This window comes from Oncorhynchus gorbuscha, linkage group LG09, assembly GCF_021184085.1.
Source record: "Oncorhynchus gorbuscha isolate QuinsamMale2020 ecotype Even-year linkage group LG09, OgorEven_v1.0, whole genome shotgun sequence".
Classification (NCBI taxonomy): Eukaryota; Metazoa; Chordata; class Actinopteri; order Salmoniformes; family Salmonidae; genus Oncorhynchus; species Oncorhynchus gorbuscha.
The window spans coordinates 91445575-91517663 of record NC_060181.1 but is presented as its reverse complement, the minus strand read 5'-3'; the positions used below and the strand labels follow the sequence as shown (position 1 = coordinate 91517663).

The 72089-nt window shown below is 43.1% G+C and overlaps 1 protein-coding gene across 2 annotated transcripts; it reads right to left on the bottom strand.

Annotated features, from left to right (window-relative positions):
- Nucleotides 1-42061: 42061 nt before the first annotated feature.
- Nucleotides 42062-70166, bottom strand: LOC124043024 (butyrophilin subfamily 1 member A1-like). 2 transcript variants are annotated; one of them, XM_046361209.1, is made up of 7 exons: nt 69613-70166; nt 69005-69063; nt 66370-66738; nt 65796-66065; nt 65215-65304; nt 65012-65092; nt 42062-43048 (listed from the first exon to the last, which is right to left on the bottom strand). In XM_046361209.1, the coding sequence occupies exons 2-7, from the start codon at nt 69060-69062 to the stop codon at nt 43020-43022; spliced, it is 897 nt and encodes a 298-aa protein (XP_046217165.1). In that variant the 5' UTR covers nt 69063; nt 69613-70166; the 3' UTR covers nt 42062-43019. The 2 variants fall into 2 exon arrangements, with proteins under 2 accessions (XP_046217165.1, XP_046217167.1); XM_046361211.1 differs by having other exon boundaries at nt 65796-66032.
- Between the last annotated feature and the right edge of the window lie 1923 nt (nt 70167-72089).

The following is a 72089-nucleotide window of genomic DNA, read 5'->3' as shown; positions in this document are numbered from 1 at the left end:
CCTCCACTACACCCTGAACTCTCTGCTTCCTGACTTCTTCCTCCACTACACCCTGAACTCTCTGCTTCCTGACTTCTTCCTCCACTACACCCTGAACTCTCTGCTTCCTGACTTCTTCCTCCACTACACCCTGAACTCTCTGCTTCCTGACTTCTTCCTCCACTACACCCTGAACTCTCTGCTTCCTGACTTCTTCCTCCACTACACCCTGAACTCTCTGCTTCCTGACTTCTTCCTCCACTACACCCTGAACTCTCTGCTTCCTGACTTCTTCCTCCACTACACCCTGAACTCTCTGCTTCCTGACTTCTTCCTCCACTACACCCTGAACTCTCTGCTTCCTGACTTCTTCCTCCACTACACCCTGAACTCTCTGCTTCCTGACTTCTTCCTCCACTACACCCTGAACTCTCTGCTTCCTGACTTCTTCCTCCACTACACCCTGAACTCTCTGCTTCCTGACTTCTTCCTCCACTACACCCTGAACTCTCTGCTTCCTGACTTCTTCCTCCACTACACCCTGAACTCTCTGCTTCCTGACTTCTTCCTCCACTACACCCTGAACTCTCTGCTTCCTGACTTCTTCCTCCACTACACCCTGAACTCTCTGCTTCCTGACTTCTTCCTCCACTACACCCTGAACTCTCTGCTTCCTGACTTCTTCCTCCACTACACCCTGAACTCTCTGCTTCCTGACTTCTTCCTCCACTACACCCTGAACTCTCTGCTTCCTGAACTCTTCCTGACTTCTTCCTCCACTACACCCTGAACTCTCTGCTTCCTGCTTCCTGACTTCTTCCTCCACTACACCCTGAACTCTCTGCTTCCTGACTTCTTCCTCCACTACACCCTGAACTCTCTGCTTCCTGACTTCTTCCTCCACTACACCCTGAACTCTCTGCTTCCTGACTTCTTCCTCCACTACACCCTGAACTCTCTGCTTCCTGACTTCTTCCTCCACTACACCCTGAACTCTCTGCTTCCTGACTTCTTCCTCCACTACACCCTGAACTCTCTGCTTCCTGACTTCTTCCTCCACTACACCCTGAACTCTCTGCTTCCTGACTTCTTCCTCCACTACACCCTGAACTCTCTGCTTCCTGACTTCTTCCTCCACTACACCCTGAACTCTCTGCTTCCTGACTTCTTCCTCCACTACACCCTGAACTCTGAACTCTGCTGCTTCCTGACTTCTTCCTCCACTACACCCTGAACTCTCTGCTTCCTGACTTCTTCCTCCACTACACCCTGAACTCTCTGCTTCCTGACTTCTTCCTCCACTACACCCTGAACTCTCTGCTTCCTGACTTCTTCCTCCACTACACCCTGAACTCTCTGCTTCCTGACTTCTTCCTCCACTACACCCTGAACTCTCTGCTTCCTGACTTCTTCCTCCACTACACCCTGAACTCTCTGCTTCCTGACTTCTTCCTCCACTACACCCTGAACTCTCTGCTTCCTGACTTCTTCCTCCACTACACCACCCTGAACTCTCTGCTTCCTGCTTCCTGACTTCTTCCTCCACTACACCCTGAACTCTCTGCTTCCTGAACTTCTGCTTCCTGACTTCTTCCTCCACTACACCCTGAACTCTCTGCTTCCTGACTTCTTCCTCCACTACACCCTGAACTCTCTGCTTCCTGACTTCTTCCTCCACTACACCCTGAACTCTCTGCTTCCTGACTTCTTCCTCCACTACACCCTGAACTCTCTGCTTCCTGACTTCTTCCTCCACTACACCCTGAACTCTCTGCTTCCTGACTTCTTCCTCCACTACACCCTGAACTCTCTGCTTCCTGACTTCTTCCTCCACTACACCCTGAACTCTCTGCTTCCTGACTTCTTCCTCCACTACACCCTGAACTCTCTGCTTCCTGACTTCTTCCTCCACTACACCCTGAACTCTCTGCTTCCTGACTTCTTCCTCCACTACACCCTGAACTCTCTGCTTCCTGACTTCTTCCTCCACTACACCCTGAACTCTCTGCTTCCTGACTTCTTCCTCCACTACACCCTGAACTCTCTGCTTCCTGACTTCTTCCTCCACTACACCCTGAACTCTCTGCTTCCTGACTTCTTCCTCCACTACACCCTGAACTCTCTGCTTCCTGACTTCTTCCTCCACTACACCCTGAACTCTCTGCTTCCTGACTTCTTCCTCCACTACACCCTGAACTCTCTGCTTCCTGACTTCTTCCTCCACTACACCCTGAACTCTCTGCTTCCTGACTTCTTCCTCCACTACACCCTGAACTCTCTGCTTCCTGACTTCTTCCTCCACTACACCCTGAACTCTCTGCTTCCTGACTTCTTCCTCCTGAACTCTCTGCTTCCTGACACACCCTGAACTCTCTGCTTCCTGACTTCTTCCTCCACTACACCCTGAACTCTCTGCTTCCTGACTTCTTCCTCCACTACACCCTGAACTCTCTGCTTCCTGACTTCTTCCTCCACTACACCCTGAACTCTCTGCTTCCTGCTTCCTGACTTCTTCCTCCACTACACCCTGAACTCTCTGCTTCCTGCTTCCTGACTTCTTCCTCCACTACACCCTGAACTCTCTGCTTCCTGACTTCTTCCTCCACTACACCCTGAACTCTCTGCTTCCTGACTTCTTCCTCCACTACACCCTGAACTCTCTGCTTCCTGACTTCTTCCTCCACTACACCCTGAACTCTCTGCTTCCTGACTTCTTCCTCCACTACACCCTGAACTCTCTGCTTCCTGACTTCTTCCTCCACTACACCCTGAACTCTCTGCTTCCTGACTTCTTCCTCCACTACACCCTGAACTCTCTGCTTCCTGACTTCTCCTCCCTCCTGAACTACACCCTGAACTCTCTGCTTCCTGACTTCTTCCTCCACTCCACACCCTGAACTCTCTGCTTCCTGACTTCTTCCTCCACTACACCCTGAACTCTCTGCTTCCTGACTTCTTCCTCCACTACACCCTGAACTCTCTGCTTCCTGACTTCTTCCTCCACTACACCCTGAACTCTCTGCTTCCTGACTTCTTCCTCCACTACACCCTGAACTCTCTGCTTCCTGACTTCTTCCTCCACTACACCCTGAACTCTCTGCTTCCTGACTTCTTCCTCCACTACACCCTGAACTCTCTGCTTCCTGCTTCCTGACTTCTTCCTCCACTACACCCTGAACTCTCTGCTTCCTGACTTCTTCCTCCGCTACACCCTGAACTCTCTGCTTCCTGCGCCTGACTTCTTCCTCCACTACACCCTGAACTCTCTGCTTCCTGACTTCTTCCTCCACTACACCCTGAACTCTCTGCTTCCTGACTTCTTCCTCCGCTACACCCTGAACTCTCTGCTTCCTGCGCCTGACTTCTTCCTCCGCTACACCCTGAACTCTCTGCTTCCCTGAACTCTCTGCTTCCTGACTTCTTCCTCCACTACACCCTGAACTCCTGCTTCCTGCTTCCTGACTTCTTCCTCCACTACACCCTGAACTCTCTGCTTCCTGCGCCTGACTTCTTCCTCCACTACACCCTGAACTCTCTGCTTCCTCCTGAACTCTCTGCTTCCTGACTTCTTCCTCCACTACACCCTGAACTCTCTGCTTTCCACTACACCCTGACTTCTTCCTCCACTACACCCTGAACTCTCTGCTTCCTGCGCCTGACTTCTTGAACTCCTCCACTCCACACACCCTGAACTCTCTGCTTCCTGACTTCTTCCTCCACTACACCCTGAACTCTCTGCTTCCTGCGCCTGACTTCTTCCTCCACTACACCCTGAACTCTCTGCTTCCTGCTTCCTGACTTCTTCCTCCACTACACCCTGAACTCTCCGCTTCAGCAGGAGCAGCCACCTACCCCCTCCCATCGATGGAGGAACGTGTCCTCCACCACACCACCGTCATCCATCGGATCAGATCCGCGATAAACCAGACGATGGAGAGAATGGACCAATGGGAGAGGAGTGGTCTCCTCTCTCCACCTTCGGTTCCTCCAGCTCTGGATCCCCCTTCTCCTCCCTCCCCCTCCGGCTCCAGCGCACTCTCCGTCTTGCGCTCCCGAGGGACTATGATGGATCGGCAGCGGGGTGTCAGGGATTCCTGCTCCAACTGGAACTGTACCTGGCGACCGTGAGGCCCATTCCCTGGGGAGCGGAGAGGGTGAGTCTCCTCGTCTCCTGCCTGACGGGTTGTGCTCTGGAGTGGGCGAACGCGGTCTGGAATGGCCCAGACTCGGCAAAGGAGCACTAATAATTCACCCGCCTCTTTCGTGCCGTATTTGATCACCCTCCAGAGGGCCGAGCGGCAGGTGAGCGACCGTTCCACCTTAGGCAGGAGAAGAGGAGCGCACAGGATTACACTTTGGAATCCCGGACCTTGGCCGCTGGGTCTGGGTGGAATGACAGGGCCCTAATAGACCACTACCAGTCTAGTCTCCGGGAGGACGTCCGCAGGGAGCTAGCGTGACATGTCTATCCGACTACACAATCTGCTGGCTGCCCGCGGGCATTCGGAGAGGGTCCTGTTCGTTCCACCACCCAGCGCCCCCGCTCCCTTTCCTATAGAGTTAGGGGGGGACGTGCCGAGGGGTACCGGAGGAGGAGGCTCCCCCTGCACCAGCTGTGGTAGGAGAGGACACACGGCCAATCGGTGCTGGGGGGGCCCGTCTGGGAGTCGAGAGGGCAGGCGGAACGCTTCTCGGTCACCCCAGAACCCCCTGTTGGTCACATGTTTGTCTTGATTTTTTTCCTTGATTTTTTTCGGTAATTAGACTATTTATTAGACTATTAAATGTATGTACTGACCCTTCCAGATCCTGTCAACCTCCTTGTGGAGCATCTCTTTGAGTTCTCCTGCCTGAACAAGTCTCTCCTCTGGGTCCAGACTGACAAGGTATGGAGATGCATCAACTGGGCCTTTCTGCAGGGCATTGTAATCCTGAAAACAGGAGGATATTTGGCCACTCTTGGAGGACAATGGAAGTTGATCCTAGAACTGCTGTGTTGTCATTAAAAACCAACATGTTTCAGGTTGTAGCCTTCATCAGGGTTTTACAGACAACCCTGAAAATAATAATAATAATAATAATAATAATTTATATATATATATATAACACCAGTAAGGCAGACGTCAGCTCAAAGTCCACTTTGACCTTTTGGGCTCGAGTTGGTAAATATTTGGTGAAACAAAGTGTAACTTCACCTGAAGCAACCTCCCAGGTTCTTCACCCTGCAATGTGAGCTCCATCCCAGTGACCTCATCCTCCAAGCTCTTGAATCTCTTCTCCATCTTCTGAATCTCACTCTCTGTTTTCAGCAGCATCTCTTTCTCTTTCTCCTCCATTGAGGCCATCAGTTGTTTCTGCTCCTCTGTGATGGCTGAGATCAGCATGATGAAATTGGTCTGCTGTTCTTGTTTCTGTAGCCTGGCAGAGATCTGACAGGAAGAGGTGTCGGAAAACAAAAAGACATGACACAGTGGATGTTTTCTAGTGTTTGTTTTCTTGCTCTTGTTTTAGTTCATCTTCCTCCCAATAACCAGTTTTATATGTTACAAAGGCTTCCTATTACATATGAAATGGCCTCGTAATCATATTCTAGAATAGAATCAGATGCTTTGTAGATGGAAAGAACTATGTAACCATGACATTTAACTGTGGCTGTATTCAACTCATCCACAGTGTTTTTCATATAAATACATTAAACAGTAACTAGGTTTCCATCCAATTGGCGACACATTCTCATCTTTGCCGACGAGTCGTAGTGGGAAAACCACACAACACGTCATCGCTTGACTCCAAGTTTACTTCGATATTAAGGTTATTATATCAATATTTGCGCATATAAAAAAAAAAGTTTCCACCGATATTTTCTAGCATAATTAATTTTACCGACACAAAAAGATCCCACCTTGTCTGAAGCATTTAGTTTTGTCAACATTTGGAAAGTTTACAACAAAAAATGGTTTCCATCAGGCCTGTCATTAAAACATTTTATCCAACGTGTACTTTACTCACCAAAAGGTTGGATGGAAACCTGGTTAGTACCGTACCTTGAATGACTCCATGGTGTTCTTTGCTTTGTGAATATCAGTCTTCACCGTGCACACACTGTTCTGTTTGGCAAGCAGCTCTTTCAGCAGTCTCTGCTGTAAATGCAGGGCATTTTATTTACACGCACAAAGCTGCACAGAGATACTGCCGTTTAAAGTTACAGTAGACATTATACTCTAGAGTAATTATTGGTCATTATTCATACTGATTTCTCTCCTTGCCTTGATTTGGGGAATCTGTTCCTCTGCAGGTGTGGTTTTGTGGGTCTTATGACCCAGAGAGTCACATTGAGCGCAGATCAGAGCCTTATCATCCAGGCAGAACAGAGACAGAGGTTGACCATGTTCACCACTTAATGTGTTCACGTCCCTTGGCTGGGCCAGGTCTTCAACTATAGCTGTACACTTCCCTGTTATGAACGCCATAAAGACAATCTTACTGTAACGGATCTCGTCCTCCTCTTCTGAGGAGGAGTATCGAGGAGGATCGGAGGACCAATGCGCAGCGTGGTAAGTGTCCATAATGTTTAATGAAACACAACAGAACACTGGAACAAAACAATAAACGTGAATAAACGAAACAGTCCCGTGTGGTAACAAACGCTGACACGGAAAACAAACACCCACAACTCAAAAGTGAAACCAGGCTACCTAAGTATGATTCTCAATCAGGGACAACAATTGACAGCTGCCTCTGATTGAGAGCCATACTAGACCAAACACAGAAATCCCAAATTATTGAACAATGAACATAGACAACCCACTCAACTCACACCCTGACCATATTAAAAGAAAGACATAACAAAGGAACTAAGGTCAGAACGTGACACTTACTGAAGCAAGTATCATTTCGGACATTTCTCGGGAATGAGTTTCAAATTCCATTTCCCAAAAATATTCAAATATAGAATGATCAAATTTCAATTCACCTACTGCATAGGAAAACATTGAAATAAATATAATGTATTAACTTTTTTTTAATATTCTCACCAATATTTATTAAAGAAAAAATCTAAATGTAATCCAAATCTACTCCTAAATGTAACAGGTAGGCCTGGCCACAGTTCTGTAACAGCTGTCCCTAATGTTGAACACAGTGAGTTCTGTTTAGCAGAGTGAAAATGTCTCCTCCTAAGTCAGTCTGTGAGTTCACAACTGTACCAGTGTGTTGAGGTTTACATGGTTTTAGGCCTGGATTCAATCTGGACCTCTGAAGATATGCACTAGTGAAAATTAAAGGCTGCATATGGGGCTCAATCCAAAATGATTTTAAAATGTACACTTCGGTCAGGACTGCTTTATATACATGTATGGGCTCAACTGAGGTCCGGATTGAATCTAGTAGAGAACAAGCTTCAGAACCTCTACAGTAACTTGTTACACAAAGGCATGCAGAGAGAATGAGGTGGATAGTTACAGGTTCAGGTCTCTCTCTTATCGGACGATTTAAGGTAAAACATTTAACTTCAGTGTTCTTCATAAATTGAAGTCAAATATAAAACAGAAATGTATTTATTTATTTTTATTTATTTTATTTCACCTTTATTTAACCAGGTAGGCAAGTTGAGAACAAGTTCTCATTTACAATTGCGACCTGGCCAAGATAAAGCAAAGCAGTTCGACACATACAACAACACAGAGTTACACATGGAGTAAAACAAACATACAGTCAATAATACAGTATAAACAAGTCTATATACGATGTGAGAAAATGAGGTGAGAAGGGAAGTAAAGGCAAAAAAGGCCATAGTAGCAAAGTAAATACAATATAGCAAGTAAAACACTGGAATGGTAGTTTTGCAACGGAAGAATGTGCAAAGTAGAAATAAAAATAATGGGGTGCAAAGGAGCAAAATAAATAAATAAATACAGTAGGGAAAGAGGTAGCTGTTTGGGCTAAATTATAGGTGGGCTATGTACAGGTGCAGTAATCTGTGAGCTGCTCTGACAGTTGGTGCTTAAAGCTAGTGAGGGAGATAAGTGTTTCCAGTTTCAGAGATTTTTGTAGTTCGTTCCAGTCATTGGCAGCAGAGAACTGGAAAGAGAGGCAGCCAAAGAAAGAATTGGTTTTGGGGGTGACCAGAGAGATATACCTGCTGGAGCGCGTGCTACAGGTAAGGGGGGACTTTACCTAGCAGGGTCTTGTAGATGACATGGAGCCAGTGGGTTTGGCGACAAGTATGAAGCGAGGGCCAGCCAACGAGAGCGTACAGGTCGTAATGGTGGGTAGTATATGGGGCTTTGGTGACAAAACAGTATTCTAAGTCAGAGCCGTGCAGAGTAGTGATGTTGGACAGGCGGGCAGGTGCAGGTAGCGATCGGTTGAAGAGCATGCATTTAGTTTTACTTGTATTTAAGAGCAATTGGAGGTCACGGAAGGAGAGTTGTATGGCATTGAAGCTTGCCTGGAGGGTTGTTAACACAGTGTCCAAAGAAGGGCCAGAAGTATACAGAATGGTATCGTCTGCGTAGAGGTGGATCAGAGACTCACCATCAGCAAGAGCGACATCATTGATGTATACAGAGAAGAGAGTCGGTCCGAGAATTGAACCCTGTGGCACCCCCATAGAGACTGCCAGAGGTCCGGACAGCAGACCCTCCGATTTGACACACTGAACTCTATCAGAGAAGTAGTTGGTGAACCAGGCGACGCAATCATTTGAGAAACCAAGGCTGTGGAGTCTGCCGATGAGGTTGTGGTGATTGACAGAGTAGAAAGCCTTGGCCAGGTCAATGAATACGGCTGCACAGTAATGTTTCTTATCAATGGCCCTTAAGATATCGTTTAGGACCTCGAGCGTGGCTGAGGTGCACCCATGACCAGCTCTGAAATCAGATTGCATAGCAGAGAAAGTATGTTGAGATTTAAAATGGTCGGTAATCTGTTTGTTGACTTGGCTTTCGAAGACCTTAGAAAGGCATGGTAGGATAGATATAGGTCTGTAGCAGTTTGGGTCAAAAGTGTCCCCCCCCTTTGAAGAGGGGGATGACTGCAGCTGCTTTCCAATCTTTGGGGATCTCAGACGACACGAAAGAGAGGTTGAACAGGCTAGTAATAGGGGTGGCAACAATTTCGGCAGAGAAGTTTTAGAGAGAAAGGGTCCAGATTGTCGGATTTGGGAGAAGGAGAAATGGGGAGGCTTGAAATGGGGAGGCTTGAAATGGGGAAGGCTTGAAATGGGGAAGGCTTGAAATGGGGAGGCTTGAAATGGGGAGGCTTGAAATGGGGAAGGCTTGAAATGGGGAAGGCTTGAAATGGGGAGGCTTGAAATGGGGAAGGCTTGAAATGGGGAAGGCTTGAAATGGGGAAGGCTTGAAATGGGGAGGCTTGAAATGGGGAAGGCTTGAAATGGGAAGGCTTGAAATGGGGAGGCTTGAAATGGGGAAGGCTTGAAATGGGGAGGCTTGAAATGGGGAAGGCTTGAAATGGGGAGGCTTGAAATGGGGAGGCTTGAAATGGGGAAGGCTTGAAATGGGGAAGGCTTGAAATGGGGAGGGTTGAAATGGGGAGGCTTGAAATGGGGAGGCTTGAAATGGGGAGGCTTGAAATGGGGAAGGCTTGAAATGGGGAAGGCTTGAAATGGGGAGGCTTGAAATGGGGAGTCTTGAAATGGGGAGGCTTGAAATTGGGAGGCTTGAAATGGGGAAGGCTTGAAATGGGGAGGCTTGAAATGGGGAAGGCTTGAAATGGGGAGGCTTGAAATGGGAAGGCTTGAAATGGGAAGGCTTGAAATGGGAGAAGGAGAAATGGGGAAGGCTTGAAATGGGGAGGCTTGAAATGGGGAAGGCTTGAAATGGGGAGGCTTGAAATGGGGAAGGCTTGAAATTGGGAGGCTTGAAATGGGGAAGGCTTGAAATGGGGAGGCTTGAAATGGGGAGGCTTGAAATGGGGAGGCTTGAAATTGGGAGGCTTGAAATGGGGAAGGCTTGAAATGGGGAGGCTTGAAATGGGGAAGGCTTGAAATGGGGAGGCTTGAAATGGGAAGGCTTGAAATGGGAAGGCTTGAAATGGGAGAAGGAGAAATGGGGAAGGCTTGAAATGGGGAGGCTTGAAATGGGGAAGGCTTGAAATGGGGAGGCTTGAAATGGGGAAGGCTTGAAATGGGGAGGCTTGAAATGGGGAAGGCTTGAAATGGGGAATGCTTGAAATGGGGAGGCTTGAAATGGGGAGGCTTGAAATGGGGAGGATTGGGCGAGTTGCTGTGGGGGGTGCAGTGCTGTTGACCGGGGTAGGAGTAGCCAGGTGGAAAGCATGGCCAGCCGTAGAAAAATGCTTATTGAAATTCTCAATTATGGTGGATTTATCAGTGGTGACAGTGTTTCCTATCTTCAGTGCAGTGGGCAGCTGGGAGGAGGTGTTCTTATTCTCCATGGACTTTACAGTGTCCCAGAACTTTTTTGAGTTAGTGTTGCAGGAAGCAAATTTCTGCTTGAAAAAGCTAGCCTTGGCTCTTCTAACTGCCTGTGTTTAATGGTTTCTAGCTTCCCTGAACAGCTGCATATCACGGGGGCTGTTCGATGCTAATGCAGAACGCCATAGGATGTTTTTGTGTTGGTTAAGGGCAGTCAGGTCTGGGGAGAACCAAGGGCTATATCTGTTCCTGGTTCTAAATTTCTCGAAATGGGCATGCTTATTTTAGATGGTTAGGAAGGCTTTTTTTTTTAAATGTCCAGGCATCCTCTACTGACGGGATGAGATCAATATCCTTCCAGGATACCCCGGCCAGGTCGATTAGAAAGGCCTGCTCGCTGAAGTGTTTGAGGGAGCATTTGACAGTGATGAGTGGAGGTCGTTTGACCGCTGACCCATTACGGATGCAGGCAATGAGGCAGTGATCGCTGAGATCTTGGTTGAAAACAGCAGAGGTGTATTTAGAGGCCAAGTTGGTTAGGATGATATCTATGAGGGTGCCTGTGTTTAAGGCTTTGGGGAGGTACCTGGTAGGTTCATTGATAATTTGTGTGAGATTGAGGTCATCAAGCTTAGATTGTAGGATGGCTGGGGTGTTAAGCATGTTCCAGTTTAGGTCGCCTAGCAGCACGAGCTCTGAAGATAGATGGGGGGCAATCAGCTCACATATGGTGTCCAGAGCACAGCTGGGGGCAGAGGGTGGTCTATAGCAGGCGGCAACGGTGAGAGACTTGTTTTTAGAGAGGTTGATTTTTAAAAGTAGAAGTTCAAATTGTTTGGGTACAGACCTGGATAGTAGGACAGAACTCTGCAGGCTATCTTTGCAGTAGATTGCAACACCGCCCCCTTTGGCAGTTCTATCTTGTCTGAAAATGTTGTAGTTTGGGATTAAAATTTCAGAATTTATGGTGGTCTTCCTAAACCAGGATACAGACACAGCTAGAACATCCGGGTTGGCAGAGTGTGCTGAAGCAGTGAATAGAACAAACTTAGGGAGGAGGCTTCGAATGTTAACATGCATGAAACCAAGGCTATTACGGTTACAGAAGTCATCAAAAGAGAGCGCCTGGGGAATAGGAGTGGAGCTAGGCACTGCAGGGCCTAGAGGACCTGGCCGGGGTATCTACATCGCCAGAGGAACACATTATTTACCATTGTTCTACTGTAGACATTAGCATTGGTAACTGTGGTGCCACCTCTGGCTCCTGTAGCACCACCTCTGTCTCCTGTAGCACCACCTCTGGCTCCTGTAGCACCACCTCTGGCTCCTGTAGCACCACCTCTGGCTCCTGTAGCACCACCTCTGGCTCCTGTAGCACCACCTCTGGCTCCTGTAGCACCACCTCTGGCTCCTGTAGCACCACCTCTGGCTCCTGTAGCACCACCTCTGGCTCCTGTAGCACCACCTCTGGCTCCTGTAGCACCATCTCTGGCTCCTGTGGCCCCACCTCTGTCTCCTGTAGCCCCGCCTCTGTCTCCTGTAGCACCATCTCTGGCTCCTGTAGCACCATCTCTGGCTCCTGTAGCACCACCTCTGTCTCCTGTGGCCCCATCTCTGGCTCCTGTAGCACCACCTCTGGCTCCTGTGGCCCCATCTCTGGCTCCTGTAGCCCCACCTCTGTCTCCTGTAGCCCCATCTCTGGCTCCTGTAGCACCACCTCTGTCTCCTGTAGCCCCATCTCTGGCTCCTGTAGCACCACCTCTGTCTCCTGTAGCCCCATCTCTGGCTCCTGTAGCACCACCTCTGTCTCCTGTAGCCCCATCTCTGGCTCCTGTAGCACCACCTCTGGCTCCTGTAGCACCACCTCTGGCTCCTGTAGCCCCACCTCTGGCTCCTGTAGCACCAACTCTGGCTCCTGTGGCCCCATCTCTGGCTCCTGTAGCACCACCTCTGGCTCCTGTAGCACCATCTCTGGCTCCTGTAGCACCACCTCTGGCTCCTGTGGCCCCACCTCTGTCTCCTGTAGCACCACCTCTGTCTCCTGTAGCACCACCTCTGGCTCCTGTAGCACCATCTCTGGCTCCTGTAGCACCACCTCTGGCTCCTGTAGCACCACCTCTGTCTCCTGTAGCCCCACCTCTGGCTCCTGTAGCACCACCTCTGGCTCCTGTAGCACCACCTCTGGCTCCTGTGGCCCCATCTCTGGCTCCTGTAGCACCACCTCTGGCTCCTGTAGCACCACCTCTGGCTCCTGTAGCACCACCTCTGGCTCCTGTGGCCCCACCTCTGGCTCCTGTAGCACCATCTCTGGCTCCTGTAGCACCATCTCGGCTCCTGTTGGCCCACCTTTGGCTCCTGTAGCACCATCTCTGGCTCCTGTGGCAAATCCGTTGGCCCTGTAGCACCATCTCTGGCTCCTGTGGCCCCATCTCTGGCTCCACAACCTCGATCAACATGGATCAGTGTTTTTAGTCATAATTAACCAGATCAACATGGATCATTGTTTTTAGTCATAATTAACAATACATCTAACTACTGAATAAAATGTATATAGGGCCAGCTGATATCAACCATACCTGATATAGGGCCAGCACATACTGGTCACACCTGAAATGTGAAATAATATAGTATTTGAATGTAAATGGAGAACAAATCCTTAGATGTGGCACTGACAGAGTAATTACAGACTGAGACAACTTTATACAGTACTGAATCTCATTTCATTACAAGAAGTAAAACATCTGAAATTGTAACTTACGTTTTTTGTACACAAAATAACCCCCGATGGAAAACAGAATCAATACTAGAATGATCAGTACTATTGTGATAATGATGGGAGTAAAGTCTTCCTGAACCACACCTGTGAGGAAAAGACAAGATGAGTGATTCAGTTTTCAGTTGATGAATATTAGTCAGTGAGTGGTGGTGTTACGTCCTGTCACATGCACCTGCAGGGTCTGTGTTAATGCTGGGGCTGACGATGGTTGTGTTGCTCACAGTCTCTCTCAGAACGGGGTTGAAGATATGGCAGGTCACCGTCTGATGTTCTGTTATATTCACTTGGCTCCAGACGCTGTACAGTCCACTTTCAGAATCCAGAGTAATATTGGTCTGTACTTCCCACGGGTCCAGAGTGAGGTTCCCCCGGTCCTGGATGGTCCATGTGACCACTGGTTGTGGGTATCCCCTCTGGGTTGAACACGTGGCATTCATATTTGTCTTGTTCACAGTCACACTGGGTGTCGGGAACCGTGCTGAAAGTGAACAAAATAAATAGAACAAGATGTTAGAAAGGTGCCATAGTAATGTTTGATGATTTCCTACAATGACCGCATTAATGCTGTGAATGATTCACACAGGTGGACATGGTATCAAACACATCCAATACATGGTTCCCATGTGGTTGATGCTATTCCATTCCAGACATTATTATGAGCTAGCCTCCCCTCAGAAGCCTCCTGTGTTATTAACTCAACCATACCTGCCACAAGTAGGGTAGTGTGACACGTGTGGATATGCTTATCATTCTCGCCAAACAGTGTAGCGAAAGCACTGTAGACGTTCTGCTTGTCTTCAAGTGTTACTTGGCTGAGTTTGATAGAGATATTCCCAGAACTCATCTCAGACCGAAAGGCTTTAGTTCTGTTTGTGTAAAAGCTATCCTGATGTTGATTCTCTTCTCCTTTGTTGAACGAGTACAACACTCTTTCGGACTCGTCTTGCCAATGGAACCGGAGTCTTGCTGTGTCGATGGCCGTGGATGATTTCAGGTCACAGGACAGGAGAACAGACTCTCCTATAATCCCAGTGACTTCATTCTCAGATGCAGCTGGTGCTGAAACGTACCAATATGTCAAAGTTACAAACTAAGCTCAGAATTCAACACAGATAATAAACCAATGTCACTGTGTTAGTGAATGTGTGTGGTTTGCGTATAAGAAAGTCTATGCATGGATCAATTAGATTGTGGTGTAACATAGTGAGGGATTGTCGCTTTGCCTTCAGGTCCACATGGAGCCTGATAGTTTCCTGCCCCTCCATGCCCATATCCTTCATGTTATCAATGGTTTTCGAATCAAATCTTAATCAAATCAAATAAAAAATGGTTAGCAGATGTTAATGCGAGTGTAGCGAGTTCTGACAAGGCAGTAATAACCAACAAGTAATCTAACCTAACAATTTCACAACAACTACCACAAGTGTAAAGGGATGAAGAATATGTACATAAAGATATATGAATGAGTGATAGTACAGTAATGGCATAGGCAAGATTCAGTAGATGGTATAGAGTACAGTATAAACATATGAGATGAGTAATGTAGGGTATGTAAACATATAAAAGTGGCATTGTTTAAAGTGGCTAGTGATACATCTATTACATAAAGATGGCAAGATGCAGTAGATGGTATAGGGTACAGTATATACATATGAGATGAGTAATGTAGGGTATGTAAACATTATATTAACCTCTAGGGGGCACTATTTTTATGTTTGGAAAAATAACGATCCCAAAGTAAACGGCCTATTTCTCAGGACCAGATGCTAGAATATGCATATAATTGACAGATTAGGACAGAAAACACTCTAACGTTTCCAAAACTGTCCAAAATTTTGTCTGTGAGTTAAACAGAACTGATATTGCAGGATAAAACCTGAGGAAAATCCAATCAGGTTGGTTGTCCTCACGGTCTGCAAAATAAGGCTAAAAAAACTACAGCCACATTTATTATCTGACTTCTATGATTCATTCATTCATTTAACCAGAGCCTTGAGTTTCTGTTTGAAAGTGTGTGTGAAAGCCGAGAGAATGAATCATTGATTCGATGGCCACGAGGAGACCAAGAGGAGACAACTTAATCTTTAGACAAGCTAAAACCCTTTCCTTCCTTCCTAAAACAATGAATGAAATACAAATATTGAGGTAGAGGAGACGTACTAAACAACAAAAATACCAACACCGGTGTAGACATTCTACGATGCAAGAGAATAAATGAAATACCTTGAATAGAGATTGAGACTAAATGAAATACCTTGAATAGAGATTGAGACTAATTGAAATACCTTGAATAGAGATTGAGAATAATTGAAATACCTTGAATAGAGATTGAGAATAAATGAAATACCTTGAATAGAGATTGAGAATAAATGAAATACCTTGAATAGAGATTGAGAATAAATGAAATACCTTGAATAGAGATTGAGACTAATTGAAATACCTTGAATAGAGATTGAGACTAAATGAAATACCTTGAATAGAGATTGAGAATAATTGAAATACCTTGAATAGAGATTGAGAATAATTGAAATACCTTGAATAGAGATTGAGAATAAATGAAATACCTTGAATAGAGATTGAGATAATTGAAATACCTTGAATAGAGATTGAGAATAAATGAAATACCTTGAATAGCTTTAAAGAGATTGAGAATAATTGAAATACCTTGAATAGAGATTGAGAATAATTGAAATACCTTGAATAGAGATTGAGAATAATTGAAATACCTTGAATAGAGATTGAGAATAATTGAAATACCTTGAATAGAGATTGAGAATAATTGAAATACCTTGAATAGAGATTGAGAATAATTGAAATACCTTGAATAGAGATTGAGAATAAATGAAATACCTTGAATAGAGATTGAGAATAATTGAAATACCTTGAATAGAGATTGAGAATAATTGAAATACCTTGAATAGAGATTGAGAATAATTGAAATACCTTGAATAGAGATTGAGAATAATTGAAATACCTTGAATAGAGATTGAGAATAATTGAAATACCTTGAATAGAGATTGAGAATAAATGAAATACCTTGAATAGAGATTGAGAATAATTTAAATACCTTTAATAGAGATTGAGACTAAATGAAATACCTTGAATAGAGATTGAGAATAATTGAAATACCTTGAATAGAGATTGAGACTAAATTAAATACCTTTAATAGAGATTGAGACTAAATTAAATACCTTGAATAGAGATTGAGACTAAATTAAATACCTTGAATATTGTCGCATCACAAGTTGAAAAAGGAAGCGTTACAAGCCAGACAGGGAAGTGAGTGGACACTCCTTCTTTTTATTTTTTTTCATGAGACGTTCCGTGTCTAGGAGATATAATGCTGCTGATGCAACCGTGATTATAAAATGATAACAAACTATTTTACCTTTATTTTACTAGGCAAGTCAGTTAAGAACAAATTCTTATTTTCAATGACGGCCTAGGAACAGTGGGTTAACTGCCTTGTTCAGGGGCAGAACGACAGATTTGTACCTTGTCAGCTCGGGGATTCGAACTTGCAAACTTTCGGTTACTAGTCCAACACTCTAACCACTAGACTACCCTGCCGCCCCTATGGCAAACTGGAGGAAGAATAAACACACACCTGGTTAGGTGGTTAGTTATACCCTAATGAAGACAGCTAGGCTCTGCTGGCTAGGTATACCCTAATGAAGACAGCTAGGCTCTGCTGGCTAGGTATACCCTAATGAAGATTGCTTGGCTGTGCTGAATAGGTATAACCTAATGAAGACAGCTATGATCTCTGGCTAGGGAGACCCTAATGAAGACAGCTAGGATCTCTGGCTAGGGATACCCTAATGAAGACAGCTAGGCTCTCTGGCTAGGTATACCCTAATGAAGACAGCTAGGCTCTGCTGGCTAGGTATACCCTAATGAAGACAGCTAGGCTCTGCTGGCTAGGTATACTCTAATGAAGACAGCTAGGCTCTGCTGGCTAGGTATACACTAATGAAGACAGCTTGGCTGTGCTGAATAGGTATAACCTAATGAAGACAGCTAGGATCTCTGGCTAGGGATACCCTAATGAAGACAGCTAGGATCTCTGGCTAGGGATACCCTAATGAAGACAGCTAGGATCTCTGGCTAGGGATACCCTAATGAAGACAGCTAGGCTCTCTGGCTAGGTATACCCTAATGAAGACAGCTAGGCTCTCTGGCTAGGTATACCCTAAAGAAGACAGCTAGGATCTATGGCTAGGTATACCCTAAAGAAGACAGCTAGGCTCTCTGGCTAGGTATACCCTAATGAAGACAGCTAGGCTCTCTGGCTAGGTATACCCTAAAGAAGACAGCTAGGCTCTCTGGCTAGGTATACCCTAAATGAAGACAGCTAGGCTCTCTGGCTAGGTATACCCTAAATGAAGACAGCTAGGCTCTCTGGCTAGGTATACCCTAATGAAGACAGCTAGGCTCTCTGGCTAGGTATACCCTAAATGAAGACAGCTAGGCTCTCTGGCTAGGTATACCCTAAATGAAGACAGCTAGGCTCTCTGGCTAGGGATACCCTAATGAAGACAGCTAGGCTCTCTGGCTAGGGATACCCTAATGAAGACAGCTAGGCTCTCTGGCTAGGGATACCCTAAAGTTGTAATCATCTATGCATAGTCACTTTAATATCTCTACCTACATGTACAACCGCGCCCCTCAACTAACCGTTGCCCCCGCACATTGACTCTGTACCGGTACCCCCCTGTATATAGTCTCGCAATTGTTATTTTACTGCTGCTCTTTAATTGCTTGTTTTTTTTTATTTTTTTTTTTTAATCGTATTTTAACCGCATTGTTGGTTGGGGCTCGTAAGTAAGTAAGCATTTCACTGTAAGGCCTGTTGTATTCGGCGCATGTGACTAATAACATTTGGTTTGATTTGATTTGAAATTGTTAACCCAAAGATTATTACCTTCGCCTCGATTTGTCAATCTCATCCAGATCCTCATGGTATTTGTAGTTTTTTGTGATTAGCCATTTGTAGTTTTTTTGATAGCCACATTAGCTGCTAATTAGCATTTCATTTTGGAGGGATAAATAAAGGTGAATATATAGAAAATAAACAATGCCTTGTCCTGGAGAAATTTGCGTAGTTCTCAAAATGTCACGCCAAGGTAAACATATCAAAATAGCATAGAATTTTCATATCATAACCAGTCTGGATCTAAACTGTATTGCTGTAGCATAGCCTACTGATATAAATACTTGGCATGCTAATGCGGCAGCAGCTTGCATTCAAACAACCGCGCCCTATCCACACAGCCATTCTTTTTCGCACATCGTGATCTAAATAATTAAATCATAAAATGTGCCTTTGGTTGTATGTTGTATTTGTAAGTAAAGGCCCAGGTACAGATGAGGAAGCCACGAGGGACACAGCGACAGTGACACGATAGAGAATATAAAACTTACCAGACAACAGTAAAATACTAATTAATATCAGGATGGCCATTGGACTCTGCAGGATACTGATGGAAAACAGGGTGGAAAACGGAATGGAAAATGAAACAACAAAGTAGTTTGGAGATGACCGAATACTGGGCAATATGCTCCTGAGCGAAGGGAAAAAAATGAATGAGGCTTCAGACACGATGGAATACTTCTCCTTATTGCACCATTATATTCGGTTCTGGGGTTCCGTCACATCCGTATTTACAAAATCCTAACAAACACGTTCAACACAACGCTAGTATCAGTATTTCACCATAACGTGTTGGTCATCTTCTTCGTTAGTCACTGTCTGAGATGCATGACTCACTGTGTCGTGTGTTTGCAGTGTCAAAGCTTTCTGTTTCTAATACAGTCTATTACCACCACGAAGGAGCTAGTCGGGTCACACTACATAAAACAAGCTACGAGGATGCAGTACAAAGCAGGTTTTGCTTTGTCAACAGGTCATTACCATCTGCTTGTATTTATGGACCTCATTTAAAATGATCGAAACATTGGATATTCTTAATGTGCCATGCTGCTACATGTTTCAAAATACATCCACTAGGGGGCGGTGTCTCAGCTCCATTGGGTTTGAGCTGTACTTGCTTTCACAACTGTCTGAACTGTCATATTTACACATGTCATGTGACCTGAAACACATCCTGCAATGCAGCTACTCTAGTTGAGGTGAAATGGTCTGGTCTACTGGTCTAAATCTGATTTAAATCTTTGTAATTACAGCAGTGTAACTGAAGTGAGTAGGCCTCACTGTCTCTGTACATTCACTGGATGGTAGAACTCACAGGCTGGTATGACGATAAAGTTACTCTGGGTCTCATTGAGGATGGGGTTGTAGATACTGCAGGTTATATTCTGTCCCTCTGTCACGTTCACTCGGCTGCTGATGTTGTAGGTTCCTGTTCCAGGATCCTGGGTAGTCTTGGTGACAGCCTCGTGACACTCCAGAGTACGATTATGGGTCCTCCATGTCACCTGGTGTTCAGGGAAGCCTCCGTGGGTGGTGCACACAAGCGTCATGTCTGTGAAGTTTAATGTCATTGGAGAACTTTCACTGTGATGTATCAAACTAGGCCTCACAGAGATGAGTGAACAAATTACACAACAATGACTTACTTATTTACTTTATTTCATAATGTTATGCAAATTCCAATTCTCTAATCTATTTTGTAACAACAATATCATGGAATCAAATGTAATTAATTAGAAAGTTATAGTTTTCACTCTTCCAGACTTAAACTATCCTGTTTCTTAACAGATATGTTAGATATCATATAGATATGTGTCACGGCCGTCAACAGAAGAGGACCAAGGTGCAGCTTGGTGAACGTACATATTATTTTATTATAAAAATGACGACAAAAAACAAGAAGACACCCGTGGAGCTAAAGGATACAGTACCAACAAACTAGAAGACACCCGTGGAGCTAAAGGATACAGTACCAACAAACTAGAAGACACCCGTGGAGCTAAAGGATACAGTGACCAACAAACTAGAAGACACCCATGGAGCTAAAGGATACAGTGACCAACAAACTAGAAGACACCCGTGGAGCTAAAGGATACAGTGACCAACAAACTAGAAGACACCCATGGAGCTAAAGGATACAGTGACCAACAAACTAGAAGACACCCGTGGAGCTAAAGGATACAGTGACCAACAAACTAGAAGACACCCGTGGAGCTAAAGGATACAGTGACCAACAAACTAGAAGACACCCGTGGAGCTAAAGGATACAGGGCCAACAAACTAGAAGACACCCGTGGAGCTAAAGGATACAGTGACCAACAAACTAGAAGACACCCGTGGAGCTAAAGGATACAGTGACCAACAAACTAGAAGACACCCATGGAGCTAAAGGATACAGTACCAACAAACAAAGACAACTTCCCATAAAGACAGGTGGGGGAAAGGGTTACCTAAGTATGGTTCTCAATCAGAGACAACAATATCAAATCAAATTTGTATTTGTCACATACACATGGTAAGCAGATGTTAGTGCGAGTGTAGCGAAATGCTTGTGCTTCTAGTTCCGACAATGCAGTAATAACCAACAAGTAATCTAACAATTCCAAAACTACTGTCTTATACACACAAGTGTAAGGGGAAAAAGAATATGTACATAAAGATATATGAATGAGTGATGGTACAGAGCGGCATAGGCAAGATGCAGTAGATGGTATCGAGTACAGTATATACATATGAGATGAGTATGTAAACAAAGTGGCATAGTTAAAGTGGCTAGTGATACATGTATTACATAAAGATGCAGTAGATGATATAGAGTACAGTATATACGTATACATATGAGATGAATAATGTAGGGTATGTAAACATTATATTAGGTAGCATTGTTTAAAGTGGCTAGTGATATATTTTACATCATTTCCCATCAATTCCCATTCCCAATAGACAGTTGTCCCTGATTGAGAACCACACCCGGTCAAAACATAGAAATACAAATAATAGAACATAGAATACCCACCCCAACTCACACCCTGACCAAACCCAAAATAGAGACATAAAAAGAACCTCTAAGGTCAGGGCGTGACAATATGACTGAATATAGAAATCAACACATCCCTTGTGCTACAGCATGCGTTCCTTCGCTGTTCTGTTGTGGTATTTAAAAAAATATTCTACTTGTCTACAGTCATGCCCATTTATGTAGAATTGTATTACATGCATATATCAAAAGCCCATTTTTTTCTCGAACCGTAAATAAACGTATTATTCATGCAGTTTTTATTGTAATGGATGAATCTTTTCAGCCCTACTCTTGTCCATGGTGCTCTGTGAATCCACAACCTTCTGGCTACTTTGCCATGTAATGCTTACAAAATGAAGAACAGTTTCTATGAGTGAGTGTAAACTGCATATCTAAGGCTCTGTTCTGTCCAGGGAGTGAGGGTAAACTGCATATCTAAGGCTCTGTTCTGTCCAAGGAGTGAGGGTAAACTGCATATCTAAGGCTCTGTTCTGTCCAGGGAGTGAGGGTAAACTGCATATCTAAGGCTCTGTTCTGTCCAGGGAGTGAGGGTAAACTGCATATCTAAGGCTCTGTTCTGTCCAGGGAGTGAGGGTAAACTGCATATCTAAGGCTCTGTTCTGTCCAGGAAGTGAGGGTAAACTGCAAATCTAAGGCTCTGTCCTGTCCAGGGAGTGAGGGTAAACTGCATATCTAAGGCTCTGTTCTGTCCAGGGAGTGAGGGTAAACTGCATATCTAAGACTCTGTTCTGTCCAGGGAGTGAGGGTAAACTGCATATCTAAGACTCTGTTCTGTCCAGGGAGTGAGGGTAAACTGCATATCTAAGACTCTGTTCTGTCCAGGGAGTGAGGGTAAACTGCATATCTAAGGCTCTGTTCTGTCCAGGGAGTGAGGGTCAACTGCAGATCTAAGGCTCTGTTCTGTCCAGGGAGTGAGGGTAAACTGCATAACTAAGGCTCTGTTCTGTCCATCTTGAAAACAAGATGGAAAACAGGATGGAAAACAAGATGGAAAACAGGATGGAAAACAAGATGGAAAACAGGATGGAAAACAAGATGGAAAACAGGATGGAGAAACAAGATGGAAAACAGGATGGAAAACAGGATGGAGAAACAAGATGGAAAACAAGATGGAAAACAGGATGGAAAACAAGATGGAAAACAGGATGGAAAACAAGATGGAAAACAGGATGGAGAAACAAGATGGAAAACAGGATGGAAAACAAGATGGAAAACAGGATGGAGAAACAGTTCTCCTTATTGCAGTATCATATCCTGTTCAGGGGTCAAGCATTCTGGCCACATCCATAGTTACAAATTCCCAACAAACAATTTCAACACAAAGCTAGTACTAGTATTTCACCATAACTTGTTGGTCATCGTCTTCGTCAGCCACTGTCTGAGATGCATGACTCACTGTGTCATGTGTCTGCAGTGTCAAAGCTTTCTGTTTCTAATACAGTCTATTACCACCACGAAGGAGCTAGTCAGGTCACACTACATAAAACATGCTACGAGGATGCAGTACATGGCAGGTTTTGCTTTGTCAACAGGTCATTACCATCTGCTTGCATGGAGGATACTTGCTTCATAAAAACCCATTCCTGTCAGGAGGATCAGTATCATGCTCATCAACACACTGATCAAAGGGAGCATAAAGGTTGACCTTACCAGACATGTCTCTCCCTCCTCTTGATAATAGGCATGTTTGACCCCATGTCCTGTCTGTGATGTCCTATGAGAAATGCTTGTCAGCCATATGTTCAATGCTCACAAGCTAATCATGATCCTTCCTTCCCTCCTCACCTCAAACATCTCCCTCCCCTCCTCATCTCAAACATCTCCCTCACCTCCTCATCTCAAACATCTCCCTCCCCTCCTCATCTCAAACATCTCCCTCCCTTCCTCATCTCAAACATCTACTTCCCCTCCTCACCTCAAACATCTCCCTCCCTTCCTCCCCTACTCATCTCAAACATCTCCCTCCCCTCCTCCCCTCCTCACCTCAAACATCTCCCTTCCCTCCTCATCTCAAACATCTCCCTCCCCTCCTCCCCTCCTCAAACAGCTCCCTCCCTCCCTTCCTCCCCTCCTCATCTCAAACATCCCCCCTCCTCCCGTCCTCATCTCAAACATCTCCCTCCCTTCCTCCCCTCCTCATCTCAAACATCTCCCTCCCCTCCTCATCTCAAACAGCTCCCTCTCCTCCTCCCCTCCTCCCCTCCTCATCTCAAACAGCTCCCTCCCCTCCTCCCCTCCTCATCTCAAACATCTCTCTCCCCTCCCCCTCCTCAAACAGCTCCCTCCCTCCCTTCCCTCTCCTCCTCATCTCAAGCATCCCCCCTCCTCCCGTCCTCATCTCAAACATCTCCCTCCCTTCCTCCCCTCCTCATCTCAAACATCTCCCTCCCTCCTCATCTCAAACAGCTCCCTCTCCTCTTCCCCTCCTCCCCTCCTCATCTCAAACAGCTCCCTCCCCCCCTCCTCATCTCAAACAGCTCCCTCCCCTCCTCATCTCAAACAGCTCCCTCCCCTCCTCATCTCAAACAGCTCCCTCCCCTCCTCCCTCCTCATCTCAAACAGCTCCCTCCCCTCCTCATCTCAAACAGCTCCCACCCCTCCTCATCTCAAACATCTCCGTTCCCCTCCTCCCCTCCTCATCTCAAACAGCTCCCTCCCTCCTCCCCTCCTCATCTCAAACATCTCCCTCCCCTCCTCATCTCAAACAGCTCCCTCTCCTCTTCCCCTCCTCCCTCCTCATCTCAAACAGCTCCCTCTCCTCCTCCCCCTCCTCCCCTCCTCATCTCAAACAGCTCCCTCCCCTCCTCCCCTCCTCATCTCAAACATCTCCCTCCCCTCCTCCCCTCCTCAAACAGCTCCCTCCCTCCCTCTCCTCCTCATCTCAAACATCCCCCCTCCTCCCGTCCTCATCTCAGACATCTCCCTCCCCTCCTCATCTCAAACAGCTCCCTCTCCTCTTCCCCTCCTCCCCTCCTCATCTCAAACAGCTCCCTCCCCTCCTCATCTCAAACAGCTCCCTCCCCTCCTCATCTCAAACAGCTCCCTCATCTCCTCCCTCCTCATCTCAAACAGCTCCCTCCCCTCCTCATCTCAAACATCTCCCTCCCCTCCTCATCTCAAACAGCTCCCTCTCCTCTTCCCCTCCTCCCCTCCTCATCTCAAACAGCTCCCTCCCTCCTCATCATCTCAAACAGCTCCCTCCCCTCCTCATCTCAAACAGCTCCCACCCCTCCTCATCTCAAACATCTCCGTTCCCCTCCTCCCCTCCTCATCTCAAACAGCTCCCTCCCCTCCTCATCTCAAACATCTCCCTCCCCTCCTCATCTCAAACAGCTCCCTCTCCTCTTCCCCTCCTCCCCTCCTCATCTCAAACAGCTCCCCCCCTCCTCATCTCAAACAGCTCCCTCCCTCCTCCCATCCTCATCTCAAACAGCTCCCTCCCCTCCTCATCTCAAACAGCTCCCTCCCTCTCCCTCCTCATCTCAAACAGCTCCATCCCCTCCTCATCTCAAACAGCTCCCACCCCTCCTCATCTCAAACATCTCCGTTCCCCTCCTCCCCTCCTCATCTCAAACAGCTCCCTCCCCTCCTCCCCTCCTCATCTCAAACAGCTCCCTCCCCTCCTCCCCTCCTCATCTCAAACATCTCCCTCCCCTCCTCCCCTCCTCAAACAGCTCCCTCCCTCCCTTCCTCTCCTCCTCATCTCAAGCATCCCCCCTCCTCCCGTCCTCATCTCAAACATCTCCCTCCCTTCCTCCCCTCCTCATCTCAAACATCTCCCTCCCCCTCCTCATCTCAAACAGCTCCCTCTCCTCTTCCCCTCCTCCCCTCCTCATCTCAAACAGCTCCCTCCCCTCCTCATCTCAAACAGCTCCCTCCCCTCCTCATCTCAAAAAACAGCTCCCTCCCCTCCTCATCTCAAACAGCTCCCTCCCCTCCTCCCTCCTCATCTCAAACAGCTCCCTCCCCTCCTCATCTCAAACAGCTCCCATCCCCTCCTCCCTCCTCATCTCAAACAGCTCCCTCCCTCCTCATCTCAAGCATCCCCCCCTCCTCCCGTCCTCATCTCAAACATCTCCCTCCCTTCCTCCCCTCCTCATCTCAAACATCTCCCTCCCCTCCTCATCTCAAACAGCTCCCTCTCCTCTTCCCCTCCTCCCCTCCTCATCTCAAACAGCTCCCTCCCCTCCTCATCTCAAACAGCTCCCTCCCCTCCTCATCTCAAACAGCTCCCTCCCCTCCTCATCTCAAACAGCTCCCTCCCCTCCTCCCTCCTCATCTCAAACAGCTCCCTCCCCTCCTCATCTCAAACAGCTCCCACCCCTCCTCATCTCAAACATCTCCGTTCCCCTCCTCCCCTCCTCATCTCAAACAGCTCCCTCCCCTCCTCCCCTCCTCATCTCAAACATCTCCCTCCCCTCCTCATCTCAAACAGCTCCCTCTCCTCTTCCCCTCCTCCTCTCCTCATCTCAAACAGCTCCCTCTCCTCCTCCCCTCCTCCCCTCCTCATCTCAAACAGCTCCCTCCCCTCCTCCCCTCCTCATCTCAAACATCTCCCTCCCCTCCTCCCCTCCTCAAACAGCTCCCTCCCTCCCTCTCCTCCTCATCTCAAACATCCCCCCTCCTCCCGTCCTCATCTCAGACATCTCCCTCCCCTCCTCATCTCAAACAGCTCCCTCTCCTCTTCCCCTCCTCCCCTCCTCATCTCAAACAGCTCCCTCCCCTCCTCATCTCAAACAGCTCCCTCCCCTCCTCATCTCAAACAGCTCCCTCATCTCCTCCCTCCTCATCTCAAACAGCTCCCTCCCCTCCTCATCTCAAACATCTCCCTCCCCTCCTCATCTCAAACAGCTCCCTCTCCTCTCCCTCCTCCCCTCCTCATCTCAAACAGCTCCCTCCCCTCCTCATCTCAAACAGCTCCCTCCCCTCCTCATCTCAAACAGCTCCCACCCCTCCTCATCTCAAACATCTCCGTTCCCCCTCCCCTCCTCCCCTCCTCATCTCAAACAGCTCCCTCCCCTCCTCATCTCAAACATCTCCCTCCCCTCCTCATCTCAAACAGCTCCCTCTCCTCTTCCCCTCCTCCCCTCCTCATCTCAAACAGCTCCCTCCCCTCCTCATCTCAAACAGCTCCCTCCCCTCCTCCCATCCTCATCTCAAACAGCTCCCTCCCCTCCTCATCTCAAACAGCTCCCTCCCCTCTCCCTCCTCATCTCAAACAGCTCCATCCCCTCCTCATCTCAAACAGCTCCCACCCCTCCTCATCTCAAACATCTCCGTTCCCCTCCTCCCCTCCTCATCTCAAACAGCTCCCTCCCCCCTCCCCTCCTCATCTCAAACAGCTCCCTCCCCCTCCTCATCTCAAACATCTCCCTCCCCTCCTCATCTCAAACAGCTCCCTCCCCTCCTTCCTCCCTCCTCATCTCAAACATCCCTCCCTCCCCTCAAATCAAACATCTTTATTCAAATCATCTCAAATCAAATGTATTCATACAGCCCTTCTTACATCTCCTGATATCTCAAACAGTCCCTCCTCATCTCAAAACCCCCCTCCTCATCCCCAAACAGCAAACAATCCTCATCTCAAACAGCTCCCTCCCCTCCTCCCTCCTCATCTCAAAAGCTCCCTCCCTCCTCATCTCAAAAGCTAGGACCCCTCCTCCCTCCTCATCTCAAACAGCTCCCTCCCTCCTCATCCTCAAACTGGCTGTTCCCCTCCTCCCCTCCTATCTCAAACATCCCCCCAAGATGTTCAAAATGTTCATAAATGACCCTCATGGTCAAATCCTCTAATATCTCAAACAGTTGAAACTGGAGCAGCAGCACAGTCAGATGGACTGGGGACAGCTCCTCCAAGGAGCCATCATCTCAAACAGTCCTGGGGCACGGTCCTCAAACAGCTCCCCAGGTCCTCCTCCTCAGAGAAAGTCCTCATCTCAGACAGAATTCATCTCAAATATGTCCTCTTCCCCCCCTCCTCTCATCTCAAACAGCTCCCTGCCAGGTCCTCATCTCAAACAGCTCCCTCCCAAGATCATCTCAAACAGCTCCCTCATAAATGATCTCAAACAGCTCCCATCCCTCCTCATCTCAAACAGTAAGGCTCCTCATCTCAAACAGCAGGAGCATGGCCAGGTGGACTGGGGACATCTCAAACAGTCCTCATCTCAAACAGCTCCTGGGACATGGTCTCAAACAGCTCCCACCCCTCCTCATCTCAAAAACTGGAGCAGCCTCATCTCAAACAGCTCCCAGGTCCTCATCTCAAACAGCTCAAGGAGTCATCATGTCAAACAGTCCTGGGGCATGGTTCTAGGGCTCTCCCTCCCCTCATCTCAAACAGAAAGATCTCAAGGAGAGAATTCTCATCCTCATCTCAAACAGCTCCCCTTAGATTCACACAGGACACCTCCTCATCTCAAACAGCTCCATCTCCAGATCAAACAAACAGCTCCCACCCCCCCTCATCTCAAAACTACTGCATCTAAACACTGGATCTCAGACAGCTCCCTCCCCTCCTCCCCTCCTCATCTCAAACATCTCCCTCACCTCATCTCAAACAGCTCCCTCCCCCCATCCTCCTCACCCCCTCCTCCCGTCCTCATCTCAAACAGGAAGGATCCTTCCTAACCCCTCATCTCCACTTTCCCATCTCAAGCACTTCCCCCTCACCACTCATCTCAAAATCTTCAAACCACCTCCCCTACCATCCTGAGACAGCTCCCTCCCCTCCTCATCTCAAACAGCTCCCTCCCTTCCCCTCCTCCCATCTCAAACAGCTCTCCCCCTCATCTCATCTCACCTCCTCATCTCAAACAGCTCCCTCCCCTCTCCCTCCTCATCTCAAACAGCTCCATCCCCTCCTCATCTCAAACAGCTCCCTCCCCTCCTCATCTCAAACATCTCCCTCCCTTCCTCCCTCCTTATCTCAAACAGCTCCCTCTCTTCCTCCCCTCCTCATCTCAAACAGCTCCCTCCCCTCCTCCCTCCTCATCTCAAACAGCTCCCTCCCCTCCTCATCTCAAACAGCTCCCACCCCTCCTCATCTCAAACATCTCCCTCCCCTCCTCATCTCCTCATCTCAAACAGCTCCCTCCCCTCCTCCCCTCCTCATCTCAAACATCTCCCTCCCCTCCTCCCCTCCTCAAACAGCTCCCTCCCCCTCAAACCTCCCTCCTCTCCTCCTCATCTCAAACACCCCCCCTCCCTCCGTCCTCATCTCAAACCTCTCTCCCTCCCTCCTCATCTCAAACAGCTCCCTCTCCTCTTCAAACCCTCCTCCCCTCCTCATCTCAAACAGCTCCCTCCCCTCCTCATCTCAAACATCTCCCTCCCCTCCCCCCTCATCTCAAACAGCTCCCTCCTCATCTCCCTTCCTCTCCTCCTCATCTCAAACATCCCCCCCCCCTCCTCCCTCCTCCTCATCTCAAACATCTCCATCCCTTCCTCCCCTCCTCATCTCAAACATCTCCCCCCTCCTCATCTCAAACAGCTCCCTCTCCTCTTCCAAACCTCCCTCCCCTCCCCTCCTCATCTCAAACAGCTCCCTCCCCCTCATCTCAAACAGCTCCCTCCCCTCCTCATCTCAAACAGCTCCCTCCTCATCTCAAACAGCTCCCTCCCCTCCTCATCTCAAACATCTCCCTTCCCCTCTCTCTCAATCCTCATCTCAAACAGCTCCCTCCCTCCTCCCCTCCTCATCTCAAACAGCTCCCTCCCCCCTCCTCCCTCCTCATCTCAAACAGCTCCCTCCTCCCTCCTCATCTCAAACAGCTCCCTCCCCTCCTCATCTCAAACAGCTCCCTCCCCTCCTCATCTCAAACAGCTCCCTCCCTCCCTCCTCATCTCAAACAGCTCCCTCCCCTCCTCATCTCAAACATCTCCGTTCCCCTCCTCCCTCCTCATCTCAAACAGCTCCCTCCCCTCCTCATCTCTCTCCCTCCCTCATCTCAAACAGCTCCCTCCCCTCCTCCCCTCCTCATCTCAAACAGCTCCCTCCTCCTCATCTCAAACAGCTCCCTCCCCTCCTCATCTCAAACAGCTCCCTCTCCCATCTCAAACAGCTCCCTCCCCTCCTCATCTCAAACAGCTCCCTCCCCTCCTCATCTCAAACATCTCGTTCCCCCTCATCTCCTCCCTCCTCATCTCAAACAGCTCCCCCCCTCCTCCCCTCCTCATCTCAAACAGCTCCCTCCCTCCTCCTCAAACCTCCCCTCCTCATCTCAAACAGCTCCCTCCCTCCCCTCTCATCTCAAACCTCCTCCCCCTCCTCATCTCAAACAGCTCCCTCTCCTCTCCCCTCCTCCCCTCCTCATCTCAAACAGCTCCCTCCCCCCTCCTCATCTCAAACATCTCCCTCCCCTCCTACCCTCATCTCAAACAGCTCCCTCCCTCCATCTCCCTCCTCATCTCAAACATCCCCCCCTCCTCCCTCCTCATCTCAAACAGCTCCCTCCCCCTCCTCATCTCAAACCTCCCCTCCCCTCCTCATCTCAAACATCTCCCTCCCCCTCCTCATCTCAAACAGCTCCCCCTCTCCTCTTCTCCCTCCTCCCCTCCCCTCATCTCAAACAGCTCCCTCCCCTCCTCATCTCAAACAGCTCCCTCCCCTCCTCATCTCAAACAGCTCCCTCCCCTCCTCATCTCAAACAGCTCCCATCTCCCCCTCCTCATCTCAAACATCTCCTCTTCCCCTCCTCCCCTCCTCATCTCAAACAGCTCCCTCCCCCCTCCTCATCTCAAACATCTCCCTCCTCCCTCCTCATCTCAAACATCCCCCTCCTCCCGTCCTCATCTCAAACATCTCCATCCCTTCCTCCCCTCCTCATCTCAAACATCTCCCCCCTCCTCATCTCAAACAGCTCCTCATCTCCCTCCTCCCCTCCTCATCTCAAACAGCTCCCCATCTCCCTCCCTCCTCATCTCAAACAGCTCCCTCCCATCTCAAACAGCTCCCTCCTCATCTCAAACAGCTCCATCCCCTCCTCATCTCAAACATCTCTCCCTCCTCCTCCTCATCTCAAACATCTCCCTCCCCTCCTCATCTCAAACAGCTCCATCTCCCCTCCTCATCTCAAACAGCTCCCTCCCTCCTCATCTCAAACAGCTCCCACCCCTCCTCATCTCAAACATCTCCGTTCCCCTCCTCCCCTCCTCATCTCAAACAGCTCCCTCCCCTCCTCCCCTCCTCATCTCAAACAGCTCCCCCCCTCATCCCTCCCCTCCTCATCTCAAACAGCTCCCTCTCCTCTCCTCCTCCCCTCCTCATCTCAAACATCTCCCTCCCCTCCTCATCTCAAACATCTCCCTTCCCCTCCTCCCCTCCTCATCTCAAACAGCTCCCTCTCCTCCTCATCTCAAACTCCCCCCCTCCTCATCTCAAACATCTCCCTCCCCTCCTCATCTCAAACATCTCCCTCCCCTCCTCATCTCAAACAGCTCCCTCTCCTCTTCCCCTCCTCCCCTCCTCATCTCAAACAGCTCCCACCCCTCCTCATCTCAAACAGCTCCCTCCCCTCCTCCTCAAACAGCTCCCACCCCTCCTCATCTCAAACAGCTCCCTCCCATCTCCTCCCCCTCCTCATCTCAAACAGCTCCCTCCCCTCCTCATCTCAAACAGCTCCCACCCCTCCTCATCTCAAACATCTCCGTTCCCCTCCTCCCCTCCTCATCTCAAACAGCTCCCTCCCCTCCTCATCTCAAACATCTCCGTTCCCCTCCTCATCTCAAACATCTCCCACCCCTCCTCATCTCAAACATCCCCCCTCCTCATCTCAAACAGCTCCATCCCCTCCTCATCTCAAACAGCTCCCACCCCTCCTCATCTCAAACATCTCCGTTCCCCTCCTCCCCTCCTCATCTCAAACATCTCCCTCCCTTCCTCCCCTCCTTATCTCAAACAAATCAAATCAAATCAAATTTATTTATATAGCCCTTCGTACATCAGCTGATATCTCAAAGTGCTGTACAGAAACCCAGCCTAAAACCCCAAACAGCAAACAATGCAGGTGTAAAAGCACGGTGGCTAGGAAAAACTCCCTAGAAAGGCCAAAACCTAGGAAGAAACCTAGAGAGGAACCGGGCTATGTGGGGTGGCCAGTCCTCTTCTGGCTGTGCCGGGTAGAGATTATAACAGAACATGACCAAGATGTTCAAACAGCTCCCTCTCTTCCTCCCCTCCTCATCTCAAACAGCTCCCTCCCCTCCTCCCTCCTCATCTCAAACAGCTCCCTCCCCTCCTCATCTCAAACAGCTCCCACCCCTCCTCATCTCAAACATCTCCCTCCCCTCCTCATCTCCTCAGCTCAAACAGCTCCCTCCCCTCCTCCCGTCCTCATCTCAAACATCTCCCTCCCTTCCTCCCCTCCTCAAACAGCTCCCTCCCTCCCTTCCTCTCCTCCTCATCTCAAACACCCCCCTCCTCCCGTCCTCATCTCAAACATCTCCCTCCCCTCCTCATCTCAAACAGCTCCCTCTCCTCTTCCCCTCCTCCCCTACTCATCTCAAACAGCTCCCTCCCCTCCTCATCTCAAACATCTCCCTCCCCTCCTCCCCTCCTCAAACAGCTCCCTCCCTCCCTTCCTCTCCTCCTCATCTCAAACATCTCCCCCTCCTCCCGTCCTCATCTCAAACATCTCCCTCCCTTCCTCCCCTCCTCATCTCAAACATCTCCCTCCCCTCCTCATCTCAAACAGCTCCCTCTCCTCTTCCCCTCCTCCCCTCCTCATCTCAAACAGCTCCCTCCCCTCATCTCAAACAGCTCCCTCCCCTCCTCATCTCAAACAGCTCCCTCCCCATCTCAAACAGCTCCCTCCCCTCCTCATCTCAAACAGCTCCCACCCCTCCTCATCTCAAACATCTCCGTTCCCCTCCTCCAATCCTCATCTCAAACAGCTCCCTCCCCTCCTCCCCTCCTCATCTCAAACAGCTCCCTCCCCTCCTCCCCTCCTCATCTCAAACATCTCCCTCCCTTCCTCCCCTCCTCATCTCAAACAGCTCCCTCCACTCCTCCCCTCCTCACCTCAAACAGCTCCCTCTCTGGGTCACCTGATGCTGGAACCCCCTTTAATGAACCTCCTCATCCCCTCAAATAACAGGTGACCTAAGGTCAATTTCAACTGACTAATGACAAATATAAGATCTCTCTCTCTCCCCTCCACAAGTGAAACAGTGAGGCTAAGTAGCAAAAACCCTGAACCTAAATCAGATATGTGGTTGAGATTACTTACTTCCTGTGTTTGTGTACGCTGACGTTGTAGAACCGGTTTTGTTACCGCAGTACCATCATAGAGGACTACTTGAAGATGCGTCACATAAAGATATTTTACGTAGGAGGAAAATCCATAACCAACTGTATTTCCTGCCTCCTGGTTGAGCATAGAGAGAAATATGGTGTCTCCTATTGGAAGAGGTGTTGAGCATAGAGAGAAATATGGTGTCTCCTATTGCCCTGGAAGAGGTGTTGAGTAGAGAGAGAAATATGGTGTCTCCTATTGGAAGAGGTGTTGAGTAGAGAGAGAAATATGGTGTCTCCTATTGCCCTGGAAGAGGTGTTGAGCATAGAGAGAAATATGGTGTCTCCTATTGGAAGAGGTGTTGAGCATAGAGAGAAATATGGTTGTCTCCTATTGGAAGAGGTGTTGAGTACAGAGAGCAATATGGTGTCTCTTGTTGCCCAAGAAGAGGAGGTCTTCACTGATTTTAGGTTAGAAGAGAAGTTTAATAGTCAAGAGCTCCTGTTTGTACCATACAACTGTGATAATATGTAGAACCAGACAACATAGTTTAAATTAAGCCTTTAAAATCGATAGGTCAATATATCCCCAAGCCACCCGGGAGAGAGTGCGAGGTCGGTTATACAAAACAGCAAACCAATCTGTGAGTAAAGCCACACTGACACTCGAACCCAACAAGCCATGACTTGGAGGAAAAGACAAAGATCAACTTGGAGATGAGAGCCACAAGCATCTGAAGGATACCCAGGAAAACATAAGAGGAGAGCCACAAGCATCTGAAGGATACCCAGGAAAACATAAGAGGAGAGCCACAAGCATCTGAAGGATACCCAGGAAAACATAAGAGGAGAGCCACAAGCATCTGAAGGATACCCAGGAAAACATAAGAGGAGAGCCACAAGCATCTGAAGGATACCCAGGAAAACATAAGAGGAGAGCCACAAGCATCTGAAGGATACCCAGGAAAACATAAGAGGAGAGCCACAAGCATCTGAAGGATACCCAGGAAAACATAAGAGGAGAGCCACAAGCATCTGAAGGATACCCAGGAAAACATAAGAGGAGAGCATCTGAAGGATACCCAGGAAAACATAAGAGGAGAGCCATAAAATCGGTGCCGACCTTGGCTAGGGGCCCCTGAGAGATTTGGGAAAGGACAGGGAGTGATTCTCACGGTCCCTAATCTTTGTCGGCTGGCTAGCAGGACATTGTGTGCGTATGTTAGAATGAATGTGTGTGCATGAGAAGCCATTATAACATGAATTGTCTTGTACAACAGAGGAGCTGTCAATGCTCACCACAACAAAGTAGCTGTTACCATCTGTTGTTTAAAAAAGTAGATTTCTTAGAAGCGAAAGTAGAGTCAAATATGCATATACTGGGTGGGCGTGGGGACAAACAAGACAACAAGGTTTAGAAGATGAACCTGAATCAGGTAGAAAACAGATTGAGACAACAACAAAAAAAATGAAAATATTGTCTCTACCGGAAGATGAGTGAAAAGGGGACCTTTCCAGCTTGGTGATCAAGCTGATATTGGAGGAACTTGGCATGGATGTATCACTGGAGGATCTGGAGCGATGCCATCGGATTGGTGCCAAGCAACATAATGCTAAATACCCTAGCAGTGTAATCTATAAACTGTAGAACTATCAGAACAAAGTCAACATTCTGAGGGTACATTGGGGAAAGGAGATAAAAGTCCAGGGCAAGTCCATTTTATTTGTCCAGTACCTGTGTGCTAGGCTGAGGAAAAAAACGCCAGCAATTCATTCCGATCAGACATTCAGTGGAGCATAAAGAAATCAGGTCTCAACTCCAGTTCCCGGCAGTACTGTGTGTATGGAATAGAACACAGAGAATGGAGGTCAATAGCGCCGATGAAGCCCTGAACAAGCTGCAGGAAACATTCCCAGTTGAAAGACAGCCCAGTGCCCAGAGAAGAGGCAGAAGCGAAGGAAACAGAGAAACACAATAGGCAACCTACTGTACAGTGATGCCCCCAGTAGCGGTGTGTGAGTAAAATCACTGAGGAAGCCAGGCCAAGAAAAAAACTTACATATGACAACCAATGTGTTGTGATAATTCATTGTTTGCTCAATAACCTGTTAGTTCATATGCCTTGACACCATGAAATATAGGCAAGACTGAGACAATAAAAGACAATAAACTCACCCACATCTTTGTTTCATCACAAAACCGGAGAGAAACATCTGTCCGGTGGAGACCACAAAGCATATTGCAGGTAACAAACAGTTAACATGACATAAGATAATAGTCTAAATGTTTGGAAGTTCGGGAATTTAGCTTTAAAGCAGCAAAAATATATCTCTACCCCATGGCAAAATGTGTAGGGTTGCAGGAAACGTGCTTCAGGACTGCAACGTTCTCTCTACACCCTGTGGCAAAATGTGTAGGGTTGCAGGAAATTAACTTTAAACCAAAAAAATCTATCCCAGCTGTTAAGAGTGATTGGGGCAGCATGTAGCCTAGTGGTTAGAGTGATGGTCCAGCTAACGAAAAGTTGCTGGATCAAATCGCCGACACAGTGAAAATCTGTTATCCTACCTCTGAACAAGGCAGTTAATCCACTGTTCCTCGTTAGGCTGTCATTGTAAATAATAATCTGTTCTTAGTTAACTGACGTACCTGAAATGAAAGAGTGGGGCCACAGAAATAGTTTGTTTGTGATGTGGTCAAAAGGCTAGGGCCCTGTGGGAGACCCACCAGTGTATTTCTGTCGGTTCATGATGGGGCCCATATAGATGGGGCCCTATGTGCTCTTGTTTTCACCAAAAAATGTTTTCTTTCATGTTGACAAAGTTTATGATGTTTGGGGCTGTGTGCTTTGAGAGTCATTTATTGTTTTGTCATAAGCAATCAGGAAGTGACAGGGTGTGGCAGGTAGCCTAGTGGTTAGAGCGTTGGACTTGTAACCCAAAGGTTGCAAGATTGAATCCCTGAGCTGACAAGGTAAAACATTTGTCATTCTGCCCCTCAACGAGGCAGTTAACCTTCTGTTCCTAGACCATCATTGAAAATAAGAATATGTTCTTAACTGACATGCCTAGTGAAATAAAATAAACTTGACTATTTAAATAATTTTTTGGTGCAATGAAAGGTTTTCAGTTCTTGGAAATCAACCTGTGTAAAATATATTGTTTGTCGATATGAAGAGAATGTGCACTTCACTGTTTTTGTGTCAAATATTCTTTAATAAATATTTCTATGATTGAAATAAAATAAAAATTAAATTGACAACGGTCAATCAAGTTAATGTTTCCTGTCACACCCTGATCTGTTTCACCTGTCTTGTGCTTGTCTCCACCCCCCATGAGGTCTCTCCCATTTTTCCACATTATACATTGTGTCAGACCAGGGGGGTGGGTCAAAACATTTACTCAGATCAGACACAGACAGAGTCTTCTGGGCTCCGGGTCTTTCTGTATCCAAGAGACCTTCTCCGGGATACCGTCTTCTGGGCTCCGGGTCTTTCTGTATCCCCCAAGAGACCCTCTCTGGGATACTGTCTACTGGGCTCTGGGTCTTACTGTATCCCCCAAGAGACCCTCTCCAGGATACCGTCTTCTGGGCTCCGGGTCTTACTGTATCTCCCAAGAGACCCTCTCCGGGATACCGTCTTCTGGGCTCCGGGTCTTACTGTATCTCCCAAGAGACCCTCTCCGGGATACCGTCTTCTGGGCTCCGGGTCTTACTGTATCTCCCAAGAGACCCTCTCCGGGATACTGTCTTCTGGGCTCTGGGTCTTACTGTATCCCCCAAGAGACCCTCTCCGGGATACTGTCTTCTGGGCTCCGGGTCTTACTGTATCCCCCATGAGACCCTCTCTGGGATACTGTCTACTGGGCTCTGGGTCTTACTGTATCTCCCAAGAGACCCTCTCCAGGATACTGTCTTCTGGGCTCCGGGTCTTACTGTATCCCCCAAGAGACCCTCTCCCTCTCCGGGTCTTACTGATCTCCCAAGAGACCCTCTCCAGAATACTGTCTTCTGGGCTCTGTATGGACCCTTCTTACTGTATCTGTATCCCCCAAGAGACCCTCTCCGGGATACCGTCTTCTGGGCTCTGGGTCTTACTGTATCTCCCAAGAGACCCTCTCTGGGATACTGTCTTCTGGGCTCCGGGTCTTACTGTATCCCCCATGAGACCCTCTCCGGGATACCGTCTTCTGGGCTCCTGGTCTTTCTGTATCCTGAGGGGATCAAAAACTGAACTCCCTCCTGTTACTTCTAGTACCGTCCCCAACTATACGGGAGTCTTTTCCTCCCCCAGTCTCTTCCCTGTGTGCTGCCCTTCTGGCAGCTTTATGGGACTTGTACAGCAGCTGGTGAGCAATCTGCCCTTGATTACTCGGCAATCTGCCCTTGATTACTCACCAATCCCCAATCAGCCCCAATAGGTCCTGGCCGGAGAGCACGTCGAGACCTGGCACGTCCAGCAGAGGGAGCCATCGCCTCGTGATGTATCCTCCACCTGTCACCAGGTCTCGACGAGTCTCCCCCTGGTGGCTGACCTGCTGTACACCCCCCCCCCCTAGCTCTGTCGGGGAGGGGACTCTCATCAGTGTGACGTATGTCTCCCTTCTCGATAGGGCATCTGCGTTTCTATGCTTCGCTCCTGACCTGTGCAGAACAGAAAAAGAGAAGTGTTGAAGGGACAAGAACCACCTGGTGACCCGATCGTTTGAGTCCTTTCCCCTGGCCATCCAGACCGGGGGAGCTTGGTCCGTGACCAGGGTGGAGTTGGTACCTAACAGGTAATACCTGAGAGTGTCCCACTTCACAGCTAGACACTATTTCTCAACAATAGAGTACTTTTTTTCTCTAGGTATCAGCTTTCAGCTGATGTACATGATGGGGTACTCCTCCCCATCTGGTATCTGGGACAGAATGGCCCATAGTCCCGAATCACTTGCATCCATCTGGACCACCATCGGCATCTGGAAATCGGGTGTTATGAGAATCGGATGGGAGCACAGCGCTTCCTTCAGACGGCTGAACGCCGCTTCTGTCTCGTCCGTCCATTTCACTGTTTTCGGGAGGCAGGCCCTGGTTAGATCGGTGAGGAGGGAAGATATAGCTGCAAAGCTGGGCATAAACTGGCTATAGTATTGATAAGGGACGCACGCTGGCACCAGGAATGGGAGTGTGACCATGCAGGCACCAGGAATGGGAGTGTGACCACGCAGGCATTAGGAATGGGGGTGTGACCACGCAGGCACCAGGAATGGGGGCGTGACCACGCAGGCACCAGGAATGGGGGTGTGACCACGCAGGGACCAGGAATGGGGGGTGACCCCAGGTACCAGGAATGGGGGCATGACCACTTTACCAGGCACCAGGAAGCCTGGGGTGTGACCACGCAGGCTACCAGGAATGGAGGTGTGACCACGCAGGCACCAGGAATGGAGGCGTGACCACGCAGGCACCAGGAATGGGAGTGTGACCAATCGCAGGCACCAGGAATGGGGGTGTGACCATACAGGCATTAGGAATGGGGGTGTGACCACTGCAGGCACCAGGAATGGGAGTGTGATGTCTGCAGGCACCAGGAATGGGAGTGTGACCACGCAGGCACCAGGAATGGGGGTGTGACCACGCAGGCACCAGGAATGGGGGTGTCTGGAATGTGGGCGGGTCTCCATACCACGCAGGCATTAGGAATGGGGGTGTGACCACGCAGGCACTAGGAATGGGGGTGTGACCACGCAGGCACTTGGAATGGGGGTGTGACCACACAGGCACTAGGAATGGGGGTGTGACCACGCAGGCATTAGGAATGGGGGTGTGACCACGCAGGCACTAGGAATGGGGGTGTGACCATGCAGGCACCAGAAATGGGAGTGTGACCACGCAGGCACCAGGAATGGGGGTGTGACCACGCAGGCACTAGGAATGGGGGTGTGACCACGCAGGCACCAGGAATGGGGGTGTGACCACGCAGGCACCAGGAATGGGGGTGTGACCACACAGGCACTAGGAATGGGGGTGTGACCACGCAGGCACTAGGAATGGGGTTGTGACCACGCAGGCACCAGGAATGGGGGTGTGACCACACAGGCACTAGGAATGGGGGTGTGACCACGCAGGCACCAGGAATGGGGGTGTGACCACACAGGCACTAGGAATGGGGTTGTGACCACGCAGGCACTAGGAATGGGGGTGTGACCACACAGGCACTAGGAATGGGGGTGTGACCACGCAGGCACTAGGAATGGGGGTGTGACCACGCAGGCACTAGGAATGGGGGTGTGACCACGCAGGCACTAGGAATGGGGGTGTGACCACGCAGGCACTTGGAATGGGGGTGTGAGAATGCATGTCTGGGCAGATGAGTTGTAGTCATTGTTTGTCTGTGTCTAAGTTGTTGTTCATTGTATAAGTTAGTATCTGGAGTGTAAAAATATATAACAACATTAAAATACAACAAGATAAAAATATCTATGTTTATTAGTCAGATGTTCAGATTTGCAGATGTAATTACAGGGTACAGTTTAAATATTAAACTCAGACCTCGAACAATTTATTTTACTAGGCAAGTCAGTTAAGAACAAATTCATATTTTCAATGACGGCCTAGGAACAGTGAATTTGTTCAGGGGTAGAACGACAGTTTTTCACCTTGTCAGCTCGGGGATTCGAGCCACTGCTCTGATCACTAGGCTACCTGCAAGGGGTTCTCTGGGGGGCTGACTAGTGGTGGCTATTCAGCATGATACTATCTTTGCTTTCAGGCCCATGTGGAAGGGGTGGTGTGGAAGGGGTGGTGTGGAAGGGGTGGTGTGGAAGGGTGGTGTGGAAGGGGTGGTGTGGAAGGACATGTGTGTGGAATGTGTGTGGAAGGGGTGGTGTGGAAGGGGTGGTGTGGAATTTTATAATGTGGAAGGGGTGGTGTGGAAGGGGGTGTGAGTGGAAGATTTCATTGTGTGTGGAAGGGTGTGTGTGGAATTAAGAATGGTGTGGAAGGGTGGTGTGGAAGGGGGTGTGTGGAAGGGTGGTGTGGAAGGGTAACTGAGTGGAACAACTGTGTGTGGAAGGGGTGTGTGTGGAAGGGGTGTGTGTGGAAGGGGTGGTGTGGAAGGTGTGTGTGGAAGGGGTGTGAGTGGAAGGGGTGTGTGTGGAAGGGTGTGTGTGGAAGGGTGTGAGTGGAAGGGGTGTGAGTGGAAGGGGTGTGAGTGGAAGGGGTGTTGTGGAAGGGGTGTGAGTGGAAGGGGTGTGTGTGGAAGGGGTGGTGTGGAAGGGTGGTGTGGAAGGGGTGGTGTGGAAGCAGGCACCAGTGAATGGAGGGGTGTGTGTGGAATGGGGTGTAGTGGAAGGGGTGTGACCACCAGTGGAAGGGGTGTGTGTGGAAGGGGTGTGAGTGGAATGGGGTGGTGTGGAAGGGGTGTGTGTGGACCAGGGGTGGTGTGGACCAGGGGTGTGAGTGGAAGGGTGGAATGGGGGTGTGTGGCACCAGGAAGGGGTGGTGTGGAAGGGGTGTGTGTGGAAGGGGTGTGTGTGGAAGAATGGGTGTGTGTGGAAGGGGTGTGTGTGGAAGGGGTGTGTGTGGAAGGGGGTGTGTGGAAGGGGTGGTGTGGAATGGGGTGTGTGTGGAAGGGGTGTGTGTGGAAGGGGTGGTGTGGAAGGGTGTGAGTGGAAGGGGTGGTGTGGCAAGGGGTTCTCTGGGTGGGGTGTAAAAACATCCTCAGTTGACAAGCAACCTTGGATGTTCAGGGGGCTAGTAGAGGGGGGAGGGGCTTAGGAGATACGTGGTGGGTGGAATGGGCAGTGGAATGGGCAGAGGAATGGGCAGTGGAATGGGCAGAGGAATGGGCAGTGGAATGGGCAGTGGAATGGGCAGAGGAATGGGCAGTGGAATGGGCAGTGGAATGGGCAGAGGAATGGGCAGTGGAATGGGCAGAGGAATGGGCAGAGGAATGGGCAGAGGAATGGGCAGTGGAATGGGCAGAGGAATGGGCAGAGATAGGTATGCAGGGTTGCAGGTTTTGTTTATTTACAATATGAATTATACTTCTACTATCTTTGCTTTCAGGCCCATGTGGAAGGGGTGTGTGTGGAAGGGGTGGTGTGGCAAGGGGGTTCTCTGGGGGGAGGGGGTGTAAAAACATCCTCAGTTGACAAGCAACCTTGGATGTTCAGGGGGCTAGTAGAGGGGGGAGGGGCTTAGGAGATACGTGGTGGGTGGAATGGGCAGTGGAATGGGCAGTGGAATGGGCAGTGGAATGGGCAGTGGAATGGGCAGTGGAATGGGCAGTGGAATGGGCAGAGGAATGGGCAGAGATAGGTATGCAGGGTTGCAGGTGTTGTTTATTTACAATATGAATTATACTTCTACAAAATATTTTCTTGATCAATATGATCATTTCTCTGTATGCATTTCTTACTTCAGTTTTTCTTTTGGTTGACAGCCCACAGGTACATGTTATACACACAGAATATATTCATTGAAATATATATTTTTCCTGTAAACCCCTCCAAAAGAAAAAAAAAAGACAAAAAAAACCAAATAAAAACTCTATAAAACACGTTGAGTAGCCTGATCTAACTGGGGCTACCGTAGGGTAACCCCCAAGCGACCCACGCTCTGTAGTTCACAGTTATATTCTATAATCGTTTATCTGTCATTGTGAGGTAACGTTTTTAGCTAGCAGGCTTTGTAAATCGACAGTGCAGTTAGATTAAACAATAATTTAACCTTTCTGCCCATATCAGATATGTCCTGGGAAATGTTCTTGTTACTTACAACCTCATGCTAATCACACTAGCCTACGTTAGCTCAACCGTCTCCGAGGGGGACCCACCAATCCTGTAGAGGCGAGCAGGCTTTGTAAAGCAACGGAATGTGAAAAAAATTCATAGGGGCGTGTCAACTTTCTATAGGCACTGTAACATCTTCCATCAATGAGACATGACATTCACTCAGCCATAAAAATACAGTGAGACATGACATTCACTCAGCCATAAAAATACAGTGAGACATGACATTCACTCAGCCATAAAATACAGTGAGACATGACATTCACTCAGCCATAAAATACAGTGAGACATGACATTCACTCAGCCATAAAAATACAGAGAGACATGACATTCACTCAGCCATAAAATACAGTGAGACATGACATTCACTCAGCCATAAAATACAGTGAGACATGACATTCACTCAGCCATAAAAATACAGTGAGACATGACATTCACTCAGCCATAAAATACAGGAGAATGACATTACACTCAGCCATAAAAATACAGTGAGACATGACATTCACTCAGCCATAAAAATACAGTGAGACATGACATTCACTCAGCCATGAAAAAAAAATACAGTGAGACATGACATTCACTCAGCCATAAAAATACAGTGAGACATGACATTCACTCAGCCATAAAAATACAGTGAGACATGACATTCACTCAGCCATAAAATACAGTGAGACATGACATTCACTCAGCCATAAAAATACAGTGAGACATGACATTCACTCAGCCATAAAAATACAGTGAGACATGACATTCACTCAGCCATAAAATACAGTGAGACATGACATTCACTCAGCCATAAAAATACAGTGAGACATGACATTCACTCAGCCATAAAAATACAGTGAGACATGACATTCACTCAGCCATAAAATACAGTGAGACATGACATTCACTCAGCCATAAAAATACAGTGAGACATCATTCACTCAGCCATAAAAATACAGTGAGACATGACATTCACTCAGCCATAAAATACAGTGAGACATGACATTCACTCAGCCATAAAAATACAGTGAGACATGACATTCACTCAGCCATAAAAATACAGTGAGACATGACATTCACTCAGCCATAAAAATACAGTGAGACATGACATTCACTCAGCCATAAAAATACAGTGAGACATGACATTCACTCAGCCATAAAATACAGTGAGACATGACATTCACTCAGCCATAAAAATACAGTGAGACATGACATTCACTACCGCGATGAACGGCAGACCTGCAAGTTAGATACAGAAAGAACCTGAATCTCTATCAGTGGAGGCTGTTGAGGGGAGGACGGCTCATAATGATGTCATAATAATGTCTGGAACGGAGCGAATGGAATGACATCAAACCATGTTTGATACCATTCCAATGATTTCACTCCGGCCATTACCACGAGGCCGTCCTCCCCAATTACGGTGCCACCAACCACCTGTGATCTCTATCCATACCTGTCTAAGTTTGAATGAGGTTTGATTGTTTCTTTCTTCATGGTCTGTGTGTCTGTGATATGTTGGGACACAAACAATACTACTTTCATTATAACGCAAACACATGCAGGTTCAGTGACAGGTTCACTGTTCAACAACACCGTTTGTGTCTACAGTTGTATCTGTGTCCGGGTTCTTTTCTTCAAGTGTTTCATATATCTTAGAGTCTCAATTTGATCTCCCCTTACGTTAAGTCAATGATTGTGTATGAACACCTGGACCTAAACACTGGATATTGGACATAGATCACTAGCATCACATATCAGCTTCCATGCAAAGATTACTGGTAGCAGTATGGCTCTCAGTATTTTGGCAGTACCAATGTCCTCATGTTGTCCAGCCGTATGGACCAACAATGCAGTAACTCGTCTTCCTCACCACTGGAGAAGCTTGGGACTTGATTTCTACTGTTGTGGATTCAATTCTGCAATTTCTGCAAAAGACAAATCAGAGACTAGATATGAAAGTTAGACTATAGTAAGTTATACACAGTAAGTTATACACAGACTAGACTATAGTAAGTTATATACAGTAAGTTATACACACAGACTATAGCAAGTTATACACACGGACTATAGCAAGTTATACACACAGACTATAGCTAAGTTATACACACGGACTATAGCAAGTTATACACACAGACTATAGCAAGTTATACACACAGACTATAGCTAAGTTATACACACAGACTATAGCTAAGTTATACACACAGACTATAGCTAAGTTATACACACAGACTATAGTTAAGTTATACACACAGACTATAGCAAGTTATACACACAGACTATAGTTAAGTTATACACACAGACTATAGTTAAGTTATACACACAGACTATAGTTAAGTTATACACACAGACTATAGTTAAGTTATACACACAGACTATAGCTAAGTTATACACACAGACTATAGTTAAGTTATACACAGACTATAGCAAGTTATACACACAGACTATAGTTAAGTTATACACACAGACTATAGTTAAGTTATACACACAGACTATAGTAAGTTATACACACAGACTATAGTAAGTTATACATACAGAATAGTAAGTTATACATACAGAATAGTAAGTTATACATACAGAATAGTAAGTTATACACACAGACTATAGTAAGTTATACACACAGACTATAGTAAGTTATACACACAGACTATAGTAAGTTATACACACAGACTATAGTAAGTTATACACAGACTATAGTAAGTTATACACACAGACTATAGTAAGTTATACACACAGACTATAGTAAGTTATACACACAGACTATAGTAAGTTATACACACAGACTATAGTAAGTTATACACACGGACAATAGTTAAGTTATACACACAGACTATAGTTAGTTATACACACGGACTATAGTTAAGTTATACACACAGACTATAGTAAGTTATACACACAGACTATAGTAAGTTATACACACAGACTATAGTTAAGTTATACACACAGACTATAGTAAGTTATACACACAGACTATAGTAAGTTATACACACAGACTATAGTAAGTTATACACACAGACTATAGTAAGTTATACACACAGACTATAGCAAGTTATACACACAGACTATAGCAAGTTATACACACGGACTATAGCAAGTTATACACACGGACTATAGCAAGTTATACACACAGACTATAGTAAGTTATACACACAGACTATAGTAAGTTATACACACAGACTATAGTAAGTTATACATACAGAATAGTAAGTTATACACACAGACTATAGTAAGTTATGCATAGACTATAGTAAGTTATACACACAGACTATAGTAAGTTATACATACAGACTATAGCAAGTTATACACACAGACTATAGTAAGTTATACACACAGACTATAGCAAGTTATACACACAGACTATAGCAAGTTATACACACGGACTATAGCAAGTTATACACACGGACTATAGCAAGTTATACACACGGACTATAGTAAGTTATACACACAGACTATAGTAAGTTATACATACAGAATAGTAAGTTATACACACAGACTATAGTAAGTTATACACACAGACTATAGTAAGTTATACACACAGACTATAGTAAGTTATACATACAGAATAGTAAGTTATACACACAGACTATAGTAAGTTATACACAGACTATAGTAAGTTATACACACAGACTATAGTAAGTTATACACACAGACTATAGTAAGTTATACATACAGAATAGTAAGTTATACACACAGACTATAGTAAGTTATACACACAGACTATAGTAAGTTATACACACAGACTATAGTAAGTTATACACACAGACTATAGTAAGTTATACACACAGACTATAGTAAGTTATACACACAGACTATAGTAAGTTATACACACGGACTATAGTTAAGTTATACACACAGACTATAGTAAGTTATACACACAGACTATAGTAAGTTATACACACAGACTATAGTAAGTTATACACACAGACTATAGTAAGTTATACACACAGACTATAGTAAGTTATACACACAGACTATAGTAAGTTATACACACAGACTATAGTAAGTTATACACACAGACTATAGTAAGTTATACACACAGACTATAGTAAGTTATACACACAGACTATAGTAAGTTATACACACAGACTATAGTAAGTTATACACACAGACTATAGTTAAGTTATACACACAGACTATAGTAAGTTATACACACAGACTATAGTAAGTTATACACACAGACTATAGTAAGTTATACACACAGACTATAGTAAGTTATACACACAGACTATAGTAAGTTATACACACAGACTATAGTAAGTTATACACACAGACTATAGTAAGTTATACACACAGACTATAGTAAGTTATACACACAGACTATAGTAAGTTATACACACAGACTATAGTAAGTTATACACACAGACTATAGTAAGTTATACACACAGACTATAGTAAGTTATACACACAGACTATAGTAAGTTATACACACAGACTATAGTAAGTTATACACACAGACTATAGTAAGTTATACACACAGAATAGTAAGTTATACACACAGACTATAGTAAGTTATACACACAGACTATAGCAAGTTATACACAGACTATAGCAAGTTATACACACAGACTATAGCAAGTTATACACACAGACTATAGTAAGTTATACACACAGACTATAGTAAGTTATACACACAGACTATAGTAAGTTATACACACAGACTATAGTAAGTTATACACACAGACTATAGTAAGTTATACACACAGACTATAGTAAGTTATACACACAGACTATAGTAAGTTATACACACAGACTATAGCAAGTTATACACACAGACTATAGTAAGTTATACACACAGACTATAGTAAGTTATACACACAGACTATAGCAAGTTATACACACAGACTATAGCAAGTTATACACACAGACTATAGTAAGTTATACACAGACTATAGTAAGTTATACACACAGACTATAGTAAGTTATACATACAGAATAGTAAGTTATACACACAGACTATAGTAAGTTATGCATAGACTATAGTAAGTTATACACACAGACTATAGTAAGTTATACATACAGAATAGTAAGTTATACACACAGACTATAGTAAGTTATACACATAGACTATAGTAAGTTATACACACAGACTATAGTAAGTTATACACACAGACTATAGTAAGTTATACATACAGAATAGTAAGTTATACACACAGACTATAGTAAGTTATACACACAGACTATAGTAAGTTATACACACAGACTATAGTAAGTTATACACACAGACTATAGTAAGTTATACACACAGACTATAGTAAGTTATACACACAGACTATAGTAAGTTATACACACAGACTATAGTAAGTTATACACACAGACTATAGTAAGTTATACACACAGACTATAGTAAGTTATACACACAGACTATAGTAAGTTATACACACAGACTATAGTAAGTTATACACACAGACTATAGTAAGTTATACACACAGACTATAGTAAGTTATACACACAGACTATAGTAAGTTATACACACAGACTATAGTAAGTTATACACACAGACTATAGTAAGTTATACACACAGACTATAGTAAGTTATACACACAGACTATAGTAAGTTATACACACAGACTATAGTAAGTTATACACACAGACTATAGTAAGTTATACACACAGACTATAGTAAGTTATACACACAGACTATAGTAAGTTATACACACAGACTATAGTAAGTTATACACACAGACTATAGTAAGTTATACACACAGACTATAGTAAGTTATACACACAGACTATAGTAAGTTATACACACAGACTATAGTAAGTTATACACACAGACTATAGTAAGTTATACACACAGACTATAGTAAGTTATACACACAGACTATAGTAAGTTATACACACAGACTATAGTAAGTTATACACACAGACTATAGTAAGTTATACACACAGACTATAGTAAGTTATACATACAGAATAGTAAGTTATACACACAGACTATAGTAAGTTATACATACAGAATAGTAAGTTATACACACAGACTATAGTAAGTTATACATACAGACTATAGTAAGTTATACACACAGACTATAGTAAGTTATACACACAGACTATAGTAAGTTATACACACAGACTATAGTAAGTTATACACACGGACTATAGCAAGTTATACACACAGACTATAGTAAGTTATACACACAGACTATAGTAAGTTATACACACAGACTATAGTAAGTTATACACACAGACTATAGTAAGTTATACATACAGAATAGTAAGTTATACACACAGACTATAGTAAGTTATGCATAGACTATAGTAAGTTATACACACAGACTATAGTAAGTTATACATACAGAATAGTAAGTTATACACACAGACTATAGTAAGTTATGCATAGACTATAGTAAGTTATACACACAGACTATAGTAAGTTATACATACAGACTATAGTAAGTTATACACACAGACTATAGTAAGTTATGCATAGACTATAGTAAGTTATACACACAGACTATAGTAAGTTATACATACAGACTATAGTAAGTTATACACACAGACTATAGTAAGTTATACACAGACTATAGTAAGTTATACACACAGACTATAGTAAGTTATACACACAGACTATAGTAAGTTATACACACAGACTATAGTAAGTTATACACAGACTATAGTAAGTTATACACACAGACTATAGTAAGTTATACACACAGACTATAGTAAGTTATACACACAGACTATAGTAAGTTATACACACAGACTATAGTAAGTTATACACACAGACTATAGTAAGTTATACACACAGACTATAGTAAGTTATACACACAGACTATAGTAAGTTATACACACAGACTATAGTAAGTTATACACACAGACTATAGTAAGTTATACACAGACTATAGTAAGTTATACACACAGACTATAGTAAGTTATGCATAGACTATAGTAAGTTATACACACAGACTATAGTAAGTTATGCATAGACTATAGTAAGTTATACACACAGACTATAGTAAGTTATACACACAGACTATAGTAAGTTATACACACAGACTATAGTAAGTTATACACACAGACTATAGTAAGTTATGCATAGACTATAGTAAGTTATACACACAGACTATAGTAAGTCATACACACAGACTATAGTAAGTTATACACACAGACTATAGTAAGTTATACACACAGACTATAGTAAGTTATACACAGACTATAGTAAGTTATACACACAGACTATAGTAAGTTATGCATAGACTATAGTAAGTTATACACACAGACTATAGTAAGTTATGCATAGACTATAGTAAGTTATACATACAGAATAGTAAGTTATACACACAGACTATAGTAAGTTATACACACAGACTATAGCAAGTTATACACACAGACTATAGCAAGTTATACACACAGACTATAGTAAGTTATACACACAGACTATAGCAAGTTATACACACAGACTATAGTAAGTTACACACAGACTATAGCAAGTTATACACACAGACTATAGTAAGTTACACACAGACTATAGCAAGTTATACACACAGACTATAGTAAGTTACACACAGACTATAGTAAGTTACACACACAGACTATAGTAAGTTATACACACAGACTATAGTAAGTTATACACACAGACTATAGCAAGTTATACACACAGACTATAGTAAGTTACACACAGACTATAGTAAGTTACACACACAGACTATAGTAAGTTATACACACAGACTATAGTAAGTTATACACACAGACTATAGTTATACACACAGTTATACACACAGACTATAGTAAGTTATACACACAGACTATAGTAAGTTACACACACAGACTATAGTAAGTTATACACACAGACTATAGTAAGTTATACACACAGACTATAGTAAGTTATACACACAGACTATAGTAAGTTATACATACAGACTATAGTAAGTTATACACACAGACTATAGTAAGTTATACACACAGACTATAGTAAGTTATACACACAGACTATAGTAAGTTATACACACAGACTATAGTAAGTTATACACACAGACTATAGTAAGTTATACACACAGACTATAGTAAGTTATACACACAGACTATAGTAAGTTATACACACAGACTATAGTAAGTTATACACACAGACTATAGTAAGTTATACACACAGACTATAGTAAGTTATACACACAGACTATAGTAAGTTATACACACAGACTATAGTAAGTTATACACACAGACTATAGTAAGTTATACACACAGACTATAGTAAGTTATACACACAGACTATAGTAAAGTTATACACACAGACTATAGTAAGTTATACACACAGACTATAGTAAGTTATACACACAGACTATAGTAAGTTATACACACAGACTATAGTAAGTTATACACACAGACTATAGTAAGTTACACACAGACTATAGTAAGTTATACACACAGACTATAGTAAGTTATACATACAGAATAGTAAGTTATACACACAGACTATAGTAAGTTATACACACAGACTATAGCAAGTTATACACACAGACTATAGTAAGTTATACACACAGACTATAGTAAGTTATACACACAGACTATAGTAAGTTATACATAGACTATAGTAAGTTACACACACAGACTATAGTAAGTTATACACACAGACTATAGTAAGTTATGCACACAGACTATAGTAAGTTATACACACAGACTATAGTAAGTTATACACACAGACTATAGTAAGTTATACACACAGACTATAGTAAGTTATACACACAGACTATAGTAAGTTATACACACAGACTATAGTAAGTTATACACACAGACTATAGTAAGTTATACACACAGACTATAGTAAGTTATACACACAGACTATAGTAAGTTATACACACAGACTATAGTAAGTTATACACACAGACTATAGTAAGTTATACACACAGACTATAGTAAGTTATACACACAGACTATAGTAAGTTATACACACAGACTATAGTAAGTTATACACACAGACTATAGTAAGTTATACACACAGACTATAGTAAGTTATACACACAGACTATAGTAAGTTATACACACAGACTATAGTAAGTTATACACACAGACTATAGTAAGTTATACACACAGACTATAGTAAGTTATACACACAGACTATAGTAAGTTATACACACAGACTATAGTTATACACACAGACTATAGCAAGTTACACAGACTATAGCAAGTTATACACACAGACTATAGTAAGTTATACACACAGACTATAGTAAGTTATACACACAGACTATAGTAAGTTATACACACAGACTATAGTAAGTTATACATACAGAATAGTAAGTTATACACACAGACTATAGTAAGTTATACACACAGACTATAGTAAGTTATACACACAGACTATAGTAAGTTATACATACAGACTATAGTAAGTTATACACACAGACTATAGTAAGTTATACACACAGACTATAGTAAGTTATACACACAGACTATAGTAAGTTATACACACAGACTATAGTAAGTTATACACACAGACTATAGTAAGTTATACACACAGACTATAGTAAGTTATACACACAGACTATAGTAAGTTATACACACAGACTATAGTAAGTTATACACACAGACTATAGTAAGTTATACATACAGACTATAGTAAGTTATACACACAGACTATAGTAAGTTATACACACAGACTATAGTAAGTTATACACAGACTATAGTAAGACTACAGAATAGTAAGTTATACACACAGACTATAGTAAGTTATGCAGACTATAGTAAGTTATACACACAGACTATAGTAAGTTATACACACAGACTATAGTAAGTTATACACACAGACTATAGTAAGTTATACACACAGACTATAGTAAGTTATACACACAGACTATAGTAAGTTATACACACAGACTATAGCAAGTTATACACACAGACTATAGTAAGTTATACACACAGACTATAGTAAGTTATACACACAGACTATAGTAAGTTATGCATAGACTATAGTAAGTTATACACACAGACTATAGTAAGTTACACACAGACTATAGTAAGTTATACACACAGACTATAGTAAGTTATACACACAGACTATAGTAAGTTATACACACAGACTATAGTAAGTTATACACACAGACTATAGTAAGTTATACACACAGACTATAGTAAGTTATACACACAGACTATAGTAAGTTATACACACAGACTATAGTAAGTTATACACACAGACTATAGTAAGTTACACACAGACTATAGTAAGTTATACACACAGACTATAGTAAGTTATACACACAGACTATAGTAAGTTATACACACAGACTATAGTAAGTTATACACATAGACTATAGTAAGTTATACACACAGACTATAGTAAGTTATACACACAGACTATAGTAAGTTATACACACAGACTATAGTAAGTTATACACACAGACTATAGTAAGTTACACACATAGACTATAGTAAGTTATACACACAGACTATAGTAAGTTATACACACAGACTATAGTAAGTTATACACACAGACTATAGTAAGTTATACACACAGACTATAGTAAGTTATACACACAGACTATAGTAAGTTATACACACAGACTATAGTAAGTTATACACACAGACTATAGTAAGTTATACACACAGACTATAGTAAGTTACAGACTATAGTAAGACTATAGTAAGTTATACACACAGACTATAGTAAGTTATACACACAGACTATAGTAAGTTATACACACAGACTATAGTAAGTTATACACACAGACTATAGTAAGTTATACACACAGACTATAGTAAGTTATACACACAGACTATAGTAAGTTTACACAGACTATAGTAAGTTATACACACAGACTATAGTAAGTTATACACACAGACTATAGTAAGTTATACACACAGACTATAGTAAGTTATACACACAGACTATAGTAAGTTATACACACAGACTATAGTAAGTTATACACACAGACTATAGTAAGTTATACACACAGACTATAGTAAGTTATACACACAGACTATAGTAAGTTATACACACAGACTATAGTAAGTTATACACACAGACTATAGTAAGTTATACACACAGACTATAGTAAGTTATACACACAGACTATAGTAAGTTATACACACAGACTATAGTAAGTTATACACACAGACTATAGTAAGTTATACACACAGACTATAAGTTATACACACAGACTTAGTAAGTTATACACACAGACTATAGTAAGTTATACACACAGACTATAGTAAGTTATACACACAGACTATAGTAAGTTATACACACAGACTATAGTAAGTTATACACACAGACTATAGTAAGTTATACACACAGACTATAGTAAGTTATACACACAGACTATAGTAAGTTATACACACAGACTATAGTAAGTTATACACAGACTATAGTAAGTTATACACACAGACTATAGTAAGTTATACACACAGACTATAGTAAGTTATACACACAGACTATAGTAAGTTATACACACAGACTATAGTAAGTTATACACACAGACTATAGTAAGTTATACACACAGACTATAGTAAGTTATACACACAGACTATAGTAAGTTATACACACAGACTATAGTAAGTTATACACACAGACTATAGTAAGTTATACACACAGACTATAGTAAGTTATACACACAGACTATAGTAAGTTATACACACAGACTATAGTAAGTTTACACAGACTATAGTAAGTTATACACACAGACTATAGACTATAGTAAGTTATACACACAGACTATAGTAAGTTATACACACAGACTATAGTAAGTTATACACACAGACTATAGTAAGTTATACACACAGACTATAGTAAGTTATACACACAGACTATAGTAAGTTATACACACAGACTATAGTAAGTTATACACACAGACTATAGTAAGTTATACACACAGACTATAGTAAGTTATACACACAGACTATAGTAAGTTATACACACAGACTATAGTAAGTTATACACACAGACTATAGTAAGTTATACACACAGACTATAGTAAGTTATACACACAGACTATAGTAAGTTATACACACAGACTATAGTAAGTTATACACACAGACTATAGTAAGTTATACACACAGACTATAGTAAGTTATACACACAGACTGCACACAGACTATAGTAAGTTATACACACAGACTATAGTAAGTTATACACACAGACTATAGTAAGTTATACACACAGACTATAGTAAGTTATACACACAGACTATAGTAAGTTATACACACAGACTATAGTAAGTTATACACACAGACTATAGTAAGTTATACACACAGACTATAGTAAGTTATACACACAGACTATAGTAAGTTATACACACAGACTATAGTAAGTTATACACACAGACTATAGTAAGTTATACACACAGACTATAGTAAGTTATACACACAGACTATAGTAAGTTATACACACAGACTATAGTAAGTTATACACACAGACTATAGTAAGTTATACACACAGACTATAGTAAGTTATACACACAGACTATAGTAAGTTATACACACAGACTATAGTAAGTTATACACACAGACTATAGTAAGTTATACACACAGACTATAGTAAGTTATACACACAGACTATAGTAAGTTATACACACAGACTATAGTAAGTTATACACACAGACTATAGTAAGTTATACACACAGACTATAGTAAGTTATACACACAGACTATAGTAAGTTATACACACAGACTATAGTAAGTTATACACACAGACTATAGTAAGTTATACACACAGACTATAGTAAGTTATACATACAGAATAGTAAGTTATACACACAGACTATAGTAAGTTATACACACAGACTATAGTAAGTTATACACACAGACTATAGTAAGTTATACACACAGACTATAGTAAGTTATACACACAGACTATAGTAAGTTATACACACAGACTATAGTAAGTTATACACACAGACTATAGTAAGTTATACACACAGACTATAGTAAGTTATACACACAGACTATAGTAAGTTATACACACAGACTATAGTAAGTTATACACACAGACTATAGTAAGTTATACACACAGACTATAGTAAGTTATACACACAGACTATAGTAAGTTATACATACAGACTATAGTAAGTTATACACACAGACTATAGTAAGTTATGCATAGACTATAGTAAGTTATACACACAGACTATAGTAAGTTATACACACAGACTATAGTAAGTTATACACACAGACTATAGTAAGTTATACACACAGACTATAGTAAGTTATACACACAGACTATAGTAAGTTATACACACAGACTATAGTAAGTTATACACACAGACTATAGTAAGTTATACACACAGACTATAGTAAGTTATACACACAGACTATAGTAAGTTATACACAGACTATAGTAAGTTATACACACAGACTATAGTAAGTTATACACACAGACTATAGTAAGTTATACACACAGACTATAGTAAGTTATACACACAGACTATAGTAAGTTATACACACAGACTATAGTAAGTTATACACACAGACTATAGTAAGTTATACACACAGACTATAGTAAGTTATACACACAGACTATAGTAAGTTATACACACAGACTATAGTAAGTTATACACACAGACTATAGTAAGTTATACACACAGACTATAGTAAGTTATACACAGACTATAGTAAGTTATACACACAGACTATAGTAAGTTATACACACAGACTATAGTAAGTTATACACACAGACTATAGTAAGTTATACACACAGACTATAGTAAGTTATACACACAGACTATAGTAAGTTATACACACAGACTATAGTAAGTTATACACACAGACTATAGTAAGTTATACACACAGACTATAGTAAGTTATACACACAGACTATAGTAAGTTATACACACAGACTATAGTAAGTTATACACACAGACTATAGTAAGTTATACACACAGACTATAGTAAGTTATACACACAGACTATAGTAAGTTATACACAGACTATAGTAAGTTATACACACAGACTATAGTAAGTTATACACACAGACTATAGTAAGTTATACACACAGACTATAGTAAGTTATACACACAGACTATAGTAAGTTATACACACAGAATAGTAAGTTATACACACAGACTATAGTAAGTTATACACACAGACTATAGTAAGTTATACACACAGACTATAGTAAGTTATACACACAGACTATAGTAAGTTATACACACAGACTATAGTAAGTTATACACACAGACTATAGTAAGTTACACACACAGACTATAGCAAGTTATACACACAGACTATAGCAAGTTATACACACAGACTATAGTAAGTTATACACACAGACTATAGCAAGTTATACACACAGACTATAGTAAGTTACACACAGACTATAGTAAGTTATACACACAGACTATAGTAAGTTATACACACAGACTATAGTAAGTTATACACACAGACTATAGTAAGTTATACACACAGACTATAGTAAGTTTACACACAGACTATAGTTAAGTTATACACAGACTATAGTTAGTTATACACACAGACTATAGTAAGTTATACACACAGACTATAGTAAGTTATACACACAGACTATAGTAAGTTATACACACAGACTATAGTAAGTTATACACACAGACTATAGTAAGTTATACACACAGACTATAGTAAGTTATACACACAGACTATAGTAAGTTATACACACAGACTATAGTAAGTTATACACACAGACTATAGTAAGTTATACACACAGACTATAGTAAGTTATACATACAGACTATAGTAAGTTATACATACAGAATAGTAAGTTATACATACAGAATAGTAAGTTATACACACAGACTATAGTAAGTTATACACACAGACTATAGTAAGTTATACACACAGACTATAGTAAGTTATACACACAGACTATAGTAAGTTATACACACAGACTATAGTAAGTTATACACACAGACTATAGTAAGTTATACACACAGACTATAGTAAGTTATACACACAGACTATAGTAAGTTATACACACAGACTATAGTAAGTTATACACACAGACTATAGTAAGTTATACACACAGACTATAGTAAGTTATACACACAGACTATAGTAAGTTATACACACAGACTATAGTAAGTTATACACACAGACTATAGTAAGTTATACACACAGACTATAGTAAGTTATACACACAGACTATAGTAAGTTATACACACAGACTATAGTAAGTTATACACACAGACTATAGTAAGTTATACACACAGACTATAGTAAGTTATACACACAGACTATAGTAAGTTATACACACAGACTATAGTAAGTTATACACACAGACTATAGTAAGTTATACACACAGACTATAGTAAGTTATACACACAGACTATAAGTTATACACACAGAGTTAGTAAGTTATACACACAGACTATAGTAAGTTATACACACAGACTATAGTAAGTTATACACACAGACTATAGTAAGTTATACACACAGACTATAGTAAGTTATACACACAGACTATAGTAAGTTATACACACAGACTATAGTAAGTTATACACACAGACTATAGTAAGTTATACACACAGACTATAGTAAGTTATACACACAGACTATAGTAAGTTATACACACAGACTATAGTAAGTTATACACACAGACTATAGTAAGTTATACACACAGACTATAGTAAGTTATACACACAGACTATAGTAAGTTATACACACAGACTATAGTAAGTTATACACACAGACTATAGTAAGTTATACACACAGACTATAGTAAGTTATACACACAGACTATAGTAAGTTATACACACAGACTATAGTAAGTTATACACACAGACTATAGTAAGTTATACACACAGACTATAGTAAGTTATACACACAGACTATAGTAAGTTATACACACAGACTATAGTAAGTTATACACACAGACTATAGTAAGTTATACACACAGACTATAGTAAGTTATACACACAGACTATAGTAAGTTATACACACAGACTATAGTAAGTTATACACACAGACTATAGTAAGTTATACACACAGACTATAGTAAGTTATACACACAGACTATAGTAAGTTATACACACAGACTATAGTAAGTTATACACACAGACTATAGTAAGTTATACACACAGACTATAGTAAGTTATACACAGACTATAGTAAGTTATACACACAGACTATAGTAAGTTATACACACAGACTATAGTAAGTTATACACACAGACTATAGTAAGTTATACACACAGACTATAGTAAGTTATACACACAGACTATAGTAAGTTATACATACAGAATAGTAAGTTATACACACAGACTATAGTAAGTTATACACACAGACTATAGTAAGTTATACACACAGACTATAGTAAGTTATACAGACACAGACTATAGTAAGTTATACACACAGACTATAGTAAGTTATACACACAGACTATAGTAAGTTATACACACAGACTATAGTAAGTTATACACACAGACTATAGTAAGTTATACACACAGACTATAGTAAGTTATACACACAGACTATAGTAAGTTATACACACAGACTATAGTAAGTTATACACACAGACTATAGTAAGTTATACACACAGACTATAGTAAGTTATACACACAGACTATAGTAAGTTATACACACAGACTATAGTAAGTTATACACACAGACTATAGTAAGTTATACACACAGACTATAGTAAGTTATACACACAGACTATAGTAAGTTATACACACAGACTATAGTAAGTTATACACACAGACTATAGTAAGTTATACACACAGACTATAGTAAGTTATACACACAGACTATAGTAAGTTACACACAGACTATAGTAAGTTATACACACAGACTATAGTAAGTTATACACACAGACTATAGTAAGTTATACACACAGACTATAGTAAGTTATACACATAGACTATAGTAAGTTATACATACAGACTATAGCAAGTTATACACACAGACTATAGTAAGTTATACACACAGACTATAGTAAGTTATACACACAGACTATAGTAAGTTATACACACAGACTATAGTAAGTTATACACACAGACTATAGTAAGTTATACACACAGACTATAGTAAGTTATACACACAGACTATAGTAAGTTATACACACAGACTATAGTAAGTTATACACAGACTATAGTAAGTTATACACACAGACTATAGTAAGTTATACACACAGACTATAGTAAGTTATACACACAGACTATAGTAAGTTATACACAGACTATAGTAAGTTATACACAGACTATAGTAAGTTATACATACAGACTATAGTAAGTTATACACACAGACTATAGTAAGTTATACACAGACTATAGTAAGTTATACACACAGACTATAGTAAGTTATACACACAGACTATAGTAAGTTATACACACAGACTATAGTAAGTTATACACACAGACTATAGTAAGTTATACACAGACTATACACAGTAAGTAAGTTACACACAGACTATAGTAAGTTATACACACAGACTATAGTAAGTTATACACACAGACTATAGTAAGTTATACATACTATAGTAAGTTATACACACAGACTATAGTAAGTTATACACACAGACTATAGTAAGTTATACACACAGACTATAGTAAGTTATACACAGACTATAGTAAGACTATAGTAAGTTATACACACAGACTATAGTTAAGTTATAAGACTATAGTAAGTTACACACAGACTATAGCAAGTTATACACACAGACTATAGTAAGTTATACACACAGACTATAGTAAGTTACACACAGACTATAGCAAGTTATACACACAGACTATAGTAAGTTATACACACAGACTATAGTAAGTTATACACAGACTATAGTAAGTTATACACACAGACTATAGTAAGTTATACACACAGACTATAGTAAGTTATACACACAGACTATAGTAAGTTATACACACAGACTATAGTAAGTTATACACACAGACTATAGTAAGTTATACACACAGACTATAGTAAGTTATACACACAGACTATAGTAAGTTATACACACAGACTATAGTAAGTTATACACAGACTATAGTAAGTTATACACACAGACTATAGTAAGTTATACACACAGACTATAGTAAGTTATACACACAGACTATAGTAAGTTATACACACAGACTATAGTAAGTTATACACACAGACTATAGTAAGTTATACACACAGACTATAGTAAGTTATACACACAGACTATAGTAAGTTATACACACAGACTATAGTAAGTTATACACACAGACTATAGTAAGTTATACACACAGACTATAGTAAGTTATACACACAGACTATAGTAAGTTATACACACAGACTATAGTAAGTTATACACACAGACTATAGTAAGTTATACACAGACTATAGTAAGTTATACACACAGACTATAGTAAGTTATACACACAGACTATAGTAAGTTATACACACAGACTATAGTAAGTTATACACAGACTATAGTAAGTTATACACACAGACTATAGTAAGTTATACACACAGACTATAGTAAGTTATACACACAGACTATAGTAAGTTATACACAGACTATAGTAAGTTATACACACAGACTATAGTAAGTTATACACACAGACTATAGTAAGTTATACACACAGACTATAGTAAGTTATACACACAGACTATAGTAAGTTATACACACAGACTATAGTAAGTTATACACACAGACTATAGTAAGTTATACACAGACTATAGTAAGTTATACACACAGACTATAGTAAGTTATACACACAGACTATAGTAAGTTATACACACAGACTATAGTTAAGTTATACACAGACTATAGTAAGTTATACACACAGACTATAGTAAGTTATACACACAGACTATAGTAAGTTATACACACAGACTATAGTAAGTTATACACACAGACTATAGTTAAGTTATACACACAGACTATAGTAAGTTATACACACAGACTATAGTAAGTTATACACACAGACTATAGTTAAGTTATACACACAGACTATAGTAAGTTATGCAGCATATACAGTGCTTACACCCCTTGGCATTATTTCCTATTTTGTTGCATTACAACCTGTAACTTAAATAGATTTTCATTTGGATTTCATGTAATGGACAAAGACAAAATATGAAGAAAAAAATGAAAAAAATAACTTGTTTCTAAATAATGTGAAACAGAAAATTTGTGCGTGTTTTACAATCGTCATAAGGAGGAGACCAAGGCGCAGCGTGATAGGAATACATTCTTCTTTAATTAACAAAGAATACTTAAGCAAACTAACAAAACAACTGTGACGCTGTGATAAACCGAGTGTTGATACCGGCAACTACATAGACATAAGACAAAAAAATGGAAACCTAAGTAGGATCCCCAATCAGAGACAACGATAAACAGCTGTCTCTGATTGGGACTGGGTACTGTCGCCAGACGCTCTGGACTGGGTACTGTCGCCAGACGCTCTGGACTGGGTACTGTCGCCAGACGCTCTGGACTGGGTACTGTCGCCAGACGCTCTGGACTGGGTACTGTCGCCAGACGCTCTGGACTGGGTACTGTCGCCAGACGCTCTGGACTGGGTACTGTCGCCAGACGCTCTGGACTGGGTACTGTCGCCAGACGCTCTGGACTGCCGAGGCGTACTGTAGGCCTGGTGCCGGCACTGCTGGGACCGGGCTGGTGACACACACCTCAGGGCGAGGTTGGAGAGCAGGGCGTACTGGACACTGGAGGCCTGATGCCTGGTGCCGGCACTGTTGGGACCGGGCTGGTGACACACACCTCAGGGCGAGGTTGGGGAGCAGGGCGTACTGGACACTGGAGGCCTGATGCGTGGTGCCGGTACTGGTGGTACCGGGCTGGTGACACGCACCTCAGGGCGAGTGCGGGGAGGAGGAACAGGATACACTGGACCGTGGAGACACATTGGAGATCCAGAACATAGAGCTGGCTCAATATGTCCTGGCTGGATGCCCATTCTGGAGACACCTTGAGCATCTCTGCATAACAAGGTGCCTGACCAGTTACACGCTCCCCACGGTAAGCACAAGAAGTTGGCTCAGGTCTCCTACCTGACTCAGCCAATCTCCTGGTGTGACTCCCCCAAAAAACATCTTGGAGCTGCCTCTCGGGCTTCCGTGCTAGCCGTGTACCTTCATATCGTCGCCGTTCCTCTATTCTCCTGTATTTCTCCTCGTAGTATCGCCATTCCGCTTTCGCTGCCTTTAACTCCTCCTTAGGACGGCGATACTCCCCCCGGCTGTGTCCAAGGTCCTGCTCCATCTAATATCTCCTCCCAGGTCCATCTCTCCATTAAGAGCTGTTCCTCCTTTTCACGCTGCTTTGTCCTGGTTTGGTGGGTTATTCTGTCACATTTGTCATAAGGAGGAGACCAAGGCGCAGCGTACATTCTTCTTTAATTAACAAAGACCACTTAAACAAACTAACAAAACGAACGTGACGCTGTGATAAACCGAGTGCTGACACAGGCAACTACACATAGACAATAACCCACAAAACCAAAATGTCAACCTAAATAGGATCCCCAATCAGAGACAACGATAAACAGCTGTCTCTGATTGGGAACCAATACAGGCCACCATAGACCTACAAATATACCTAGACAATACCAAAACCCCATAGATATACAAAAAACCCTAGACAAGACAAAAACACACATACCACCCTCATCACACCCTGACCCAACCAAAATAATAAAGAAAACAAAGATAACTAAGGTCAGGGCGTGACAGTGTGTATATGTATTATGTATTCACCCCCTTTGCTATGAAGCCCCTAGATAAGATCTGGTACAACCAATTACCTTCAGAAGTCACATAGTTAGTTAAATAAAGTCCACCTGTGAGCAATCTAAGTGTCACATGATCTGTCACATGCTCTCAATAGATATACACACACCTGTTCTGAAAGGCCCCAGTGTCTGCAACACCACCAAGCAAGCGGACCCATGAAGGCAAAGGAACTCTCCAAACAGGTCAGATATAAGGTTGTGGAGAAGTTCAGATCAGGGTTGGGTTATAAAAATAAAAAAATTAGAAACTTTTAACATCCCACGGACCACCATTAAATCCATTATTAAAAAATTGTTATTAATAGTTATGCACGCTCAAGTTTTCAGTTTTGTTTTGTTTCACCCCCTCAAAATATTTTTACATCTTCAAAGTGGTAGGAATGTTGTGTAAATCAAATGACAAAAACCTCCCCAAAAATCTATTTTAATTCCAGGTTGGAATTAATTCCAGGTTGGAAAAGGCAACAAAATAAGAAAATGCCAAGGGGGGTGAATACTTTCACAAGCAACTGTACACTACAGTAAGTCACACAGATGCACTATAGTAGTTATACAGTGTTAGGTTCAAATTTTCAGAGTAAAAACGTGACGGACACAAAGTTTATTCTTCCCAGAGGATCAATACAACGTCATTTCACACAAGCACTGATATTTAACCCTTCCTCCTGAGTCTCCTCCCACACATCTGAATAGCCAATGAATCTCTGTTGCTAGACAGAACCTTGGTGATATCTGTTCCTCCTGAGTCTCCTCCCACACATCTGAACAGCCAATGAATCTCTGTTGCTAGACAGAACCTTAGTGATATCTCTTCTTCCTCTTTTCAATTGACCTCTACCCCAAAGTGCTCACTCTTCTTATCAATGTCTGACACAGGCGATCGCTTTCCCTGCCCTCAACACATTCCAAGCATAATTGCACCCACTATATACCTTCCTCCAATAGATGGACCATGAACTTCTGGTGTAGACCCTCTAACCCTAAGCACTCAATATTTCAATAGTACACCTGATTATTAACCCTGTCCCAATTTTAGGAGTTAGTACCCAGAATCCATCACCAGATACACTACAGTAAGATATACTATAAGTTATACAGATATAATATACACTGCTCAAAAAAATAAAGGGAACACTTAAACAACACAATGTAACTCCAAGTCAATCACACTTCTGTGAAATCAAACTGTCCACTTAGGAAACACTGATTGACAATAAATTTCACATGCTGTTGTGCAAATGGAATAGACAACAGGTGGAAATTATAGGCAATTAGCAAGACACCCCTAATAAAGGAGTGGTTCTGCAGGTGGTAACCACAGACCACTTCTCAGTTCCTATGCTTCCTGGCTGATGTTTTGGTCACTTTTGAATGCTGGCGGTGCTTTCACTCTAGTGGTAGCATGAGACGGAGTCTACAACCCACACAAGTGGCTCAGGTAGTGCAGCTCATTCAGGATGGCACGTCAATGCGAGCTGTGGCAAGAAGGTTTGCTGTGTCGGTCAGCGTAGTGTCCAGAGCATGGAGGCGCTACCAGGAGACAGGCCAGTACATCAGGAGACGTGGAGGAGGCCGTAGGAGGGCAACAACCCAGCAGCAGGACCGCTACCTCCACCTTTGTGCAAGGAGGAGCAGGAGGAGCACTGCCAGAGCCCTGCAAAATTACCTCCAGCAGGCCACAAATGTGCATGTGTCTGCTCAAACGGTCAGAAACAGACTCCATGAGGGTGGTATGAGGGCCCGACCTCCACAGGTGGGGGTTGTGCTTACAGCCCAAACCGTGCAGGACATTTGGCATTTGCCAGAGGACACCAAGATTGGAAAATTCGCCACTGGCGCCCTGTGCTCTTCACAAATGAAAGCAGGTTCACACTGAGCACGTGACAGTCTGGAGACACCGTGGAGAACGTTCTGCTGCCTGCAACATCCTCCAGCATGACCGGTTTGGCGGTGGGTCAGTCATGGTGTGGGGTGGCATTTCTGGTGGTGTTGTTGGCCCTGGGTTCATCCTAATGCAAGACAATGCTAGACCTCATGTGGCTGGAGTGTGTCACCAGTTCCTGCAAGAAGAAGGCATTGATGCTATGGACTGGCCCGCCCGTTCCCCAGACCTGAATCCAATTGAGCACATTTGGGACATCATGTCTCGCTCCATCCACCAACGCCACGTTGCACCACAGACTGTCCAGGAGTTGGCGGATGCTTTAGTCCAGGTCTGGGAGGAGATCTTTCAGGAGACCATCCGCCACCTCATCAGGAGCATGCCCAGGCATTGTAGGGAGGTCATACAGGCACGTGGACGCCACACACACTACTAAGCCTCATTTTGACTTGTTTTAAGGACATTAAATCAAAGTTGGAAACAGCCTGTAGTGTGGTTTTCCACTTTAATTTTGAGTGTGACTCCAAATCCAGACCTCCATGGGTTGATACATTTGATTTCCATTGATAATTTTTGTGTGATTTTTGTTGTCAGCACATTCAACTATGTAAAGAAAAAAGTATTTAATTCAAATATTTCATTCGTTCAGATCTAGGATGTGTTATTTTAGTGTTCCTTTCCCAATTTTTTTGAGCATTGTAGTACTGTGCAGTATACGACTCACCTGCTTCTTGAGCAGTGTAGTACTGTGCAGTATACGACTCACCTGCTTCTTGAGCAGTGTAGTACTGTGCAGTATACGACTCACCTGCTTCTTGAGCAGTGTAGTACTGTGCAGTATACGACTCACCTGATTCTTGAGCAGTGTAGTACTGTGCAGTATACGACTCACCTGCTTCTTGTGCAGTGTAGTACTGTGCAGTATACGACTCACCTGCTTCTTGTGCAGTGTAGTACTGTGCAGTATACGACTCACCTGCTTCTTGAGCGGTGTAGTACTGTGCAGTATACGACTCACCTGCTTCTTGAGCAGTGTAGTACTGTGCAGTATACGACTCACCTGCTTCTTGTGCAGTGTAGTACTGTGCAGTATACGACTCACCTGCTTCTTGAGCAGTGTAGTACTGTGCAGTATACGACTCACCTGCTTCTTGAGCAGTGTAGTACTGTGCAGTATACGACTCACCTGCTTCTTGAGCGGTGTAGTACTGTGCAGTATACGACTCACCTGCTTCTTGAGCAGTGTAGTACTGTGCAGTATACGACTCACCTGCTTCTTGTGCAGTGTAGTACTGTGCAGTATACGACTCACCTGCTTCTTTGAGCAGTGTAGTACTGTGCAGTATACGACTCACCTGCTTCTTGAGCAGTGTAGTACTGTGCAGTATACGACTCACCTGCTTCTTGAGCATTGGTTTCAGGTTCAGGTTCAGAACAGCGATGGATCATCTTCCTCCATGGCTTGCTGAGGTTGGGGTCTGCAGTAACAGAGCAGTATGCCCACTTTTACAATACACAACACTACCTTGATCCTTAACGAGTTACACAACACCAGCTTACTACTGTAAGTCAATTCACAATGAAAAAGAATGAGACTCACATTTTACACAGAGAATGACGGCAATCAACAACACGCCCAATGGACAAAATGCCGCCAGGATCCATTTCGGTAAATGGTTTTCCTCTTTGGCTGTAAAGACACAATGTGAAGACCATGTTGTACACGAACTAGAAAACATGCATGCTGTGATTTAGTTCTCTCCTGGAAACTTCTAATCTAACATGTTCCCTTAGTTGTATACCGTTTGCTTGTCCTGGTTTTGACAAAGACAAAACATTGACATTTATGGACCTCATTTAAATTGGATATTCTTAATGTGCCATGCCTAAGTGTTTCAAAAATAATTTTGGTTTACTGAGCCTATCCACTAGGGGGCGGTGTCTGAGCTCCATTGGGTTTGAGCTGTACTTGCTTTCACAACTGTCTGAACTGTCATATTTACACATTTGTCATGTGACCTGAAACACTTGAAACACATCCTGCAATGCAGCTACTCTAATTGAGGTGAAATGGTCTCTTCTACTGGTCTAAATCTGATTTAAATCTTTGTAATTACAGCAGTGTAACTGAAGTGAGTAGGCCTCACTGTCTCTGTACATTCACTGGATGGTAGAACTCACAGGCTGGTATGACGATAAAGTTACTCTGGGTCTCATTGAGGATGGGGTTGTAGATACTGCAGGTTATATTCTGTCCCTCTGTCACGTTCACTCGGCTGCTGATGTTGTAGGTTCCTGTTCCAGGATCCTGGGTAGTCTTGGTGACAGCCTCGTGACGCTCCAGAGTACGGTTATGGGTCCTCCATGTCACCTGGTGTTCAGGGAAGCCTCCGTGGGTGGTACACACAAGCGTCATGTCTGTGAAGTTTAATGTGGGCTTTTGGTAACTTGCTGCAGGGAGCACAATGGGACAAAGCCAGAACCGGCGTAATTATGAGACAAATGCATTGATAGTTAATGGAAATGTTTCCAGAACAGGATATGGAAATGTTTCCAGAACAGGATATGGAAATGTTTCCAGAACAGGATATGGAAATGTTTCCAGAACAGGATATGGAAATGTTTCCAGAACAGGATATGGAAATGTTTCCAGAACAGGATATATTTATATTATGAGCTAAAGCACCATTATGTTCCAGTCCCCACCCAACAACATGAGCCTGATTGAACAACATCTCTCCAAGCCATAGCCTACCTGCTACATTGACAGTGATTTGGCACTCTTGAGAATTTACGTCATTGATTATTAGAATAACGTCGCAGGTCAGGAGATTGTCTCGGACATTAACTGGGTTGAGCAGGAGTGACAGATTTCCAGAAGCCAACTGATCCGTGTTAATTGTTGTCCTGTTTTTGTACCAAAGGTTTTGGTGCACATACTCCTCGTTTCCATCTTTGAAAACATGCAGCACTCTGGGGGTTAAATCTTGCCAATATATTTTGGTTCTTGTTGGGTAGTTGGGAGTTGCCAATGTGGAACGGTCACAGGGCAGAAGGACGGGCTGTCCGATGATTCCAACCACGGTTTGCTCCTTTGGGTGTGTTGAAGAAACTACTGAAATAACTTTCAAAACATAAAAGAGGCAATAGTTAGTTAAAACGCAACTCCACATTTACCATGCTAATATGACATTTTCTGGTTGACTCATCTGAGAACTTTCACTGTGATGTATCGAAATAGGCCTCAAAGAGATGACGTGTTTTGTGCAGGCTTAAAAAGAAAATGGACCTGGTATACTACAAGCCTGGGACTTTCCTGCCTCTCTCTATTCCCAGTTGTGACTCAGAGTTGGTTGGGTCAGGCTGGTGTTTCCCTGCTCACCCTACTGTTTTGAAACTTCAGGCCTTTCTACTGGAAGTTCCTTTCACCCATTTTTTAAAACATTGGATTCCACTCTGAAAGCACTATTGTGTTAGAGGAGTATCTAGCGAATATACAGAAAGAAGTTCACATAGAATGTGACACACCATTTGGGCTCCCGAGTGGCGCAGCGGTCTAAGGCACTGCATCTCAGTGCTAGAGGCGTCACTACAGTCGGTTTGAATCCAAGCTGAATCACATCCGGCCGTGATTGGGCGGCACACAATTGGCCTAGCGTCGTCCGGGTTTAGCCGGGGTAGGCCGTCATTGTAAATAGGAATTTGTTCTTAACTGACTTGTCTAGTTTTAAAAACATGCTTTCAAATGTTTGCTACAGCTGAGGGATGCTTTCTGTTCAAATATTGGACTAATTTTGACTTTAATAGAAATGTATAGTCTTCATTTGTCTGGATAAGATACAGGCCTACTGTTCTGTCACAATTCAATAGTCAGGTAACCAAGGTGTTGGTAGGGCTATCTAATCTAGTGTAAACCTGGCTACAGCAGAGGGCCTGCCTCTGCTTACGACTCCACCGTAGATGTGGTTGATAACAGCGAGCGATAGGTCACGACTCCGTAAAACGTCCAGGTCTGATTAGAATCAGACACAGCCAATAGTTATCATATTTTATAAGAACAAGTTGAAATGATTATAAATAGTCAATCGCCATACGGTAATAGATGGCATGGTGCTGTATCTAGCTGTTAATGTTCACAACTCACCCTCCTAGTGAGCAGTACAGAACTCCCAAACTCTGTCTCAGAGTTAACACCCTCCTAGTGAGCAGTACAGAACTCCCAAACTCTGTCTCAGAGTTAACACCCCCCTAGTGAGCAGTACAGAACTCCCAAACTCTGTCTCAGAGTTAACACCCTCCTAGTGAGCAGTACAGAACTCCCAAACTCTGTCTCAGAGTTAACACCCTCCTAGTGAGCAGTACAGAACTCCCAAACTCTGTCTCAGAGTTAACACCCTCCTAGCGAGCAGAACAGAACTCCAAAACTCTGTCTCAGAGTTAACACCCCTGTGTCTGTGAGAGGTGTACACCACATCCTGACCGAGCTCATTGACAAATGTACGAAGAAGAAAAATAATAATAATAATAATAATATCAATAATAATAATAATAATAATAATATCAATAATAATAATAATAATAATAATGATAATAATAATTAATAATATTATTAATGATAATAATATCAATAATAATGATAATAATAATTAATAATAATAATAATGATAATAATATCAATAATAATAATAATAATAATAATAATGATAATGATAATAATATCAATAATAATAATGATAATAATATCAATAATAATAATGATAATAATATCAATAACAATAATAATGATAATAATATCAATAATAATAATAATAGTAATAATAATGATAATAATATCAATAATAATGATAATAATAATTAATAATAATAATAATGATAATAATATCAATAATAATTAATAATAATAATATTAATGATGATAATAATTAATGCTAATAATAATAATAATAATGCTAATAATAATAATAATAATGCTAATAATAATAATAATAATAATAATAATAATGATGCTCCATTGAGATGAAAAGGCACATATTTGCTTCTGTGCATTTGTCACATAGTTATTTGTTTGGTTTTTTGCAGTTCTGAAGAAATCCACCCGGTCGACTTTTGAAGATGTCGACGTCTTCATTGACGTCAAACAACTTTCACAATCCAAGACCAGTTTTATAATGAGACTTCCCTTTAAGTGTGTGTGTGTGTTCCCTTTCTGATAACAAGGTTGCTTACACCGTTTTGGACCATGTAATCTACAGGGTCCAGTATGTGCAGCCGCTTGGTGCTCTGCTCATAGTGTACACTAGGTAGAAATCAGAGCGGGTGGTGGCCTATAACCTCGTGGCTGTCTATGTTGATGAATGAGAACAGTAGTGCACTTAGCTGTGGAAACTTACCATACAGCAGAACAGCTAAAACAATACCAACAGCCATTTTGAGATGAACGCAGACCATTCTAAAGGGAAGAAATATGTAGCAAATTAGTTCAATGGAATCACATTGTCAATAAATGTCAAAATAAATAAAGAAGGGGATACCATTTCATCCTGACGTGACAATCACATGCAGTCGTATATACTATGTCAAATAGCCTGTCAGCTATCGCCATCAGAGGCAAGGACACATTGGCAGGTTGACACTGTAACTGTGTATATTTGATCTAACTTTTTTTTTTAACTAGGCAAGTCAGTTGAGAACAAATTCTTATTTACAATGACGGCCTACAAAAGTTACGCGTTAACAGAACTGACGCATTGTTGTTGAGCTACTGCTGAGGTTTGTTATTCCTTTTCTAGTTTGATTCACAAGCTGCTACGGAGAAGATATGGAGTTTCACAGAGAAACGTTCCACTTTAAACACAAAACAAAAGTTACAAGGAAGTTGATTTGATGCCAGCTTTCAGTTCATCAAAGGAAACACTTGTTTTAATAAGATCATACAATATTTTTTTTTTAAAGCATTCCCATATCCTCATGTAACACAATTCCATGAAGATGAACTCACCAGCAGACTGAAGCCTTTGCAGATTATAATCCTGTGTCCTGATCAGACTGGCAGACAGCGAATGATTTTTTGTGATGATATAGCACTGCAATGAATGAGCCACACCCCTCTCCTCCAGGGATGTCACCAAGACCTGGCTTTTTGATTTTGGATCAGCCTCAAATCTTTTGAGCTGCTGAAATGGTGTAAAAAAAAATGTAGTCAACTGACTGCACAACCTGCGAGACCTGGCACCATTCTGAGAAGTGGCAGAGCATGCTCCGCTGTGTAAAGGCAGCACAGACACCCCGGACTTTTAAACAGGAAGTTGAAAACTTCCCAATTCTACCAATGGAATTAAATGCACTCGTTCCAGTTTGGTGTTGCAGTGATGCCGTGACAAAACTAAATTCCCCTTTAAGGCGTCCTCACGCTTCCCATACAAAACAGTTCAGAACAGTTATATTTTAGATTATTCAAAGTAACCTCACTTTGCCTTGATGACAGCATTGCACTCAGGTTTTTTTGTGACTAAAATCTCCTCTGCAAAATGTATTACATATCTTAAGTAATCTATTGAGAGAGAGAGAGAGAGAGAGAGAGAGAGAGAGAGAGAGAGAGAGAGAGAGAAACTTTTTTTTCTTCTATTGTGTTATTGACTGTTTATTCCATGTGTAACTCTGTGTTGTTGTTTCTGTCGCACTGCTTTGCTTTATCTTGGCCAGGTCACAATTGTAAATGAGAACTTGTTCTCAACTGGCCTACCTGGTTAAATAAAGGTGAAATAACAAACATGGAATAGAAGAAGTGTAGGACTCAGAGAGAGAGAGATAAGTGGGGGACTCCTACAAAGGGGGATAAGAAAGAGAACAAGAGAAATAATGTTTCAAAAGAAAGTGGAAGAAGAAGAAGAGAAATCAGGGGAAGAGAAAGGAAAGAGGAAGAAGAAGAATCAGGGAAAGAGAAAGGAAAGGGGAATAAGAAGAATTAGGGGAAGAGAAAGGGGAAGAAGAAAGGGGGAAAGGGGAGGAAGAAGAATTAGGGGAAGAGAAAGGAAAGGGGAATAAGAAGAATCAGGGGAAGAGAAAGGAAAGGGGAGGAAGAAGAATTAGGGGAAGAGAAAGGAAAGGGGAAGAAGAAGAATCAGGGGAAGAGAAAGGGAAGGGGAAGAAGAAGAATCAGGGAAAGAGAAAGGGGAAGAAGAATAATCAGGGGAAGAGAAAGGAAAGGGGAAGAAGAAGAATCGGGGAAAGAGAAAGGGGAGGAAGAAGAATCAGGGGAAGAGAAAGGAAAGGGGAAGAAGAAGAATCAGGGAAAGAGAAAGGAAAGGGGAATAAGAAGAGAAAGGAAAGGGGAATAAGAAGAATCAGGGGAAGAGAAAGGAAAGGGGAGGAAGAAGAATCAGGGAAAGAGAAAGGGGAAGAAGAAGAATCAGGGAAAGAGAAAGGAAAGGGGAAGAAGAAGAATCAGGGAAAGAGAAAGGGGAAGAAGAAGAATCAGGGAAAGAGAAAGGAAAGGGGAAGAAGAAGAATCAGGGAAAGAGAAAGGAAAGGGGAAGAAGAAGAATCAGGGGAAGAGAAAGGAAAGGGGAAGAAGAAGAATCAGGGAAAGAGAAAGGAAAGGGGAATAAGAAGAATCAGGGGAAGAGAAAGGAAAGGGGAATAAGAAGAATCAGGGGAAGAGAAAGGAAAGGGGAGGAAGAAGAATCAGGGGAAGAGAAAGGAAAGGGGAAGAAGAAGAATCAGGGAAAGAGAAAGGAAAGGGGAATAAGAAGAGAAAGGAAAGGGGAATAAGAAGAATCAGGGGAAGAGAACGGAAAGGGGAGGAAGAAGAATCAGGGAAAGAGAAAGGAAAGGGGAAGAAGAAGAATCAGGGGAAGAAGAAGAATCAGGGGAAGAGAAAGGAAAGGGGAAGAAGAAGAATCAGGGAAAGAGAAAGGAAAGGGGAAGAAGAAGAATCAGGGAAAGAGAAAGGAAAGGGGAATAAGAAGAGAAAGGAAAGGGGAAGAAGAAGAATCAGGGGAAGAGAAAGGAAAGGGGAAGAAGAAGAATCAGGGAAAGAGAAAGGGGAAGAAGAAGAATCAGGGAAAGAGAAAGGGGAAGAAGAAGAATCAGGGAAAGAGAAAGGAAAGGTAGACTTCTCGTTGCTAATAGGTGAAACCTGAAGCGACAGTTTGAATTGACTACAAACATTCTGTATTACACTAAGTGACATGTTGTAATACCTCCATTACATTTAACAGACTTGTCCAGATCCAGTTACTGGGGCAGTCAGAGTTAAGTGACATGTTGTAATACCTCCATTACATTTAACAGACTTGTCCAGATCCAGTTACTGGGGCAGTCAGCGTTAAGTGACATGTTGTAATACCTCCATTACATTTAATAGACTTGTTCAGATCCAGTTACTGGGGCAGTCAGAGTTAAGTGACATGTTGTAATAGGATAGGATAAGTAATCCTTCTCACCCCCCCCCCCCTTTAAGATTTAGATGCACTA

What these genes read in the sequence shown, in the direction of transcription:
- LOC124043024 (XM_046361209.1), bottom strand. Translation starts at nt 69,062, where the DNA reads ATGGTCTGCGTTCATCTCAAAATGGCTGTTGGTATTGTTTTAGCTGTT. An exon ending in CTTTATCGTCATACCAGCCT is followed by an intron (nt 65,305 to 65,795) that starts GTGAGTTCTACC and finishes GTGTCTTTACAG; the next exon opens with CCAAAGAGGAAAACCATTTA. An exon ending in AACCAATGCTCAAGAAGCAG is followed by an intron (nt 43,049 to 65,011) that starts GTGAGTCGTATA and finishes TGTCTTTTGCAG; the next exon opens with AAATTGCAGAATTGAATCCA.